Source organism: Photinus pyralis, unplaced genomic scaffold, assembly GCF_008802855.1.
Source record: "Photinus pyralis isolate 1611_PpyrPB1 unplaced genomic scaffold, Ppyr1.3 Ppyr1.4_LG2, whole genome shotgun sequence".
Lineage (NCBI taxonomy): Eukaryota > Metazoa > Arthropoda > Insecta > Coleoptera > Lampyridae > Photinus > Photinus pyralis.
This window is the reverse complement of record NW_022170403.1, coordinates 19,098,677-19,168,020: the sequence shown is the minus strand read 5'-3', so window position 1 is coordinate 19,168,020 and position 69,344 is coordinate 19,098,677. Positions and strand designations below refer to the sequence as shown.

Sequence of the window (69,344 nt, the reverse complement as noted above, 5' to 3'; positions counted from 1 at the left end):
TCCCTTGTCCTTATTATTTGTTTATTGATATTAGGAGATTAACAGTTTTTTCATTGATAAAAATTGCTGCTATTCCTTTTCATTTCACCGAATCAGTTATTTCCTAAAAAAGTCCCTTCAATCTCCTTTCTATTTCCCCAGAATTTTTTCACATTTCCTCCAAATCCCAAAATTTTCTGAAAACTTCCTCATTTTCCCTTATTTCGTTTAATTATCATTATTTTTACTCAGAACGCACCCTTTTCCTCACAACTCCAAGGTATTTCCCAGTAAACAATAGTATAGACCGGTTTCCCGTCAACAGAAAAAATTAAGCGGAAGATTATCCAAATAGTAATCAACAAAATTTAACTATAGCAATTACTTTCTTAAATTAAAACGGCTTTGAGCCTAGTTTTTCTGATCCTGATCGAAGTATTAGGTTTTTGTTCCTTCCTGAGCAAAAAAAAATGGCGAATGGAAAGGTGGCAATGTAGAGAGAACGACATTTGCGACAGCGCGACTATCTGACGGACATGACGTATACATCACGATTTCATAAATAATATTCGAAATACATTTAGCGACTTAATCAATAATAAAATAATAACTCGATCTATGATATCCATTTAGAATTTTAGAATTTCACGCAATTTATGGCGCAATCGTGGTTCATTGTAAAATTAGGTATTAAATAACCTTTGTACCAATATGCATCACATACCAATATACCAAACAAATTTGGTAATTAGTCTATTTTTCAATAACAGAGACAAAGAGAAAAATCTGTGACCCATCAGAGAAGAAAAAGTAAACCAAATCGATTTGTCTGTATTCGTTTTAACGACGCTTTTAAATCATATATATAAGAGAAAAATAAGGTCTTTCGCTTCAATCAGTCCCCAGAAAATTGCTTTCATAATATTAGAATTAGTATCTAAGTATGAGTCACGCTCTGTATACGCTTAAATCTGGCGCCTTCGACAAGGGTTGGTAAATGATGTCGCTGCGTCTCGAGGGGGAAGCACCAGTCAAGACGACGCTGTTTATTACGATTTTAGGTTTAAGTTTGTCACAACTTTGTTATGATCATTTGGAAGAAAAACAAAATATAAATTTTGCATAGTGCTAAACAAGGCGAACAATTGGAAGGTGATTGGGGGTAAGCGTGCGTGTCACTTCGGCGGCTCCAGGGGATGCGGCCGAGGCTGTTTTGAATGTGTGGCATCGTAATGCATTAATGCATGGTGTGCTGGTTACAATCATCTCCGATTATATAAGTATTCGGTAATCAGGATGAAGCGTCCGTCAGGCAGACGGCGTTGGTCGTCGCGACGCGATGGGCGCCTGTTGGGGCCATCAGCGGCGGTTGTAGCGTCCTCTGGCGCGGCGCCCGACACCGCAGAGACCGACGGCGCCTTTCCCGCAAAAAACTTCAGATTGTTTGTTGACTTGTCGTTAATTTTTCAACCTTATATAGAAATGCCCACGATTCCTTACACTTTGTTTGCTTCTTGGGCTCATCAACCGTCACCCGTCCTAATATCCGCTCTTTAAGATGTGTCGCCCTAGGAGCCATTCTCTACGAGTACGGCGCGCTCTTTGTTATGCTCTGCGCGTTATTAGCTTTCCATTCGCTCTTTTAACTGCATTTGTTTTCATTTTTATGACAATATATTGAGTACCTACATACACCATATCCATACTATCTAATTAAATTGAATTTTCCTTTATATGTTCCGAATGTTTTATTCTGACGCTATAATCGCACTAATTAATGCAGCACCTTCTCCTCCGAGGTGAATAACGTATTTAATTGCAAGTAAAGTAAAAACACAGTGCCGGTTCGATTAGTAATAGTAAGGAAATAGGGGTGCGTTCATTTTACCCCCCTCCTCCTCTCACTAGCAGTGAAACTATCAAATTTTTATTTCAATCAATTGCGCCTTATTACGCTGTAATACACATAATTTATGCCTTTAGATTTCGGTAATATATTGAATAATACTTCGTGGGCTAAAAGAGAATCATTTCCTCCAAAATGTTTCCATTTTAGATAGTCATTAGGTACGTTAATCGTCCTTAATTTTAACTTTGTTTAAGGGGGAGGGAGGAGTTAAACAACACTATGTTTTTCCAAAGCTTTAACTTTCCCTAATTTCGAATACAAGTGCTGCATTCAAATATCTAGGTAACAATGAACATTTCAGTTTCCCCTACATAATACAGACTGGTTTACTTTTAGGAAACTGATGTACTACGTGGGCATTGTCACTGTAACCCTTAAAATAAAGTGATTGAAATTTTGGGGTATGCACGATACAGGGTGTAATATACTTAATTAAAAAAGATTGTGTAAAAGAGAAAAAAGAAAAGATTTGGGAACTATGCCCCAAAAGTTCCAAGGTTTGGGTTTTTGCTTTTGCTCTGTTTTTTGATTCTTAATATTCATAACGCATCAAAAGTTGGGACTAACGGTTTTTGAGAGTACCTATACCCTTTCCAGCTTTTCCCAAATACTGAAAACGTAGATAAATCCATTTAGTTTCATTCTTCAGCTATGCCGCTGAGAAAAAAGTGAAGAAACAAATTATGGGACTATTGAAGCTCCCAGAAGTAACACTAGGAACCTTTTTTTTCCATCTATCTTCTACATGCCAAAGCTCACCTTCACGTGGTAAAAATAAGAAGTCAACCCTCTACCAAGCGCCAACGGTCCCCTCGGGGCGCGAATGAGCAGGTAGAAGGCGGAGGAGTCTATCAAGACCAACGGCAACGGGATGGGGAAAGCCACGGGAGACCACCCCTTTAAAAACCCTAGTGGTAATTCCCTGGAAGAAGGCGATAGACGAGCACACATTTATTTAATATGGTTCCTAGAACGGTAAATATTCAGGAGTTAAAATAGTTTTCCATTCGGATCTCTGGGGGAAGTATTCGGGGCACAAAAAGTCCAAAAACCTCATGGACATGGAACATTAGATCCCTAAGAGGAGCAGAAAAGTTGAAATGGGAAGTGGAACGAAATAGATTGGTTATTAATGGGGTAAGCGGAGTAAGGTGGGAGGGCCATGAAGGATGCGATATCAAAGCGGCTGAGAAGGAGATGAGATATAGAAGAGGAAAAAGACCAAAAATCCATGGATAACATTTGAAATGATTGAAAATATGAAAGAAAGTAGGAATAAGTGGCAAAATTCGGCAGAGGGAAAAAAGAAATTCCAACAACTGAATAAGCAGCAGTGGGAATTAAATAAAATGTTGAAATGATTGGAAGAAATGGAAGACACGTATGGATTACGAATAAACGACAAGAAGTCGAAGATAATGAAAGTTGGAGCAGAGAAAGTAATGGATGTAAGGGTAAGAGAAAGAGGCACGGAAATATCAGACAATTGGTTGAGTGAAAAGGAGATAATGATAAGAATCGGAATGGCCAAGACGGCTGTATGTGAGAAAGAAAGTGGTGCTTAACAGTAAGGTGGATAAGAAAGAGAAAGGCTAGTGAAATGTTTAGTTTAGCATGTTCTGCTGTATGGTGTGAGGTATGCACATCAAATAAAGGAGCATTACAACGACTGGAAGCGTTCGAGATGTGAACTAAGAGGAGGTTGTTAAACGTAAAATGGAATGCAGGTTAGAAATGAAGAAGTACTAAAGAAGAGTAGGAGAAAGACAACTGTTAAGCGATATTAGACAGAAAAAGAGAAACTGGGTGCCACGTGTTGAGGGGTATAGAATGTTGAGAGACGTATTGGAGAGATCGGCGGAGATGGAAGGTGGAGGGAAGCGAGGAAGAAACAAACGGAAGTGGACTGATGATTTAAAAAAGGAAACCGGTTATCTGGGGATGAAGAGAGGTAATGGACGGGGAGTTGAGGAAGAGGGATTCCACCTAAGAACCTGCGGAATTTATAACTTTATCAACTGACTTAAACAATAATAGGAATATCAGAGAAATACAGCCTCTAAAAATTCCGAAAGTACTTGAATGGCGAAAGGCACCACAAGGTATTTCCTGTGGTACAAGCCCCATCTTGTGCAGGTGTTCTTTTCATCATCGCACATCCTTCTCTTCTCTTCAACTCGCTGATTATTGGGGTCCCCCTCCACACTTCCTTCTGACACCTCTGTCAACAAACACTCCTTCCGCCCAATCCAATGATTTTTTCTTTCTGGCATAGAGTTCGGCAACTCTCTTTCTTTCCCATATTCTTGATAACACGTATCATTCCTAACTCTATCTGTCCACATTTCCAAACGTTCTATTCTTTTCTTCTCCCTTACACAATGCCTACACCTTACACCTAATGTCCACGTTTCACAATCATACAAAAAGGCACTCCACACGTCTTTCCCTCAAGTTCAATTCCATTGTACTCGTTTTTTCTGCGGGCCTCTTTAGACAGGTTGCCACGGATAAACGTTCTTAGAAAAAAACGGAGACTCTATGGCACTTACGGGCACACAGCAGAATCTAAAAGCAGTTACACGGCAAAACAGCAATTTCTTTACAGGGAGCGGAAACAACCAAGCATAAAGTAATTACCGGAAGATAAGGGAAATCAAAAGCAGGAAAGCAAAAATACCCCCCCCCCTTATAAGCCGCCTAAAAAGCATTCTGCGGGTCACTCTGTAATTGGGTGAAAGCCTGTTGAGGGCACAGAACAAGAAAGAGACAATAAATAAATGGATAAATAAATAAATAAATAAATAAATAGAGGCAGAAAAGCAGTAAATCTTACCTTTAAAAGTAAAGGTACGGTTGTGTAATACATTCGGTCTCAAAATGTACGCGAGGTACAGCGAAAAATGCCAAAAGATCCCCCTAAATCGTGCTGTTACCTTATATAAACCACCCAAAAGATGTGGAAATGAAGCGGATTTCCCAGGTGGCCCGCTAATTCGGTTGGTAACATCCACAAAATTAAAACTTATTTATGTAATTGTGCGGCCTGCGATAAACATACAAATGTGTAATTGGTCTTAGAATTTAACTCAATTAAGGGCGCTTTTAAGGATACGACTCACGACTGGCTCGGAAAACTTGCTGCTGTAAGTACGGTTAATTATACTCACTTAATTTCACGGATTAAAATTTCCAAATTTTTAAATTTATGGCAAAGGTCGGCACCGATAGAGCATTCATACATGGATACAAAAGCAAAGCGGTACTCTGGGGTCTTATCGACCTGAAATGTGATTCCAGAGGAGAGACCATTCCCCTTTTGTAAATAAACGCAACGTTTCGTGTGCTACCTCCCAAAATGTGCGTACCTTCGTTAATTGTTGTCAACACATAGAAAGTTGGATTTGTATAAGCTTTTGCAAGATTTCTTGGAATTATCTTTCCGATTTTGTAACCTAATTCCGAAATTCCTGCCGCAAGACGGCGCATGCTTAAAGGAGGTGCTAAAGAAAATTCTGATCTCAACGAAATTTGATGCTTGGGTGTTTTTCAGCATGAAGATTGCGAAAGGTTACTTTTAAAAATTAGAAATATAATTTTCTTTCCAATTCTTAAATAGACTACAAGAAATGTTCAGAATTTGGTGGGTTTTTAAAGTACGATGTATAATACGCGCCGAGATCGGAATTTTATTCCAACTCCTTTTAGGGGTGCGGCATCTTAAAGAAGGAATTTTCTAACAAATTTTACTAATATGCTCTTCGTATGCAAACCATTTCTAAATCGTTCTGGGTTTGATTTGCCCCATAAATCCCAATGCAAATCGATGAGACTAAATATGAATAGCTCTCTTAGCTCGTCTCTTAGCTTGTTGTTCTTGCATTTTTTTACAAGAAAAATCATTTTCCCAAGAAAGTTTTGAGGCGAATATGATAATTCAGTTATTACCCTTAAACGTTTGGGGGAGATCAATGGCGTGACATAGTTATAGTTACGTAGACATATTTAAATTAAGGGAAGAATTAGCATTTAGTTTCTTTTCATTCGCCATCCATCCGCAATGTTGCCAAATGAGCATAAAACTTGAGCATAAAACTCTTTGGCGACACTTTTCAGAGAAAAATGTGATAAATTATGAGACATGCGATGTTTTGAATCAAACGGTGTCGACACAATAATTTACATTTTTTAGGTCAAATTGTTTAACGAGCATAACGCGACGACCCCGGCAATAGTAGGTGTAACCATCATGGCCAAAGTTGATGATAAATATTGTTTGTGGCGCCTGTCTGCCATATTATTTGCTTTGTATTCCACAATTTCCGGTAGTATATTTTTGTTATTTTCCAGTATTGGTTCGAAGTCTCATTTTGGGAACGCAACCGCTTATGGGTCTACCTGTTGTTCAAATTATTAAGTAACCCACAATATAATTACATACAAGAATACGTGAACTGAAAACCAGACATCCGTAGCTCTTCGTCGAAATACCTACCATATACTTAACATACGTAATTATCATGACGAAATACTTCGACGATCCCCTTTTTAGTGTCTCTTCAGACGGTTTATTTACTTGTCTTTGTGTGGACAGCGGAAATTTAATTTCTTCATTTCCTTTCCTCCGGAAAGTAATTAGCTACGTGCTTACGTAATTGCCCTTTCATTTTTTAACGAATTTCTACATTTTAATGTTTTACATATTGCAATGGTCTGGGGTATACCTAAATACGTCTACACATACGAAATTTCCTTGGGCCTGCGACAGCTTGATAGCGTAGCATTGTTACTGAAGAAGACAACCCAGTCACTATTTAGTTGGTGGATAGGTAATTTTAAGGAAAAACTGTGGTAGATACTTTGTTCCAGCACCAACAGAAGCAATGCCATTATTATTCAACTCAGAGGATCAAATACTCGTATACGACGAATTGCGAAAAAAATTGCATTTCATTGTCAAATCTCCTAATAGAGAGATACAGATAACATAATTACAACCGGTGCCATTTTTTCTGTGCAAAAAAGTGGAATGTCGATTGAACTCCACCGAATTTAAGAAGAGGCGGATCGGTTTTGTTCCATCATTAGCGTCTCCGAAAAACCTACAAGCGCGGCTTGAGAAATAAACATAAAAAAGCGATTCTTTTACCGTCAGCATTCCTTTCGTTCCAACCATTCACAAACGGGCCTCCCTAACCGATTTACCTACCTTCGGTAATTATCTTATCGTTCTCTTAAAGGTTGAAATAATGGACCACGAAATCGGAATAAGTAATTTTTGATTACTTGTGCTTGATGAAAAATGGCATTCCTGGTCACTTTGTAATTCTCTTCCAGCTAATCTTCTATTGTGCTATCGACGCTAGTAATTTTGGTTTTAAGACAATTCGTCGAAACGCCACCGCCAAATGCGATTTTAGCATTGATTGATAGGCAATAAATTTTAGAATTTCCTGTGTGCCTGTGTGTGCCCATCTCCTTATGGTAATGTATCAAACATATGGGAATGCTTAGTGCGTGATCCGCCCGCTTTAAATCTTACATCGAGGCAGAAAATTCTCTTTAGATATTTATTAGCGTCGTCTACCTGAAACGAGAAGGCTTCACGGGGTACCGAACATAACAATCAAACTGACCAAACATCTTATTGTTTCTTCTCGATGGTTTGTTTAGGTACTACGCTTTTTAACTTGATCAAATTTATAGGGACGGCTGCACGAGCTGTATTTAGCCTGCGACGAGAGCCATTAATTATGATCTATTGGTTCAATATCAATTTCTGGTTAGTACGTGTTCTATTTGCACATTTTCATTGATAATAATCTGATGCCTATGCAGTCATGGAAAAAATACATTACGTTTTATAGCCTACTCTTATTTTTTTTGTTTTCTCAAAGACCTACCTTATAATTACCTATAGTTTTTTAACCCTTGTGTGCCCTATAACTCCCTATGGCCCAGGCCGATGCTTGAAATTATACTAATATATTAACCCCATTTTTATTAAATTGGAACAAAATTTGACTATAGTCTGTCTAAAATTGACGCGAAGTAATAAATTATAAATTGGTGAAATAGAAATAGTATTTTTGTATGGAAGTGCTTCTCTGTCTCTGTCTATCAACTATATTTATTACTTCGCGTCAATTTTAGACAGACTATAAGACAAGATCTTTTAAAATTTATTATGACGTTATTTCTATGGCAATATTTTTATTCAGTAAACTTGATGCTAACAAATAAATACAACATTTCTCCACCCTAGTAATTGTCTCTCTTCCAGTAATTATTACTGCAGATCAAGTACAATGAGTTTGGATAATGCTCTTCGGTATACCTTTCCATTCCCATCCTTGACGTCAACTATACGAATTCTACCATCTCTTGCCGGAGACGTTTTGATTACTCTTGCTTTTCGGCATTTCTTGTTCCATTTGGATCAACAACTACAACCTCATCAACTTTGATATTCTTCTGATCTTGATACCATTTGGAACGTTTGATAATTGTAGGTAAATATTCATCAAGCCATCGCTTCCAAAAGAAGTCTGCTAAACGCTGAGCTGATCTCCAACTATTCATAAGGTTAAGATCTCGATTGTCAGTAGTCACAGTCCAAGGCTGTGCTACAAAGTCTGGTCCTATCAGGAAGTGATTGGGTGTCAGAGGTTCAGAGTCATGAGAATCTGAAGAAACGTGCGTCTGGAATTCAATATACTTTCGCACTCTATGAGGAAGGTTTTGAGTAAATGTTCTTGAGGATACCTAGTATTCAGAATTTCCTTTAGTATCTTCTTTATGCTTTGAATTTGTCGCTCCCATATGCCTCCCATATGTGGTGCATTTGGAGGTTTAAAATACCATTTAATTCCTCGCAAAGAACAATATTTTATTATTTATAACTTTCGCTCGTAGTATGTTTCTTTCTCGGATGATGGAGGCTGTAGCTCTAAGAAGTCTCATCCATTTTGAAAATCTTTCAGGATTAGAAGTATCAGGGATCAAATCTTGTACTGAAATTTTGATGCAAGTATAGTCGAGGCTCTTCATTTCTAAATTGTCTGAATCAATTTTCAAATCATGTTCGATTTATCTTGGCCATTCCTGGGAATTCAATAGTAGAAACTGTGGCCCACATATCCACCTGCTGATACTGAGGATTTCATAACGTATTTCGTCGCTTCATATGTAAAGTTGTCTGAAGATATAAATATTTCCAGTCAGTTACATAATGTCAATTCTTGAATTTCACCAAGTCTTTGGGCTACAAATACTTTAAAACGCCCAGCTTCCGATCGAATCCAATGGAGAATTGTTTTTGAATCAGTCCAATATGTCGTAGATGAAATATTCAAGTTTAAATTCTTCATTAGATAGTGCACCCATTAATGCTGCTTGAAGTTCCAACCTTGGTATTGACATAGGTTTTAATGAAGAAACTCTTGCTTTGGCATTTACGAAACTGACCTGTGTTTCATTTCCATATTGTCTTCTGAGATAAGCTACTGAAGCATAGCATCTTTCTGAAGCATCGCAGAATACGTGCAACTGCAAATGACTCCTATCTAATGTGAAATATTGTCGTGGTATCTTGAAATTATACATTTTCTTCAATTCCTCAATCCATATGTTCCATTTATTCGCCAACTTAGCTGTAATTTCGTCGTCCCAACCTAATTGGCTCCTCCAAACATCCTGTATCAGCATCTTGAATCAATATGTTTGTAATAAATCTCAGTGGATCAAAAACTGACATTACAATTTTCAAAATCACCCTTTTCGTCAGTCTTCTTATATTTTCTTTGTGGAATTTGGTTTTGAACTCGAAAGTATCATCAATTGGTTTCCAAAATATGCCAAGTACATGATATAGATAAAGTCTCTCAGTCATAGGGGAAAGATTTTAGTAAAAAAGGAAATTGTAATTAGTTGTGTTTCTCAAACAATCGTTTCGAATTATAAGAGCGGTTCAGGAAAAGCGAAATTTGCCGCGGAATATTTCTGTAATATTTGTAACATCTGTAACACCTGTAACATCTGTAACATCTGTAACATCTGTAACATCTGTAACATCTGTAACATCTGTAACATCTGTAACATCTGTAACATCTGTAACATCTGTAACATCGTAACATCTGTAACATCTGTAACATCTGTAACATCTGTAACATCTGTAACATCTGTAACATCTGTAACATCTGTAACATCTGTAACATCTGTAACATCTTTATCATCTGCAACACCAGTAACATCTGTAACATCTGCAACATCTGTAACATCTGCAATATCTGTAACATCTGTAACAACTGTAACATTTGTAACGTCGGTTACATATTTCTGTACCATAACCACCAAGCGATTTCTAGGTAAGAAAATCAATCCTTTCCATAAACAAGAAGACCTTTAGTCCAAGGTTAGTGTCATTCATTTTTCTTGAAGCATTCAAAGAAAACCCCGAATTTTATCAAACTCAACATCCCCCATCTTGGATTGGCCGCCATTTCTAATAGCTACCACTTTGAGATGGCAATCGTGGTTTTTTTACATCCTAATGTATGGTAAAAAGGAAAATTGGTACCCCCAAGTTGCAATGGCTGAAAAAATGATAATGTGTAAATTGAAGAACCCATTGAATTTGGTGTAGATTCAAGTTTTCATTGAAGAATGTAATTTCTTTGGCGTAATTTCATTATTTCAGTCAGTCACACTAAAAGGTCCATTTATTGCCGAGTTTGTCATACAAAATGTGAATAAAAAAGTGGTTTAGAGTATATCTACCTATAAACATGTATTGTACCATATTCGAGGATTTAGGTTATTTCTCATTAAAAGTGGTCATTTCATTTGCGATTACCTTAAAAGGTTCTACAAAATCTATATAGGTATTGTCAAAATTCATTGTAATAAAGGATAATATACCTTTATATGGCCATTGATTTAGTGTTGTTCTTTTTGCAGAAGAGGAGGTTATGTCCTAAATGTTAAATACAATTTAAATTCTCCAAAAGCACTAAATCGTCATGGTAAAAAGTTTCCAAGAACACTCCATGCAAAAAGGTACCTAGGAATATTGCTCTTTAAAAAAATTCCCTAAGATATACGGTTTCTAAGACCCAACAAAATATTTCTGACGACTTCCTATGACAAGGAAAGTTCTCAAGATTCTTAGGAAGGTTTTTACAAAGATTCCCAAGGGAATCTCAAGGATTTCAGAAAGAATTCCCCATAAGAGTGTTTCAAGAATTTTTTCTCTAACAGGACTCCTTAAACTAAATTCCTTGGAAAACGGCGTACTTTCCATTGACATATATTTCCGAAAAGGTTTCTAAACTTTAAACACGGCGTTTCGGTCCTTTTTGCGCGCGTAAAAATTACCGACCAGCCACCGGCGCCAATATCCTTGAATTGAATAATGATAACAAAATCCCATGACTAAAGATGGACAGGTTTCTGAAATAACAGCAACTGAATGGTGCCGTATTATTGGAAATAAAATGTTAAAACAACTTTCATATAGAAACATTTTGTGTACATTCGATATTTGCAATTATTCCATACATAATGGGCCTCGTAATGGGGACTCTGTATATGTTACCGGCAATCTGTACCTATAATTCAGGTATTCTATACAATACCTAGGGAATGTATGCAATTCCCAGCTAGGAAACATTCATAATGGCTCGTAATTGTGACAAATGGCATCGGAACGGGCTGTATAAAAAGTTTTCCTTCCCTTAATTACCTACACATACATATTGCCTAGGAATATTGTATATAGTCCAGGCTAAATAGCTCTAAAATGATTTATTTTCAAAAAAATTAGTTACCGGGCGAAGCCGGGTTTTTCAGGCAGGTGAAATGAATAGAAATTGGGAAAAAATAATTAAAAATTTTTCCGCGGGTGAAATCACGGGGGTTGAAAGGGGTGGAAAGTGGTATTTTGCAAATTGTGGCAAAACTATTGATTTTAGACGAAAATGTTAAATGTAAAAGTTATAGAGATTAAAAAATGAGCAACTTTTGTATCTACACTATTTTCACATACCCTCAAATTTTCCTAGAAAAACCGGAATAACTGTTTTTTTTCGTTTTTTATTCTTATTTTTGCGAAAAAATATCGTAGGGGTTTGAAATTTGGACGTAACATAACCTGTTTTATGATAAAACGGAAGATAATTGTTTGGGCCTATAAAGTTGAACCGTTTCCAAGATCTCACGATTTCTGTCAAAAATCACCTCTTCTTCAAGGGGATGAAAAATCTATTTTTTTTCATCGTACAGAGGTGCGCGGGGTAGCAAAATTTTCGTAACGACTTACATTTTAATAATCAAAAATAAAAAATATTATTCCAATAGAAAAATTTCAAGAAAAGCGGCAAAAACGGGGGGAACAGTTTTAAGGTACACCGTTTTTGACAGTAGGTAAATAGGCTTTTTTGCAAATAAATTAACGTGTTGGATCCGCGCTAATAAAAAGTTTTGGAAATCTGTCTTCTCTCTCCTCTTTAATGTTGCTAAAATATTTTCTTTTGTTTCCCAGTGCCCAACTGCCTTAATTAAAACATCTTTATTGTTTCTTTTTTCTGCATTTTTACCGCAATAAAAGTAATTTGAAGTAAAATCGAATTCTTTTGCTTCCTGAACAATATGTTTTTGTTCACTAACTCTTCTTCCTGCCTGTTTTACAGCTGATGGGATTAAGCTGGGCCTGTTGATCGTTAATTTACAGTAATTATGAATCCTCATAAAGTTTATTCCTGCAGGTTTGACATCTCAAATCATTTGCTTTTGGCCGGTAAAACCAACGTTCTTATTGCAGATTTTGCAAGTTTATCAACCGGCCCAACGCAATTTCATCAGTTATAAAACAAGCAGGAAGAAGAGTCGGTGAACAAAAATAAATTGTTCAAGAATCAGGAAGCAAGATACATAATTCGATTTTATTTCGAATTGCCTTTATTGCGGTAAAAATGCAGAAAAAAGAAATAATAAAGATGTTTTAACTAAAACAGTTGACCATAAGCTATCAAAAGAGAATATTAGGCAAACATTAAAGAGAAGGAAGAAGACAGATTTCGAAAAAATCTTTATTAACATCCAACATGTTGATTTATCATGTCAAAAACCGTATATATCTTAAAACTGTATTTCCGGTTTTTGGGGATTTTCTCGAATTTTTGCTATAGGAATAGTATTTTTTTATTTTTGTTTATTAAAATTTTTGCAAATTTATTTGTAAAAAGTAGCTTTTAATCTCACTTTGGCTGGCTGGCTGGCTGGTTGGCAGCAAATGTGGGCGCGTAGAAGAACTCTTGTAGAAAGGCAACGGGTTGTACGTGTATCTACAGGGCCGTGAAATTTGTCAACCTTAGGGACATGGCTACATGATGTGGGGTTGGCGACATCTGGGCGTCATCCTCGAGCGTAGTGTACTAACGTGAAGGTTTTTCAGTTTTTTCCTATCTTCTACTACAGTTTTGGTCCGATTCTTTTCAAATTGGTGTCGTCGGAAGATGTTGTAAACGCGCACAACTCCTGCGTGGCGGAATTTGTTTTTTGTCATTTCAGGGTGCGAAATTAACGACCTTTTGCGAGCGCGCGCGCGTCTTCGAGGAAGTAGTCAGGGCGTCTTTACCTCCGTTGCGAACTCACTGCCGCGTTTTAAAGTTTTCGTGAATCTCGAATCGCTGTCCTCTCTTTCTCGTGTCGCCAATAGAAAGTAATTGGCGACGTAACGGGACGTCGGAAGTGGGTACCGTAAAAGAGAATGTGGTAGCCCGCGACACGATCTCACTGATGGTGGAGTCAAATCTTCAAACGCGAATTGCTGGTGAACGGGACGTCGGAAGGAGGTACCGTCAAAGGGAATGTGGTAGCCCCCGACACGATCTTCCTGATGGTGGAGTCAAATCTTCAAACGCGAATTGCGGGTGAACGGGACGTCGGAAGGGGGTACCGTCAAAGGAAATGTGGTAGCCCCCGACACGATCTTCCTGATGGTGGAGTCAAATCTTCAAACGCGAATTGCGGGTGAACGGGACGTCGGAAGGGGTACCGTCAAAGGGAATGTGGTAGCCCCCGACACGATCTTCCTGATGGTGGATCAAATCTTCAAACGCGAATTGGCGGGTGAACGGGACGTCGGAAGTGGGTACCGTAAAAGGGAATGTGGTAGCCCGCGACACGATCTCACTGATGGTGGAGTCAAATCTTCAAACGCGAATTGCTGGTGAACGGGACGTCGGAAGGAGGTACCGTCAAAGGGAATGTGGTAGCCCCCGACACGATCTTCCTGATGGTGGAGTCAAATCTTCAAACGCGAATTGCGGGTGAACCGAACGTCGGAAGTGGGTACCGTCAAAGGGAATGTGGTAGCCCCCGACACGATCTTCCTGATGGTGGAGTCAAATCTTTAAAAGCGAATTGCGGGTGCACGAGGAAAGTGGGAAGCGGTTAGTGAATGTAGTAGCCTTCGACAAGATCTGTTATTGATGGTTGAATCGAAAGTGGCTAATAGAATACTGATCTGCCACACAAAAATGCGCTGAAGTCCCTTCGATCTCAAACGAGGACTTTGATAATTTTTTCAAAATTGCAATGTTGCCCAATTAGTTAGGTCAAAATCGTTTCTACAAAAACGTTCTCTATGGGGACCCCAAAATTGAAACACCCTGTACACATGAATTTAGTTATTTCTACCACTGTGAGATCTGAGATTCATTCCGGAAATGGTTTTTCGATATTCCGCATTGCGATTTCCCCCTTGTTTAATTCAACATACACGCACAATTGTCTTACCAGTGATGAAGCACATCGTTAACCAAGTAAATGACGTGCAGTTTCTGGGGAAAGGTGGAGCTATTATGCATAACTTTGTACAGCAAACAGTGGGCGATGCATAAGGTTTGAAGCTTCGTTGACGAATGCTGTAAGATCCACGATTTTCCATTACTTATGCTATCTTTGGTGCAGCTATCGATTATCGGCTGTAGTATCGCGTACAATTCGTCTAAGGGCAATTCGGAAGCCTCCGCCTCCCTTTGTAATTCGGCCATTTCGCATTTCGTCACCAGATTTTCGACTTGTGCTTGCTGTTGTTGGAGCAGCACCTATCGCAAAAAGTGAACTAAGCTGGAGAGCAATTGGCGTGATACTTACAGTGTGCTGAGCATTTAGGTTTTGTTCGCTTTGCTTAATTTGCTCACGCAACACCTCCTGTTGCTGTGTCAACTGTTCGATCTCTGTTTCGTCCATGCTTTGCATACACTGATTCCAATTGCCATTTTGCGAGGAGCCATTCATACCTACAAGTTGGAACGGTTAAAACGAGAGTAAGTAAGCTGAAACCGTATCACAGTACTTACTAGCCTGTTCCGTTTGCACTTTGTATTGATAGTAATTGTAGAATTCCCCTCCGAAAAGGAACTGGAACTTTGTGTTTCCTTTCTGTTTGTTTTTTGTCATCTGTTCAAAATCTGGCCCATTTCTGGCAACAAACTGAGCTAATTTGTCTATTATATTCCGCAATTCGGTATCTATATTAAAGCAATACATGTGAAAAACGAGAATAAATGCGAATTTTCATTTTCCAATTTAAAGCGCCCACGTTATCATAACAAATACTTAAACTATTTACCTTGTGGAGGCTGTGGTATATCCATTATGTTTTCCAATTCTAATTAGCGAAACTACATCAAGTATTTTGTATTATTTATTAAATAATAACAAATTATTTGTTAATCAAAAAATTAACGTAAAACAGAATCGTCTCTCGATTCGTTGCTAGTGTTGTGGCAGCCCTGCTTTTCGATCGACGATACCACGAGTCGAAAGAGTTCGGTACGCAAGGAAATCAATTATTTCGAGGGCCTAACCAAATAAAAAAAAAAGAACGCCACTTTGTGTAGAGAAATTGCAACAGATTTCATATGGCAGCTAGAGGTTTCTTAAATTTCTTAAATGTATCCATATCATGGCTAATGTATACTTAAGTCAATACATAGAATAGATAGGCAACCAACTCTACACGAATTTGTTTAAAATATAATCTGCGCCTGCTATGAAATGTAAGTCAAATTAGTGTTGCCCATTAGTCTTTATTTCTTTCATTATCATCAAAATGTGATTTTCTTAATACAAAGATGCACATACAAAGACGAAAAAGTAACAGTTTGAGAACTGTAAAAACTCGTTTATCGCGTGAAGTGGAGGTGTCCTTCTACAGCCATTTATTCTACGCATTGACATTGGTGCTTACCTGAAAGTTACAGTATTTCTACAAAATTTTTATGGACTATACATGGTAGTTCTTCCAAGAGATTATTAATTTACAGCCAATTTTGCTAAAAATATAGTCAAATGTTTCAATGGTCATCCACATGTCCCAAAAAACGGCAGATTATCTTTTTATTCAAATGGTGTATTGTCTTGTTTCTTCTATTTCTAATAAAGTACCACCGCAGTTGTATTAACGATAAAATAACCATTTTCCGTATGGCCAAAAAGTCGGTGTGTAAACTTTGCCATTAAATAGATTGATTTATAACGGTTATTATTTATAATTTATTTTTATTATAGTATTTGATATAAATCTGTAACACGTGCGCGAATTTCACTATTTATCACTTCGGCGTCGATATGGGAACTACTATTAAACACAAGAGAGAGTTTTAGTCATGATATCATACTCGTGGACAGTACATGTCATATCCGCTTCCGAACTTGATCACCTGTGACTAATTCCTTTGTCGACTTGATGGCCAAGAATGTCCAGTTTTGTGAATTATGTTCAGAGTTGCAAAGTGTTGGGGCTCCTGAGATGGCGCAGACAGCTTTCTCTTCTAACAAGAGTTTTTGTCAAAATTGTCCAGAACATTTCATACAGTGCGCATGCGAAAGAAGTGTTAAAGTTGTTCGATGAATTTAATAAAGGTGTGCCCATTGCATTTATGTTTAGCAATCGATAATACATATATTTTTGTTACGGTTAAAGTACACATTTAGTAAATGTCCACGTTATGTTACGGTAAAATTAATGCAGACATGTTTCATAATGATCGATTATTGTGATAAATCATTTGGGGTGTATTTTCTTTTAAAACTTAGGGGAAGGAAACCTACTTCTGTCACCAGGGGGACGGTATAAAAAATTTCCCTTCTCTCTATTATTCACATTGACCGCCCAGTGTATACTTTGACGTAATGTGCACTATTTATACTAAATTTTTACCACCTATACGTCAGTAAGGGAGATATTGCATTGGGGTAAAAATAACCCCCCCACTTTTTTGACGGAAATACACATTTTGAAGCACAAGAAATCCGAATAAAAAAAAAAACTCGGACGATGTCCATCAGTCTATACCTACTCTCATTTCCGACTAAACGGATTGGAACCAAATTTGGTAGATATTCTTAAGACATAAAAGGGCAGAATCGATGCGCAGGTGGTCTCTGTGCTCTCCACAGCAAATTTTTTAGAATGAGATCATAAAGGTAAGTACACACCTATGACCTAATGGCGCATCTGCCAATTCTACCAGCCACAGGTGACCTGTCACAACACCTCTTAATCCACACCTACAGATCTACCGACCATCTCAGTTGGTTAAAAATGTTCCAAGAATGGACCAATCATACTCTGGATAACTGACAAGTCGACCCTGGAATTCACACACACCTAAAAGTTGAAGGGTGGGGTGCCTCAGTTTTTGCTCATCCATATTCCTAGGTTGACTTGATAATTTTTAGAATCAGAAGAATTGGAAGGAATTATTTGGAGAATCAGTAAAATTGGAAAGACTAAACTGAATACTCGGAGGAGGAATCAAAAGATCTAAGGTGTATCTGCAACCAATTAAACACAATAATTAGGTGTATAAAAATTATATTTTAAAATTTATTAAAATGTAATTAAAAAAGACATAATTATCTCTTTGAGCACAAAAATCGGCTACATAACAACAAAAAAAACTCAACATTCTTCCTTCTTTTTCTTCTTCTTCTTTTTGGTCACATCTAATGTGGCAATTTTTGAAGACAACATTTCTTGAATTAAAGTATCATTACTGTCCTCTTTGTGTTTCTTCTTCTTTTTTTTCTTGTGAAGATCTTCCGACTCTGAGTGCTTCCTCTTTTTGCTCATACTCTCATCTTGATCCTCGAGGTCGTGACCTGACTTTTTCTTCTTTTTCTTTTCAACGGGCGCGCTCTCTTCATTTCCCACAGTCAAAAATTTAAATATCTCCTCCTCTTGTTGCTCCTTTTCTAATTTCTTCTTTTTCTTCTTCTTTTTAACATTTGGCTCGCAAAGAGAGTCCAGTTTCATCTGGACGTGTTCATCTAAATCAATTTTCTTATCAAAATTCGATCCGAAAAGTGGATGGCGACTTTTTAAGTTGCTCGGAAACGCCACAGTCTTGTTTATCAGTTCGGGTATCTCACAGACCTTTTCGTAACGTAGCCGACGTTGTAACTTTATCGTTCCGACAGGTCCGATAACTTTCAAGCTTTTGCTGTTGTTATTGGTAGCAACGACAATCGGATCTTGCGATTCGACCGAGATGATGCTGTCGTATTTTTTATTGAAGCGCACCGAACCGTTTAGGGAGATACTCGAGCCGATTAATCGCCTAGGATCCAGCTTAACCGGTATCTGAATGATGTACACGTCTTCTTTTGATGAAATGTCGTTGAGAACGTCGAAAGATGTCGCAACAGTTTCCAGTGAGTCTTCTTTTTCGAACTTGCGTAAGCGGGACGTCGCAGTTTTCTTTGTTTGATGCATGCTCTCACCGTCGTCCTCGCTGAGACGTTCCGCTTGACGTTTACGAATTTTACCTGCCGAGGGAACAATTTAAATCGTATTATTAAAAGTTAGGGCGTTAATGGAGGGAAAGGCGTCTTGAAGAAATCAAACAGATATATTCAGTCACAAACTGGCAAGTAGTTAGCAATAGAATTTCCACAAAATAGTGAGCCACACAATTTAGAAACCTTATAAGTAAAAAAAATGGACGCAGGGTTCCAAATTAGAACCTCTTTTATTTATATTATATATCAACGACCTTACCCGCGAGTTGCGTGAAAAATTGTTGTTTGCTGACAACCTGAAGATATTCTGTAGGATAACATAGTAATAATAATCTTTATTTCCCGTGGACATGTCAGTAACAAGGTAAAATCCCAAATCATCTACTGACTGAATGTTTACAAAAATGAAATCAAGGGCGTGTTGGAGTGGTGTACAGTGAATCGTCTATCCCTAAATGTCGAAAATTGTATTATATTGTGATTCACTAGATTACAAATACACTATGGTGTAAAAAAATCTTATGTGCAAATGTTAATGGTGTAAATAAATGATTTTTTTAAAAAGAACACCCTGTATATTATCTCATCCGTATCTGATACATCCCATAAACAATAAGAGCTGTAGTCTAGTTTTTCTAAATAAATATGGCGAAGTGAGTGAGAAACAAATGGGGTCGAGTTTCACCACAGCACCCTCTGTCTTTCACCACGTTAAGTAAAGATGAGATGTCAAAAACTGTGATACATAGCATTAACGCGAGATGGAGTCTGAATTTTATTTTTTTATAAAAAGAGGCGAGCGACCAACAAACGAGGTCAAGTTACACCACAGCACCCTGGACCTGGAATTTCGTAATGATTCGAGTTGTGTAAATATGTAAGCCTACCTAATCTAACCTTTTGTTCATTGCTATTTCTTATTACTATCTTTTTCGTAGAGGCATACTTTACCGTTCATTTTTAAAGTGCTTAAATAAATGTACTAAAAAGAATCATGTTAATTTTTATAAGGGTAACTGAGATAAGTGGCAACACTGCACAAAAATTTGAAATGCTATTTCTAACTTCATGCAAGTATCCAAAATCACACATAGCCCTAAGGTGGGTTCATAGATCTCTGTTCAGGTGATAATCAGATAGCAGTGTTCTTAAGATTATTCCTTGCAAACATACGATGTGGACGGATTGCTATGAAGCCACCTTAACATACCTTTCTGAATCCTCAATTCGGCTTCACTTTCCGAGCTGGAACTAGAAGATTTGTCTCCATTCTCCTCGACCACAGCACGCTTCCCGTGTTTGGTTTTTTTCCTGTTACTAGCCTTGGACACATTCTTTTGTGATGGAGAATCCGAACTCGAGCGAGTCATACTTTCCCTTCTCGTACCACTACTGCTTGCCCTAACAGGTACATCATCTTCGCCTTCGCTTGAACTGGAGGAACTAGTCTTTGGTGGTACTTTTTGTTTATTTTTCTGGTTTTTCTGCCTAGCAGATACATGATCTTGATCTTCACTTGAACCTGAGGAGCTAGGTTTTGGTGTCACTTTATGTTTTTTCTTTTTCGAAACGTGCTCTACATCAGAATGCAATTCTCTCTTAACCGGTAAAGATGGGCGCAAACTCTCGGGCTCACTGTCTGAATTGGATATCGTGCTCTTTGTTTTATTGTTGAATTTAGAAAAGTTTATTTTCGAATTAGACTGCCCGTAAACAGGTTCTTTTGACATTATCGTCGGTCTACCTTCATCTTCGCTTGATTCAGAAGAGCTCTGTTTCCTTGATCGATTTAATGACCCAGTAGATTCTTTACTGTGCTTAGTTCGAGGTGAAGGTGGTACACTGCTGTGGCTATCGCTTTCACTGTCAACACTCGATTCAGATTCATTCGCTGCCCCTGACTTTTTACTTTGAGTAGTCGAAGTAAGACGTGACACTGTTTGTGCTTCCTCTTTTCTACGTTTGGACTCCATTTGCAGATCCGCTTTCTTTTTTTTCAGCTTGGGCTGCTTTGTGATGTTCTCATCACCACTCTCGAAACTGACCGGCTCCCTTTTCACAACAACACTTGAACTTAGACCTTTCTTTTTTGGACTCGTTTTGACATCCGACTGTTTCTTAATGCTCTTTCTCTTTAATTCGTCTGGAGTGCCAATTTGGGTTGACGATGCCACTGGGTTAAAATCGTGCGTGTTCAAAAGAGGCGAGACGCCCGTTTGTTTTATTTTATTTTTAAGCATCTCGTTAAATTTGGTGTTTGAATTTAACATCGTCAAATATTGACTCGAAGCCTCTTTCTTAGGTAAAGATGTGTCAGATGATTTTGAAATTGGCGGGACATCCTCGAAGTCACTGGAACTCGACATTTTTTACTAAAATAAATACGAAATGTATAAATAATGTTAGAACGCAGCGTTTTATAATACCTTTTTAAAAGTAAAACACAATTCGCAAATAAACAAACTTAAAACGCGTTCATATTTAACCTACATTTCAAAATAACCTTTTACCTACCAGTACTACCAACCATAAACCGACAAAACTTATCTTTTCTTGAAATAAAGTAGTGGCTAAAGCACCTGCGCCGGAAATGTTCGCACAACCGTCGGAAACAGGTCATTAAACACTCTGTATTTTCTCCAATTCCGCACTTACGAAAACTGAAAGAGGGGAGTTTTTCAATATTTTTGGTGTTCACTCCGCGGAGCACGATGCGTTTGTTTACGTTGAACTTTGATACACAAAAGTAACAATGGCCCCCTAAATTATGAACCCTTCCCCTCCCGCCACTATGGGATTTATACACCTGAGAACAGAACCATAATTGCGCAGAGCTTAATTTCTGCATTAGTGTACGCATTTGTACCAATTTTCAATGTAAGCGTACTTAATTTTTAGCTTGGATCATTGTTATTGTGACACAACATCATTTATTTATGTAAAAGTTACGAAAATAACACACATTACTCAAGTAATGTCATTTTATTGACGATTTTTGTATTAAATTTTACCCGAAATCGTATTTTAATATAAAATTTCAGGTTTTATATAGAACCTTTGATTGATATCAATCTGTCAGTGATGACAGGTGTCATTTCCTGATATAAAGTAGGCATAAAAATGAAAGTTTATTGATGATTTTGGGTAAAAGAATAAATTTCATATCGTGCGATCACCTGTAAGGAAGCATCTATTTTCCACCTTGAATTTTACATACTTTCATGACCGCCCGGTATCTGGATGAGCTTTGTAACAAGTGTCGTGCAGAACATATTTATCTTGGTTCTAGGGGTTGAAGATAGAATGTAAAATTGATTTAATTTCTAGAGTTTGTGATACAGCCGCTGTTACTGTAAACAAAAACTGTAATTCATTCGCCGTTTGCAAGCGTCCCCGTTTAAGATATTTCAATTATCCTTGTTGCTCTTAGAAGTCGATGGCGAATTGATATTTTAAAATTTCAGCTCCGTTAAATCATTATTAGTAGGTTTCAGTTTCCTATGTTAATTTAAAACGAGCATTAAAGCTGCAGGTTTACGCCAGTATCAGTTTAATAAGAGACCTTTTGCCGACCTGAGAAATTCAAGAGACAATGAAGCTTTAGTATGAATGTAGAAATTTCATCTCGCGCCTTTAATAGAGTTAGGACTAGTTTCAAAATCACGCAAAAGTCTCCTTTAACTAAAGTTGACTAATGATTAATTAATGTTGTATTAGTATCATTAATGTTTATAATTTTTAACTCAATATTATTTTCCACTCGAAATGGAGGGGTTCGTCCACAACAGCCGTCTTAATTTTTGTCATTAGTTAAAGGAGATTTTTGCGTGATTATGAAACTGGCCCTAAATTAACTGTAGCTAGTTCAGAGTCGCAGTAAACAGCAACCGATTAAGTCGTGAGTGGTCTCTAAAGAAGCGCTCTTAATTAAGATTTTTAAGGCGTCAGCGGGCCGCCCAATTAATTGTTAGTATCCGAATACACTGGACTGGTTGCGAAAACCGGCGTTCCCTCCATGGCATGGCCGAAATTTATAAAAGCTAAAGTTTAGATGAGATCTTTTCCCTTTAGTGTTTTTTGGCAAGTTACGTTCGTAAGTACCGTAATTTTGAGCTTTTCCGTATATTAACTTTGGCACTCATAACATTTGATTTTTGCTGCTACATTAAGTCGCAGTTTTTGCTTTTTCTTATAAGTAGTTTCTACCGCCGTTTGATTGCAAGGTAGACTTTTTGCTACTTTCTGTTCCATTAGGTATAAGCGGGATATTGTTTCGCTTTTCTGCATTTGCTTTCCCGTAGACACCGCTAATTAACTTGTGGTTTGTTTCTTTTATTCCCGCCAGGGAACTTGCCGTATGAGCCGTGCGCTGTAATTTTGTTTAAGTGCTTCGGAAGTAACACCCGCCATTTGCCGACCTCGTCAGATTCCCGGAGCTGCCGTTTAGTCTGAATGCGTTTACTCGCGACTTCCGAGGACCGTTTCGGAAACCGCTACTACGCCGACCTTCACCAGGGCCAAGGTCGAATCAAATCCGTCCGTTCCGCCGACACTTTCGTCCATTGACGTAATACAATGATACGTTTTTTAGAAAGCTGTAACGTTATTCTTTGACCGATTGAAATTTCACTTATGTAACTTCTTGATTTGTGCTCATATTTAAATTCTTACTCAAATGTTTAGGTATTTAAAATTTTTAAGCCTTCTAGGTATTTTCTTCGTAATCCACTATTTTAGATGTAAGTTTAGTTCCAGTAGTAAATTTGTTCCAAATGTTATAGATGTTTTATTACCATAGTTCTTTGTTTCGCCGACGAAGGTCGTGCAGGTTTTTCATGGTACTTCTAGTTCTATCCATTCTTCTTTAATTTAGTATTGCGCGCAGTTGTATTTCTTTTCCATCCAGTGAAGTTTCTGCAATTGGCATTGATTACATTTTAATGACTTAGTGCCTACCTGTATAAGAGCTTTTGGTTATGGCTGTTACGATTTATCTTTGGAGTGGCTTCTCTATTTCTTCTGATGTCTGGGGCTGTGCTCCATTGAAGGGATCTGTATTTGCCTATAAACAGTACGAGGTATTTTAGATGATTACAAAGCATTTTTCTTAATACGTATTTTTTTAGGGCTTTTCCTAATAATAATTGCATTGTGTTTTAAATGTAGGATAATAGGATTGAGCAGGATCTTAATTTTAATTCAAAATAGCGTTTACGCATTAAAGGGATTCCCGTTCCCGTTGCTAAAACGTGGAAGAAAGGCACGGCAGAGATTGTCTTTTTAAAACTGAATGTAAATTTCTGAACTTCTGGTCACTAGATATCAGAGTCGACTTTTTTGCGAGTTGTCCCGTTCTCGGAGGTCCAATCCTGTGCCGATAATAATCAAAGATGAATAAAAATCTACGCCGCTGCAATTAAAAAGTATCCGCGATTGCTGTTAAATGCGTTCTATGTTTAACTTTTGCTAATTCTAAAAATACACATCCAGTTAAACGAGTTCACTTTGAAAAAATGCCGACAAATGGCAAGACACGCGAGGTTTTGTCTCAGCTACAGGTTTGTGCACTCAAATGCGAATTGAATTAGTCACATGGTATTCACACGTTGCTCCAAACGTGATCGCCCACTTTGCAATCACGTGTTATTCGCTGAAATGTATCCGACGTACGCGACGATTAATCGCGCCCTTATTTTCTTTTACTCCACCTGCTCGGACCCGCACTTTTCCCAATCGCCACAGCTTGCCTAAACTGCGCGCCGAAAAGCGGAAGGAGAAAACGAGCGAATGTCGCGAATTGCCTTCCGTTAATCCGCAAATAAAAAAAGGCAGGAAAGAGAAAGACGGTAGGAAAACATTGAATGAATCGATTAGGGGCACCTCACGTGTCCTCCAGCGTGTGGCAGCGGCAATAATCAGTTTTCTACCGACACACAACTCGCGGGTAAAAAGCATATTTACTTCGAGCGTTCTTGCAGCCGCATCTCTGCGCTAAATTGCAATATACCGATTTTTTTTCTACTTTTATAATCGTCGAGTGATCAATTACACAAGACAAATAAAGAGACCGGTTGTGATTTTTCAAAATTTAAGAAAGTGCGTCGTTGTATTTTCGCTTCGGTCCTTTCGAAATGATGATGGATTTGTCGCAACCGCATACATTTTGGGAAGAAAGCGCTCACGTAAAATACGAGGGGTAAGTCTATTTGTTGGAATCGGCAAGTTTTTTTTTCGCGAACCGAAGATATGGTGGAAATTTTCAATTGTTCGTGCGTCACGTGCACGTCATATCACGAGATTATTTTTATAAATATTGTTTACCAGTCGGTACCTTCAGAAGCGAACTTTTTTCGTTAAAAAAAGTGTACGTCGCAATTTGCATTTTCTACGTTATTTTTAACACGTAGCGTAAATCGCTCGATTGTCGGCATTGGTTTTGTTTGTAATATACGAATGTAGCACAAACGTGCCCGGTCTCGTGTCTGAAAACGGGCGGCAAGGTGATATGTTGACCTTACAGTGGCGTAACACAATCTAAAAATAACTCCCGCATTTTTTTTGGAAAATTTTCAGTTTTGTCCGCTTGAAAATTTTGCGGCACGTTTGCGAAATTATACCGTAATGAGTCAGATTATCTTTTTATCTTCCCACGTGTTGATTATCAGGAAGGCATGACGCTTATAAATGACATTCAAAACCATTATCACAAAAAAATTAAAGAGGTAATTGTTTAATCAGGTAGGTATGTACTTATGATACGGTGTTTAATTGTCACGTCGCCGCATGTACCTATTTTGTAAATGCTGCAATAACGCAGAGGATGTTTTAAGGGCTAGGAGAAATGGGAAGAAATTGACATATAGCTACCTTTGATTCTTCAAAAACATGCTCGTCCATCCGGGAGTGGGGGAGGGGGGGGGCGTAATGCACATATAAAATGGGTACGAACAATAGCACTAATTACCATTAGCAATAAAAATTCTCGGATCGACGTCAAGTACTATTATTGCAATCTATGAGATGAGAGGGGGGAGCTACTCTTAAAAAATGACTAATTATTTCTTGTTTGTGGTTCAAGGTCGTGCCAGCGATGAAGAGGATAGAGAAAACGGGAACCTCAGCTCATTAAAAAATGACATGCATTTCAAATTTTACAAAAAAGAAAATGTAATGCGTTCAAACAAAATCAAAGGCGAAGCTTTTTAATTTTAGAATATCCACATTATCAGAACTTGTAAAAATTTTCGCGTTTAATTTTAACGCATAGTACAAATGAATTTCTTAGAGTCATTCATTCATGGGCGTTCTTAAAAATACACAAAAAATCGAAGTTGAATTCGCAAAACTGGGAATCATGTCAATTTGTGATTAGTATGCAACATACTTATCTAACAGCGTCAACCAGAGCAAGATGCACATTAGCGATATAAATCTATGATCGGAGCCTGCTCTTAAGTCGTAGACTTAGCAGAACCGCATTCTGTAAATTTAACGAACGCAATAACTAAATAAAATTATTATTATTATTAATGCAAATAAAAATTAGTGTAAGTATTGAATAATTAAAACCTCTAATTTCATATGGTATTATAAGTTAAATAATCTGAGCTAAAAGGAAACGATAGAGGAAAAAAGAGAGATGCTGTATTGTAAATCTAAGCTATTTTAAACAGTGACTAATTATGAATTCAAGCAAAACCAAAAAGGTTCTGTACTTACACGTTTCAGAATTGTTTAGTTTAATTTTATAGATCGATAAAAAAAGATTAATTAAAATCTTTCTCTTGAAAATTTAATAAAAACGTTTCTTAAATAAATTTATCAAAATGTTTCTCTTTTTTCTACAAATGTTTTTCGAATTTTTTTCGAAAATTTTACGTCAAAATTCTGAAACGTATTTTTAATATCTTCCCAAATTTAAGAGACAGACTGATTTTAACTCTCTTTTATCGACTTAATATAAACTCGAAAAGTTCATGAACGTATTTCAAATATCTTCTTTATCCTCAAAATTTTAATTAAGAGACAGAAACATTTCAATCAATTTTTTTATCGGTCAAATAATGTAATGCAGACGTTACTGCGGTCTAAATACCAAAAATAATGACGGGATCATTATGAAATAAGCACATAGTTGGTTCGTTTCATTTGAATTTGTATCTCCGTGTTGTTTTTCCTTTTAGAAATGTTGGAAATGCGTAATTCTTGTTTTAATTTTATTCAATTTAGATAAGATGTGAGAAGTAAGATACATCTGGTCCTTTGCAATGACTGTTCCAACTGTTAAGAGGTATGGTGTTTCGAAGAATTGCGCGTTTCATTTGAAGAAGTGGGGACGTTTGGCGCATTCCGTCGTTGATTGGCGATTTATTTGAAAATCCTTAAGGAAGGTTATTTTATGGTGGAAGTGATACTTCCTTAAATACTGGAGACGACTGAACCTCCACTAGTTTTCGCGACGGTTAAAAAATGAGTACATCTGTTTTACACTAACTTACGGGCAGTCAGCCCTATTTGTTTTATTAAAGACGCAGTTCGTCTTCTTTTATAATAAATGTGTGCAGAAGCGAATTAACCAAAGTCGTGTGAGAAGTTTAACGCGTGTTGTCCGAAGCAGTATAGCGCAGCGAAGCTTTTTTAAATTTCGAACAGCTACCGAAAATTTGTTCATTTTACTCACCAAACTAGTGTTGTTTGCCATCCAAATCTACTATAAAGCAAAGTTCAGAAACAGGTAATGTGTCCGAACCAGCTCTGCAAGCTGTTCTTTCTTTCAGAGTGTTTGTTATATATGTGTTTCGGAATAAATTTTTGTCATTGTCAATCAATTAATTGTGTGTTTATTCGAATCCAAAGTGCAACCCAGATAGTGTTTCATGTCAGATTTTTCTATTTGAAGGTGTTGAAAATGTGTGTAGTTAATTCTTGGAATTTGCGAAAGTTGATCGAGGATACTGAGTCTCCCAGGGTAATTTAAACTCAACATTGAGATTTTTCATTGTGACGGGAGCCGGACGACTACGATGAAAATTATTACAATTCCAAATTTATAGGTTGAATTTCGGAATCTTAATAATAATATCTTAAATCGCGCACCAGAAATAATTAATTGATCAAAATCTAAGTCTAATTTCAAAGGAATAATTAAATTAGCGAAACCGTTATAATAATCCATCAATCAGAGCGAATTATTTCCACCGATTAAACGTAAAAACCACAATCAAATTAAAAAACCGCAAATAAATCCACCAATTTGATTTAATTGAAGAGATATTTAGTGAACCAAAAGCCATGATGTACCTAATTTCAAAAATCAAAACCATCTTCTGATTAAGACCCAAATGGTAGCAAATCTCATAATCCATCATCATATCTTTGAAGATCAATTATCTCATTGCAATAACTATAACGGTCCATCACGTGACCAGGGATTTTCGCCGGGAAATCCCAAGGAATAGCTTTGCACCATAAAACAAGGTCACCCCTAGTTACGTAAATGGGAAAATACTATTAATGAACGTCACAACCCAAAGAGAAGGGGAGAGGGCCAACAGTGGAGCATTGGGTTGGGAATGCAGTTCCTAGACGAAACGTTTTGGACCCTTGGGGCCGGTCTTTCATCTTTCAATAAATTTATTTCACGGTGAATTGGTGAAATGATGTTTATCCTTTACTATCAACCTACAGCTCCGATGAGAAAGTCACAAGCTATCCAAAGGATTCAAACCACGATCGTAATAGACATTTTTGTTATAGTTTTAAGTTATAATTCGAAGCGGTTCGTGACGCGAAAATTCATGATATGCCTTAAGGGCCTATCATTCCATAGAGGGACATTGTTCATTTCGAAAACTGAGCCGTAGCGTACTTTCGAAATAAATTAAGCGAATCTAATACATCAAGTTTTCCATTGTCCTATACTTTAATTCGGCTTAAAGGACCAAAAGATACTCGATGAAAACGTTCTTTTTGGATCAACCTGACATAGCTTGACTAATTCTTTATTAACTAGCGACCCAGTTCGTTGATGGTTTTGAACTTTCTGTCCGTCCGTCCGTCTGTGCACATGATAACTCGCGAACGGTTTCGAATTTTCCAATTCTGTTTTCAGTAATAGGTGTCTGTCCGTCCGTCTGTATTGTTTTTGAAAGAGTTTATTTACCTTGAGTAACAATGGTTTTTTTCTTTCAGGTCCAATTCAAACGAAGAGCATCCACGTTTAAAGGACGAAAGGGGGTTATATTCTTGTTGTGATGGGTAAGTGAAGTCGCTGCATTTGCGAAAAACGCTAATGGGGGTTTTAGGAATTTCAATTTCGCAACCGCGCCTTGCAGTGAAGACGAATTAGAATACGGCAATGGTTTATACAAAAAGAACAAAGTGTCAAGAGTGAGTTTTTTCAAAGCAGCAGAGTTAGTATAAATAGTAACATGATTTGTGTATAGCAGGATCCCATGTCGCATCGTATTATAGAAAAACGAAGAAGAGATCGCATGAACAACTGTCTGGCCGACCTATCTCGCCTTATACCGGCGGAATATCTGAAGAAGGGAAGGGGGCGCATAGAGAAAACGGAAATAATCGAGATGGCCATCAAGTATATGAAACACTTGCAGCACTTACACGTCGCCTCCTCCGAACACTACAGGTCAGTTGCTGCAAAAACGTGCTAGTTGGAACTAAGTGCCCATTTCAGACTAGGCTACCAGGAATGCATGTCGGAGGCGATGCGATTTCTGGTCGAGGTTGAGGGTCACTTTCCGCGCGAGGCGATTTGCATTCGCCTACTGACGCATTTGCAAAAACACTGCGACACGCTTTCGAGAACTACGCAAACGTTATCGCCTCCCGAGCTCGTTGAAAAGGTCGAGGAGAAAAAGATCAACGAGCAAATTGACTTGACCAAAGGCGTCCATTCGCCGCCTTGCGATCAGTTCGCCCTTAAGAGCTCCGAGTCGGACGAGAAACATTCCGATGGTTCAGCTTCTTACAAGTACAAGAATGACATTAAGTTGAGGTTTTCGCAGGATCTGAATAGCGCCACCAAAAAACTTAAGACCTCTGCGAACAGTATTAGAAGAGTCTCAGATACCAGTACAGAAAATCAAAGGTAATTACATTTAAAGAATAACTTCTGATGCAAGTCAAACTATTAGATTAGATGCAGATTTTGTTATTCTAGATGGAGTGACCTGCATCAGAAGTACCTACATTGCGCTTAATTGACTCGTGTATTAACAACCTATGTCTTTAGTTCCGTCTATAGCTCGCCACACAGCAGCAACGGCGACCTCTCGACGCGCGTCCCATCCGAAGGTGATATACCGACCAATATTTCACGCGGCTACCAGCCAAAGAGCGACTCAAGCGTGACCCCCGCGACTCGCTCCAACTACCTAAACGGCAACCATTACCCTCACGACAACAAATACAAGATCGAAATAAAAAACTTCAATATTCCGATATTCGTCTATCACGCGAAAGGTTCATTTTATATACCGCTCACGGTCGATTACTTTACCCTGCTCCCGTTCCTGCATAACTACAATTTGATGGAAACGTTCGCAAATGATCAAGATATCGTCCTGCATCCGGTGTCGATCAACGTCAGTTACCATTCGAATTGTACCACGGTAAAATATAAATCTCACTTTTCGCCAACGTGGCATCAGTAAAAGTGGCCGTATAGCGAAGCAAGGCTGTGATATGAAGGGAACTTAAAAGACTGACGGTTGCCCTTAGCATCGCCTTTCTGTTCAATGGCAGTGAAATAAAATAACATGTACTGTAGTAGGTATAGGTGTAAGTTGTACCAGCTTTTATAGGCTTTATAGTATTAATAAGTTTTGTGTTACGTTCCAGTATTGATTCGAATCGATTATCTAAATTAACGGACTTATTGCAATAATCGACTTGGAAGATTTAATACATATCTTATAATTATAAGCAATGGTTAAACTGCAACAATGTAAAAGTTTTTAATGTTCGTTCTTATTCAATGTTAAGGAAAGAGTTTTGTAAATAAAAGTGTATTTTGAAATAACCTGTCACAATTCCTTGAGAAAATAATATGGACCTACTTACTTGAGGATATGACATCGTAAAAGGCCGCCATTTTGGGCAGTTTGACAGAACATCCGCCATTTTGACTTAGGTGCGTTATTCTGAAACTCGGCTCACTCAAAAATAAAAGACGCCTATATCAACAACGCGCATTTTAGTTCGGCTCGCGCTCGTATTCCATCCAATTGAGATGCATTGTAATAGTCGGTGTCGCGTAGCGTTTGCACTTTGCTTGAATTTTATTTAAAGTGTTAATGGTGACTGACGACTGACTTGCATAATGTTCACGTATACAGGGTGGTGACTTGCGTAACGCATCATAGGGATTTCAATGTAAAATTCATAACATGCGATTATTGGCTCCCCAAATTATTTTATAGCAAAAATGTATTAAGGTTTTTTGTAGGAAAAAATTTTTTACGTCAATCAACCCTATTAGTTTCCAATTTTTTGCATAATAAAGACGGAAAATTGGAAAATAAAACCCCCATCTTTTTCAATAATCTGCGATGCCATGGAATTTTCTAAAACAAAAAGATATCCAGTTATCAATTAGCAGCAGTTCGAAATGGATATTATGATCGACTTGGTTACTGTCTTGCAGTTAGTGGTGACTTATTCGAACATTTATTGTAAATTGTTATATTAGGAAACCGTTTTTAGTAATTTGGTCTTTCTTTATGTTGAATTCGCTGTTCTAAATATAATACTTTTCGATAGAATTTGATTTGTTTTATAGCAGACATTCCATGGCATGACGGATATTGGTGTAGTTTTTGTATTATAAAATTCCATGGCATCACCGATTATTGAAAAAGATGCGGGTTTTATTTTCTAATTTTCCGTCTTTATTATGCAAAAAATTGAAAACTAATAGGGTTGATTGACGTAAAAATTTTTTTCCTACAAAAAACCTTAATACATTTTTGCTATAAAATAATTTGGGGAGCCAATAATCGCATGTTATGAATTTTACATTGAAATCCCTATGATGCGTTACGCAAGTCACCACCCTGTATAACTTATTCGCTATTCATCTTCGTTGGTCGATTGTAACTCCGAAATTCCGGGTGGTGCCCGCCCATTCCAGTGTTTCTCCGCCCATGCGTAGTTTCGTAAAATCTATCGTCCTGCGATTCGTGAACATTAATCGCCAGTGCTTTGTAGGTACATTTCGGGTATGATGTACCTGAACTAGCAGGCCTGACGTCCAGAGAGAGACATTGTAGAGTGTTGGGTCCGAAACCCGAACTGCTCAGATCTTATGTTCGGTTGTAAATTCGACAGCAGTACCCTTTCAAAGATCTTCCCCAGGGCCGGTAGGAGCTTTTCCAGACTTGGGTAGCATTATCACTATCGCCTATTCCAGATAATCACTCTCGTGACGTAAGCGAGGGTTGGGCGCGTGATGTTCTGCAGCGCTCGTTATGTTATGCCTACAGCTCCGAGTGCTCTTAGGGGTCTTTGTTGAAGTATGATGCTCGGGACTTCCGTTGGAGGAACAAAGTTCACCCTTATGGTTAGGCAACACACTTTTACATCTGAAACAAAAATATGATATGCTCTGTATATACCCAATCGACCGTTTTGCGCACATGCCGAATACACGCGTTCACACCTTCAAATGCAGTATGGCGCTTATGGACATACAGTACATGCTTGCCAAACGTGACAAAGACAGGACAAGGAGATTATGTTTTGCTTTAATACATCAATTTAATAATAATGTCAATTTGACATCAATCCGGTTAGAAACAAGGATAGTATTATCGAAGAATGATGCAAACTAGTAAGAGAGGCAATTAGTCCATAGGACCCCATACTGCATCTGGAGGTGCAAACGCGCTATAGGGGATTTTTGCAACGAAGCTAGGGGATAATGAAGATGGCGACGCGGTCGACGGAAGGCATCACGCTTTCCCGGTATTTTTTTACTCTTGATTATTTTGGTGGTGCTTGAGCGATAATCGATTTTCACATGAATACTAATTGCTATTGCCCAATGGCATTCTCACATGTACTTTTCGTGTTAAATAAAATTGTTAACTGAAGGCTGGAGTAGAGCCACACCATTTACCTTTCCTATGTACATGCAATTTATTATTTTACGACTTGCGTTAGCTCAATTGATTTATCATTTTTTCCACTGCATTTATGAATCTCTATGATCTCATTTTTATCATACAATTTGAGATGTTTTATTTATATGTATTTTCTCTTGCATTTTATTGCTGTAGGTGATATTTTTCATGTATTTGTGTGGCCTATGCCGGGGTTTTTGTCCCGTAGAAGGTTTTCCCTGGCATGGTCTTGTTGTGTGCGTAATATATTTATTTCTTCTTGTCATTTCTTACGCACAAAAGTTCTGTCTTTTATTTAATTACCTTCCCGATTATGTCTCACCTCCCAACATATACAAGAACCGATTACACAACGTAGGAGTTTATTTGTGCCACCCATATCAGGCCGACTGCCATCCAAATTCAAAAGTGCCGCGAAACTACCATCGTTTCGACTTGAAAGATAGGTGGCTCTGCTTGTAGTTTTTTCCCAAAGTTGCCAACGGTAAGTCAATGTTTTCAGTGTAAGCTTGATAGACTCCTAGGAATATTACAAAAGGTAAGATTATTTTCTGCGGGAGCAGCAAGAATTCTTGGAGTTCTTCGACTTTTGTCGATTGTGTTCCCCGTCTTGGACAACCTATGGACTTGCCTATGTTGGATCAATATCCAATAACAATAGAATTACAATTCCTTAGTCGGCTCCTGTGAAACGCTTGTTTTCCTATGCAGAAATGATTATGCGACCAAAGACAAGATTTTTTAACAAACGCACATCTTGAAAAACTGCTTTTACTTAAAGCATGGTTAAATCATGAGAAACATGTTCTTCCTTTATGAATATTATAATAATAACCCTCAATGTTACAGGTAGATAGGTACTTATTTGAAATATTTAGTTGAAATACCTATTTTCTATTCGGCATTTTAAATAGAAATACTCAAACCTATTTAGTATCTTGTATTTCAAATAAATTATTTTGTATTTCCTATTTTAAATATATTTTGAAAAGTATTTTACCCAGCTGAGTTTTGGTGCTGGTGGCTCCAAGGGAATTGACGATGAACTACCAGGGCGGTGCCCACAGATGCCGATTGACCTGCTGCTATCAGGCGCTCTCTGCATATGATGTTGGAGATGTTGAGAGCTATTTCCTTGAATGTGTTTCAGTTGTACCATCTTTGTGGGTAAACTGTTGACGTCCAATTGCAGCGAGGTGGCATAAATGGGCCTTCCTTGTACTGGAGTTAACCATTATGCTGTGTGCAAATCTCGCCGCCACCAGTGGTGGGACTATGGTATGCCCGACTGTGTGCGGCAGCAAGTCGTTAAATCCATCCCCGGATTTTGGAGAGGTGGATGTCGTACACCAGATCAGAGATGGTGTGATGTAGGGCAGTGGCGTGCGATGACTGGGACGGGTTTGTGATGTATGTTGAGTTTGATTTGTGGTGGACGCGCAATCGCGGTGGCTCTCCTATCTCATTCTGTAAAAATCCAAGATGGCTTCCATAAGAAATAAGAAAAGTTTCCAAATCTAGCAGATCCGAAAAAAGTACAGAGGATGCTTATGAGAACTGTCCATTTCCGGCCATTTAAAATAGAGAAAATGAAATTTGACATTTTCAGTTTTTTTGGAGATATTTCAGTTTTAAAAGATTTTTCAAACATTTCAAAATCGTAGTCATAAAAAGGGGCATAAAACCCATCTAACCTACAATGTATCCTTCACCGTTGCGGAGATTCCGATGGTGAGCCACGAACTGAGAAGTACTACATAAATCGTAATCATCAGTAATGTAACGATCTTAGGATTCTTCCAGCCGCCACTGCAGATTTGACTTACCCTAGATACCTACGAGTAAATATTTACGGTAAATACATACTCGTAGCCCTATACTTACAGTTGGCAACTCTGGGGAAAAAGAACATAAGCAAGTGTGGATGGTTTCACACCACATTCAAATCTTGTCCCAGACTGGGTGGTACGAATAGAACTTCTACATTTATGTATACTATGGCAGCTCTTTAATATGGTGGGTTTTATTATGTACGGCAGTAAGTATTCATGTAAAAGTCGATCATCTTACATTCAGACCTCGTATAATAAATCAAAGAAATACTTAATTTGAGGCGCCCCTTCTCTATTGCTAAGACATAAGAGCTGCAGGCGCACGAGCGACAAAGCAACATATACAGCGAAAAATCGGAACTCCAAGGACTAAACGATTAGTCGACATACAGAGCAATATCGCACTGATAATCTACTATCACGAGAATACATAAATAAAACTTAATAAAATAATGTAAAGGCACGAGACGTTCCAGCCTGTATTTACAACGCTGATGCACACGTTTTTGAGAGCTGGCAACCACCTCATTGGCATCTCGGTTTTTGCGCTGACCGAGAAAGCATTGTATATTTGTTATGTATATGTTTTCCTAATCAATAAAATCCATTATTATTATTATTATTTTTTTTGTGTTACTTATGTATGCAACATTTTATATTTTTTATAATTTTCAATCTCTTTTTTGAGATTTTCATGATTTCCCCTCAATGCGTCACGTGCATGCAAATGCCGTTTACCCAATTTATGTCTATGTTTCGACTACATGGTCTTGACCCGTATGGAGATTATCAAATTGTGTGAAGTTTGATGCGATTTGTTGTTTGTAAACTACCATCTTCCCCGTGAATCAGGCAGTCACAGGGGAGGTAAATAACTGTGTGGGGTTTTCTTGGGCGTCCGGGTGGCCATCCTCTCTTTCTCTTTTAATTTTTGGCTCTTGCACAACTTCTTCATCAATAAGAGAATACTAGACGACTTTGAACTAGCAATGGACGTTTTCCGTTTCGAATCGCGTGTTTCAAAGCCCATCGAAATCGTAGTAAGCCCATCTTCCTCAACTTGTATGCTTGGGGTTGCTCCTTTGCAATTTGGGCCTTCGATAGGCACCTCACACACTCCACCAGATAAAAGTTGTCCTCACCGACAAGCAAACAAATTGATATTCTTTTCCATGTCAAATTCAATCATACGGTTGAAATTCATCACGAACGCGTAGGCGTTTTAATTAAACAATTGCGATACTGAAAACTTAACACCTTGATTTTGGCATGCCGATAAATTACGCATTTGTTTCGTTAAAATTTATGGAGATTAAACATATTGGGTGAGATGTCGTCAGCGAGTTTTATTAAAAAAGTTGCATCGAGCAACTTACCTCCTTTTACAAACAAGAGTTCTTAGCAATTCGTAAAGTACATTCAAAAGAAGCAATGCACTTATACTCAAACTAAAAACGGCGTTCACAAACGATAGGGCAAATCTGAAAAATGAAATAATTAGGTGCTTGCGTTTAGACAGAGTTGGATTACGTACTCGAACTGTACGTAAACTTCCGAACAGTCGTCGGGTAGTAAAATGGTTTTGTAGACTCGGAATGGGTGGCAGATGGTTGTAAGCGTTAAATTTGCGCTGTACATCAAAGATAAAATACCGAGTAATTGGGATAGAAGATAAACCACTCGGTTGTGTTCTCCTACGCAGGTGCCAATCCTACAAAATGTTTAGAGTTAGTATTAGTCCTCCGGTGGTTTATTTAATTACCATACAAAGTGGCGAGATTTAAGTGGAACAGTTGCTTCACACATTGAGCAATAGCGTACGCTCGAGTCGATTCTGCCTTTAAGTTGTCTCGATCGCTTAACTGCCAGCAGCATGCAGCCGATACAGGCAACGTACAACAAGAAAAATATCACATTTTCATGTATTAGAATTTCTAAAAATGGCACCACGTAATATTCAAAAATAAGAAAAATTGTGATTATTGTAACAATAACACAGTCTACGAAGAAATTTGCTTTTTGTAGCGACTTAGACAAGTAAAATAGCAGTAGGTATAGCGAGGTAAACGCAGTGAAGGTCCAGTAAGCGTTGATGGTAGCAATTAGTATAGAGCCTGGAATGAGTGTTAGAGCCAAAAGAAGTCCGGGACGTATTTTTCGGGCACCACCAGGCCACGGTATGCGAAGGCGGTCTTCTAATGTCAGTAGGAAGTTTTGGCGTAAGCTTGATGAAACCGTTTGCCCCATTAGGAGTCTGGAAAAGACATATATGCTGTAGGTTAAATGAAAAATCGGGAAGATATATTGACTTCAGTTCAAAAGATTATACCATTGAAAACTTACAATTCAAGTTCCAGAAAACGGTCGAAATAAAGAAAATTTTTGATTTTTTAAATAATCTATGTCAAGTATATACTTACAATTTGAACTAGAACTTTTTGCTTTGGGTTCACCCACAGTGTACAAATACGTATCTTTAGGGTAAAGGGTAAACAGAGAGTGAATGCCATGTAAGAGTAAGAGAGACGGGAAGAAATCGGTGAAATCTCATACTTCCACTTATGAAGTTTTCTTACTAAAATCACGATCGCCCTTTCTTTTTAAAACGCAAAGCCTTCTACCGTTACAAAAAGTTTTCTTATTGGGAATACGAAATTGAGACACCCTGTACATTAGAAAGTAAACCCTTTGCATACCTCAACATGATGCATTAGAAAAGAAAGTAGGGCCAGTATACCACTGAAGCAGTACACAAGTAAATTGTTATTTACATAAAAGCAGGAAAATGACACATTACTGGCGAGGAAATATTGACGTACGAGGCCCCTTTGGAACCGAGTACTTTAATTTCTGAGTCAGGTAATGTCATTTTACTGATGAGTTTTGTATTAAATTTTACCCGAAATCGTATATTAATAAAAAATTTCAATTTTTATATAGGACTTTTGATCTAAGGTTAAAACGTTAAAAAAATATTCCTTGCGCATTTTTACAATATGCGACATGCTTAGACCTTTACTAGAAGCATCGATAATTTTTTCTCTATTACCCCTAATAACTTCATAATTATTAGCTTTTGAGAAAGGGGATTAAATTTTTCTATACTGGGGGTACTCCATATACCAGTATTAAGTTTTTCCACAAGAGCACTCAACCTCTAATAATTGGTTTTTAGAAAAGGACAGACGAACCTTTCTTTCCTGTGGAGTAGGCAAATACTAATTTTTTTGAGGAAGAAACAATACCCCCAGCAGTACCCTCAGAAAAGAAACTCGATAATTTTTTTCCGATTACCCTAACAACCTCATGTTAGCTTTTGAGCAAATGAATTAAATCTTTGTATTACGTTATGTCCATTAACCTAGCAGAGCAGGGTCAGCAGAACACAATCAAACATATTGCATAAATAGGTGCTAATTAAGTGCCCTATTCCCGAATTAAATGCTCCTTTTTTTTAAATTATGAACCTGGCAGAACATGTAATAATTTAAAAAAAAAGGAGCATTTAATTCGGGAATATGGCACTTAATTAGCACATAATCATGCAATATGTTTGATTGTGTTCTGCTAGGTTCATGGACATTATTACGTTTCCCCAAAAGAGCACTCAGACTCTAATAATTTTTGTATTTATTTATTTTGCCTTTATTTTTGAGTGGGCGGGGTTTCAGCCAAGGGTGCTCTACCAACCCAACCTACTATACATTTACAGATATCCATGCCCGAACCCGGATTCAAACCAGGGACCCTTAGTACCGCAGTCCAGCGTCAACTGAACTGCGCCACACGGGCCCGCTGACAGACAGACGAAATCCTGTAGAATATGCAAACACCAAAAATGTTTTTCAGGAAGAACGTAATACCGGGGACCGGGGGGATATGGAAATACCCCCCAGCGGTAACCACAGGAAAGGAACTCATAAAGGAAGATTCGATAATTTTTGTCTATGAACTCCGAGATGAACTCTTAACAACTTCATGTTAGCTTTTGATAAAAAGGGGCCAAATCTTTGTATGCTGGGAGGGTACTCTATAATCCCCAGACCCCCCTGTTTACGTTTTCTCACAAGAACACTCGGACTCTAATAACTTTTTAGAAAAGAATAGACGAATATCTCTTCTAGGTAAAGAATGTAAACACTAAACTGTGTGCCCCCACCCCCCCCCGGGAAATTTTCCTATATTAATCCTAACAACTTCATGTTCACTTTTGATAAAAATGGGTCAAATCTTTGTATGCTAGGGGGTACACCATACCCTCGATATTATGTTTTCCCACAAGAGCACTCAGACTCTAATAGTTAGTTTTTACCGAGGTTTTTACAAAAGAACAGACGAATCTTTCTTTGCTGTTCAAAAAGAACGAACTAAATATAATAAAAACTGAAGTAGGGCCTCGGACAGATGGACGGGCAGAGAAAGTGGCTGCAATAGCGCACCTAACCTTATTGGAAAATGCGCGAATAGAATGTAGGCCGTGGGAAATAAAAATAGTTTCTCAAAAACAATTTAATTTTTGAAAAATCGTTGCAAAATACTGTAACGTTGATGCATTTAAAAATAAGAAAATAAAAACCCACGGACAGAATTAATTTTTCGAAAACCATTTAGTAGAATCTTATTATACTGTAACATTGGTGCATTTAAAAAAATGCGACAGATGGACAAGGTCACTTATTTATACCTTACAAAATACAACGTTTATCTACTGATATGCATTAAAAAAAGTTAAACTCACAAATTCAAGAACACAAAAACAGTTTCTTAAATATTTAGTTTTTTTAAAAAAGCAATCCACATAGTTTCAAAAGTAGTTTTGCAATGCAACATTATGCATTAAAAAAAAAAGAATTAGACAATAGGAAAATAGTGGCAACAACACAAAAATAGTTTCTTAAAATACATACCTTAGTACAATTTCATACTGGAACACTAATGCATTAAAAAAACAAGTTAGAAAATAATGAGCCGCGCAAAAAAATAATTCTCTGAAAATTTGAGGCATAGCTTCCAAACGAAACCTGTCATTAATTGGGCGAAATTTCTGTTTTATTTATTCGCCGAATTTATGTCATTTATATACCTAATCCTTCTGTAACCACTCAAAACAGACTTTAACCATATTGCTGTATCTGTATTCAATGGTATTACGAAGGCATAAAAATAATTTTTCAAAAACGATCTAGTTCTCGATAACCTTTAAACCACAGGAAAATAGTGGCAAGACCACAACAAACATTTTTCAAAAATCTTTAATTTTTGGAACATGGATCTCTGTGCCTTTCATAAATCATACTGTAACATAGAAGTGTAAAAAAGGAAAATATTACAAATCCTACAAATTTTGAAAAACTGTTCCTATGATCTTAAGAAGTTGTTCGAACATTTCCATACTTTACTAGTGAAGTATTAAAAAAAAGATTAGACAACACTCTTGGATCATTTTTGGGTATTTTTCTATTTATATCTTAAACAGGCAGAATAAACCTTTTTGAAATTTCATTCAGTTGTAGAAGAAATTGATTTGATCAACTCTATTAAAGAAAGTTTGAAAAATACCCTCATTTCAAAGGACTTCCTGTATAACAAAGAAATTTTGGTTCAACAAAAGAGTTTTAAAAATACTACTGATCTGTAGGAATTTTTAGTTTTCAGTCCATACTTTACACATCCCCTAAAATCAAAAAGTTATCAAATTCACACCTACTTTCGTGAATTAGTCATACATATTAATACAAATCGAGTAATCCCATAAAAGTCCAGATAACAATTATGATATACGACAGTGAGAACGTATGAAAAGCGATACACATGCGATCAAGTCTCACTTTGCACGTGAAGATTGAACGATGGCATACAAAACCTTTGTATTCCTTGTGATATCTTGCGTTTACATCCATGCAAATAAGGTAAGTGAAGTGCAACTTTTGTAAAGTTTTAATGTCAATTTTAGGAGGAGCCAATTGTTTTATGGTACCCAATCCCTATTGACAGTCAACAACTGCAAGCGTTGGCACATCGTGCAAATGCTACAGAGTGTCATAAGCAAATTTTACAACTAATCGCGCCAACAGCAGCTCCCCCATTGCATTTCAATGATAGCCACATTATTCCCACGACTCTTCGAACACGTCCGAAGTCTAATGAGCTTGGAATGCGAATACTGTCTCCCTCGGGCAGTGAGGAATCAAGTCAGCAGCATGCTATTAATGGTAGTGCTGCACCAGACATCAAACTACGCTTTGCAGATGATCATGCAGCAATACCTACCCCTGCAACGGAGACGCACACTCCTATAAAGCTCGAGTCGGATCGAGCCTACAATATCACAGAGAGATCTCCAACCAGAATAGATCTGGAGAAGGTCGTGAGAAATTATCTACGTGATCCGGAACACAAGAGTAATTGCACAAATATTTTGCGACAGGTACTAGGTCAGTTAAAGGAGCTCGCAAGCATCACTTACTTATCGACAGATTCGTCTAGATCCTCGCAATTGCAACAGCATGCTAAAATATGATTTCTCCCTTGGTTTAAGTCAATGTATTCACAACAGCATAATCCAGAAGAATCCATTGATATTCTTTTAATTCGCAGTTTGCGTATTTTTGATCAACAACCGGTAGTTCGGCAAATCGCAAATGATGTGTACGAACTACCATTTGCTTTTGTAAGGTTATGTCACTTTATTTGGTCAATTTGAACTACTTTCCTAATGTTATTCTTTTTTTTTTAAATTTCCATTTCTCTTCTAAGTAAACGTCAAATAATCTAAAATGCTTCTCTGTATCTTGCTTTTAATAAAGGCAATGAATTATAGCAGTTAGCGCACCTTTTTTTCAATATTCACCCTGCGAGACATTATGTATAGGGTGCACCGTCGTAGGCTACCATGACGCCATGTATCATGTAAGGCTCGTCTCACAGTGGAAGCGTTTACGCGCGAACTGAAATACGCATGTTAACGTCAGAAATTGTACGTCCGTATACGCACAAATCGCATTCGCACATTAGCTGTGTATTCATCATGAGATGAGCAACTGTTCACAAGCACAATCGTCTACAACCTGCGAATTCGCATAAAAATCCGAACAAAATGGGATCGGTTCGCACGTCGCAATTACACGCACGTATACGGACGATTTATTAATCGCTAATGTGCGAAGGTCCGTTTGGAATCGTACGTTTGAATAGTTCGTCCATAAACATACGTATTCGTACGAATCCCAGTTCGCGCGTAAACGCTTCCACTGTGAGACAAGCCTAAGCCTACTGAAACCATTTCTAGAAACAGATTGCAGACTCGTCCGCCATTTTGGAGCCCACTGACAATACAAATCTGATCTGGGCACAAAAAAGTGTAAGGTCTTATAGGGCGTTCAAGGTGGAAAAAATAAATGGTTTTCCTTTAAATAATAACCAAAATGGCGCGGAAGAGTCAGCTATCGTATATTTCTGACAACGACTTGAAATAATAAAGACAAGGTGTTCCAACAAAATTGTGTACCTGCCCCACTAAAACTTCGCAATCCAAAATCCTGTTGATTTCTATATTGAGAGGGGTCAATTTTCATGCAACCTTCTGCTAGGGGTTGCAACCACTCACAAACTTTTAAATGAGGCGAAGGATCAAATGCCTCATAATTTGAAAGAGATTTTATTTTCAATGTTTGCAAATAAAGAGAAATTTACACAACGATTACTCTGGGGAATTTGGGCCAGTTGAAGAACTCACTAATAATAAACGGTTTGGTCGGCTGATGGCGAACCGTGGGTTGGAACCGGAACCGAAAAGAATTTGTATAGGAATCGATTGCATTCACGCGGTTTGTGACAGGGAAATCCGTTTCATATATTGTTTCTCTTAAAATTTGGCCCTGAAGTGTTAGCGTTGAAAAGAGTTATCATGCGCATGGTTACTGGTTATTAAAGTATATGTAAGATGGATAGCGTTCAATTAACGCAATCCCGTTCGTGACCATGTTACGTATGACAAAAAAATAGTCGGTGTAACTTTGTAGCCGATGGATAGTTTCTAAAAAATTAAAGAGTACCTATTTTAAAATCAGCTCATGAACTCACTCTAGGGTGAATAATCTAACGTGGTTACGTATTTAGTTACGTTATTTAGTTATGAACAATTGAATTATTAACGAATTTACATCGATCCTTAAATATATTGATTTATAACAGGGAATTATTATTTATCATTACGTGCACTCAAAATTATAACGTAAGTTTGCAACACGAGTGCGAATTTCACTATATTATCACTTCGGCATCGATATTGGAACTTCTATTAAACACAATTCATTTTGCTTATATATCAAAAGAGAAGCATATCCTGATTTACATTTTGAATTAATTAGTGCATTGCTGTTGAATAGAAATTTAATGTATCGTAAAGTAGTTAATTCTCTTGAATTTAACGTCAGGTTTATGCTTTTATACCAGAATTGTAACAGCAATACGTGGTCGAGTCAACATTTTGCTTTTGTTAGTGTCAAGTCATTCGAATGATCCGATTCGTATTGAGTATTAATTACGGTTGAGTCGAGTGTCAGACGTTAGCATTGCTTACGCTATATTTTATGTGCCGCGCTATTTACCACCCTTTTTGTTTGTTTTGTGTTGTTGTCTGTTACAGATTGGCATGATGCGCTCTTTTGAGCTCACAAGGTTGCGACCCGAAGTTCAAAGGTAAATTTTTTTAAATTTTCGTCAACTCCTTGATATAACGTTTGATTACATACTGATTTTCGATACAATCGAATTATAATTACTACCCTTGTTTGATATTCATTTAACGATTAAGATGGCGTCTATCCGGTTTACTATTACTACTTTTTTCTTTTGTTTCATTTTGCCGTTGCAGTTACAGATGGGAAAGAGATTTGTCCCGTTAGTAGATGAAGCACACTGTAGAATTCGACGAAACGTTTATCGAATTTCGAAGAAACGATCAGGGTTTTTTCCGCTCGATTCGATTCATTTTCCATGACAATTTAACGTGCTCTTGCGAATAAAATTTGCCCACAGGTTATTTTATTTTTTATTTTCGTAATAGTCGCCTTTTCCACTCAAGTGTGAATTTAACAACGACCGAAAAGTCATTTCACTTTACCCGACGATGGCTGATACGACCAGTAAAAAGGTACGACGTTTGTGTTATTATCACGCGAATTGGTTAGGTTGCTGTGCTTTTATTTACACACCGTCATTTATTTTAAATTCTTTTTCATTTACGTTATGGATAATATCGCTCTTATTATGGATATCGTGCACGTTAATTTGCAGGAGAGATCTCCTGTGGTTAAGGTGCTTGGGTTCCTCGTAATATTCACACTGTATCGGCTTTTAGGTGCAGGAGTATAAAGAGTCTCTTAAAACGAAAGCGGAGGAACTACTTCTGAAGGGCTTTCCGGAAACGATAGTTAAACTAAACGACCTATTGGAGACACCCAAATTTCGCAACAGAGAATTTTCGGAGATCCACCAAGACTTGAACATTCCAATACCCGATCCCATCGTATTTAATCATTCAGACTTGCCACCTGCCAAGAAGATCAAGTTAGACAATAGTATCACACAAGATGGCACTAAAGTTATGGTGCTTCCGTGCGGCTCGGTGCCTACCAATAAGAACTTAATGGAACTAGTGGAGATTGTCAAACCCCACATTAGAAAGTTGGTGGAAGATTCAAATTTGGTAACGCTCCTTCGCTGACAGAATTGTTTATACGTTTTGACTTGTAGTTGAAAATGTGGATTTCGTTTATGATACCGAAAATCGAAGACGGCAACAACTTTGGGGTCTCAATTCAAGAGGACACCCTCGCAGAAGTACAGTCTGTAGAGTCCGAGGCGGCTGCATTCTATGATCAAATTTCGCGATATTTTATATCTAGAGGTTGGTAAGCCAGCGTGCATTTCACGTCGTAAATATTTCACGTTTGTAGGTAAGCTTATATCGAAAGTGGCAAAGTATCCACACATAGCAGATTATCGGCGGGCCGTCGAGGAGATGGACGAAAAGGAATATCTCAGTCTCTGGCTGGTTATGGCGGAGATTCGCAATCGGTATTGCTCCTTGCACGATATCGTCGTTAAAAATCTAGACAAGATTAAAAAACCCCGCCCAACCAATGCAACCGAGTCTTTGTACTGAAGTTTTCATTTTTCACAAACATGATGGTACTTTATAATTTTGGTGGAAAAAGATCGTCTTTAATTTACATTGGTATGCTTGTATACGTCGTTATAATCTACGTTACAAATAAATATTTTGCATTTCTCCAGTCAGATTGTATTTTATAATTTCGTCTCCTCACCTTTTAACATGACCGTTTTCCGAGAATTAATTGAAAAGAGAAAGAGAAAATAAAAAAAAGAAAAATTGGAGACTTGCCGAGGAATTCATTTATTTAAATATTTTGAAGTTTGTAGCACTTACAATTATATTTGAAGTTGAAGCTAATTTGCTTATTTTAAATGGAACAATGCCTTAGCAAGAGAAGAGATTTTGTAGGTCTTGCCACATACAGTGCGGATGCAAATAGTCCCCCCCCCCCTCTAGAGATCGGAGAAGGGTAAGAGGTATCAAATACATGAGCGGCTACAGAGAGTATGCGGTGGCTTTGAGCATGCGCATATATACTCTGTTTTGGGTAGCATTTTTTATTATGAATACATCGAATACATACGGCACAACAAAATGTGGAAACTGTCAGTTTTCAACAGGGTGGTGCACCCGCGCACACCGCTGCTAATCGTGTGAGAATAACTATCGGACAAATTTCCTGGAAAATTGTAAATTTATCCGTTTTTTTGTGGCGTATATCGTTCCATTCGTAATAAAAAAATGCTACTCAAAACAGTGTGCAGGTACTTTGTTTTTGGGCCATATAAAAAAATAAGGTTGATGGTGATTTCTCCGAAACGAAACGTTATATTGAAAATCTCTCAAGGTTTTCTTGTAGAAATCAATGTGACAATGAGAAAGTGTTTTTTTTAAAATTTTTGTATCTATTCAAATAAGATCAGAAAAAAAATAGACACGAAATCGACAAATTTCGGTTTTTATGGCATATCTTCGGAAGCAATCGGAATTTTCGAGATTTCTTTAAAACAATGGAATAACACTTTCATTGCGCTTTTTTTTTTCTATAAATTGACCGTCGTCGTATCTTCTATGGTTTCGGAGATCCCCATGAATGATATCCTTATCTTAGATACAGTGTATATATGTTCCCTTTTAGTAAGCATGTGAAGTGATCCTTTCTTAATAAATTAAAATCAGTATAAGAACGCTATGTACTTTTTAATATAAATGTAGCGATTTATCTAAATTAATATTTTTATATTATAGCAATATATTAAAATAAAATTTTAATAGGTTTGAATGAGTAAAGTCGTTCTTTAACCGTGAAGGTAGATAAAGTAGTTAACATGCAAGCGAAGATTGTGCATTCTAATGACATCTGTCATTCTTATTTCAAATGTCACACGATAATGACGTTTAGAACATATGATAATGCTGTTTCTATGGAAACGACCGCAATGGCAGAACCTAAGCTTGCTATTTTTGACTTGTCAGAAGCTTTTTACCATGATTCTGTTATAAAATCAAGTTTTGTATCGTACGCAGGGCCGGATCTACATATTTTGCGCCTAGGGTCCATTCGAAATCGCCGCATCCCCCCTCCCCACTCTCTACCAGTTAAAAGCATTTTATGCTTCAACCAAAATTATATTTTACTCTTCGACTCCTTACTGTACTTCAGGTCATAAAGTTGTTTACAACTAACGTAGGCCCTGCCTTAGATGTTTTTTCGATTTCAAATTATTATTCCCAGTTCTTGTAGTGTGAAGTTAGCGTAGAACCTGGGGGTTAAGTACACTATACTGTAAAGATGCAATAGCTATTGAATCATGCTGCTCCAGCAATAACAAAACAAAGTAGGTACAAGATTGAGGAAATGGGCCAGTGATGAAAACCAATACATTTTGGTGAGACCTTTTATTAGAATACAATGAAGGGTTGAACGTGGGTTCACCCTCCAGATCCCCCCCCCCCCCCCATTTTCAAAATTTTAGTTGGAATGGTATGCAAAGTCTCAAAACTTGGTTCTTGTATATTATGTACGTTTTACTTTCAAAAACAGTACCTATCTCAGGAAAGAGTTTATGGGGGAGCCCCCCCCCCCCCCAGCGAAACTTGATAACCGTCTGGCACACCTTGAAGGTATGCTACGTATTACAAAAAATTCCAGAACTGTAAGGCCATTCCCTTAAAATTAGTTCAAAACCACATAAGCGGCGAGGACGCACGAACAGACGGACGGACAACGCGCAAACAATAGCACATTTTTTTAATTCGTCGTAAAACTTAGTGGTCTAATTGCCTCGAAATGGGTGCGTAAATACCTCCGTTGAGAGCGTCGTCTGAACACAGACTTAATTATGATTAATTAAAATTTAGCAATTGTGAATCTTTTTGATTGCTTCTCTTTCTCTTATAATTGACATATTTAATTTTATCATTTCTTGAATATGCAGTGAAGTGTTTTAAAGAATGTTCTACTGATTCAGATCGGTTTTTGAATGTTTACTGCATTTCGACCCTAATACCAGTCCGCGATTTCGTGGCCAATCGCTGCCGAGTACTGCCATTTACCCGCTGGCTCGAAATGAAGGGTGCGAATACTCGAGAAAAATATATTACGATGCGCGGATTTCCGAGAAGAATATGCTTTAAGCCGAATTTTACGAATTGATCACTAGTTTTGTAGCGCGAACTCTCCATAAATACGACGATTGCAATTACGCAGTCTGCGCACGCGCACATATCATTTTTACTATAATGCGACATGTTTGCCTTTACTAGAAGCATCTCTGGTTAAAATTTCAAAAAAATATGTTAATAAAAAACAAAGTTGCGCACATTAATCCACAAGATTTTTCTTGGCTCAGGAGTAAAAGCTATAAGCTACCGAGTTCAAAAAGAACGAACTTAGTATGTACATTGAAAACTGTAGGAGTAGGTAGTTCCGGCGCAGAATGGACGGAGAAACTGGCTATAATAGCGCCTTCCAACATTAAGTTAGAAAATGCTGTGTATAGGCATTGAATAAAAAATGGTATAGGGAAGTCCCTGCTAGTTGGAGAGGATGCAGGATCCGATAGAGGTAAACAGTACTTTTTATAATAAAAGAGTAATTCATGAGTCAAGTTTAATAAACTCAAAGTTTACGTGATGCAGCACCGTTTGTCACCGGGGGCTCCAGGATGTGATGGACAATATGGCGGCCGTTCGTCGTGCACGCAATAAGAACCCGATGTTCTTTAAATACAGAAATGAACGCAGAGTTTTCGCAGTTGGCGTACTTACGTTAATGGAGTGGATTGGCCCATTGGTATCGGGATGCCAATGCGATGTCCTGGACGAGAACCACTGGGGCAACGCCTAGAGCAAGGTTCCGCTTTCCTAGTTAATTCGCCGTGCAAACTCTCGGCCATGTAGCATATTGCCCAGACGTGACTACAGAGGGATTCGTCTGCAAACAACATTTAATAAATGGTGCGCTTCCACTCTAGTCGAAATAGTTAACTTTCAGTCGCTTGGCAGTAGGGTTGAGTTTTGCCTCCGTTAATGCAAAAGTCGACATGCCCAGATCTGCCCATTTCACCGTAGTGGCCGGCGTTGGTGTGCAGCGCGTGAACGGCGGCGGCGTCTCCCGGTGATAACCTGGCCTGGACGGGGACAAGAGGACGGGCCGGATCCAGACCGATTATTCGATGTAGACGGAAGAGGACGTGGTGTGAGATCAATCCGCATATATGTGCACCTAAAGTGGATCGTACGCGAATGGGAATATGCCAAAAAAAGTGCTCACCAAGCGAGTGCCCAACGCAGACAGTGCGACTGGGAGACATCCCGCTGCTTCTCATCAAAGTCAAAAACTCCCCGGCGCACTTCGCCACAGCTCTCATGTTGTGCACAGCCGCAGCGTAGCAAGGGGGTTGACACAACGGCCCCCAGTCCAACATCCACACGTTATAATTACCATTATTGATATACGCTGAAACGCAAACTTTCAAAATGGCACCATGGCTTTCAACTCACCATCTCTCAGCACCGCAATCGGCAAGGTATCGTCACCCCCAGCATACCCGTGAATAATTATTACATTCTCCTTGGTCGAGTTCCAAGAGCTTTGCCTTAACCAATCCGTCTCCCTAAGGTCGACCAATTCCCTATTCGATTCGGCGTACAAAATAAAATTGATATCCTGATCTGGACAAGCGGCAGAATTTTGGGTTGCAGGTCTCCACACGCACTTATCCCTTGTGTTGTTGAACGCGCTGGCGTTATTCAAAAATAACGCCTCGCGAATCGGATGCGTACTGCTCAGATTTAAAAGTTGCGCATCTAATGGAAAAAAAATAAAAAAAAAACAAAAAAGACAAACTTCACCCACCGACAAGCGCGACGAGTGCAATAAACGCCGATATGTAAACGAGCGACATACTTGCGAGTAAATGTCTAGAAAGGAGAACATCCACACCAACACTACCAGGATGTGTGCAGAAATAAGTATTAATAACGGATTCTCATTGTCCGCGACTGCTTACATTTCACAAAGTTTCCAAATTTTGAATTTAGGTTTTGATTAGCTGCGGTAGTTCTGCGGTTCTGTGGGAATATGTACAAGTCGCGGTCAAAGTTTACTTTTCAATTGGCGAATTGTCATCAATACTGCATTCACTTCAGTTGATAATTAGGATGCAAAATGTATTCTTGAGAAGTACCGATACCATTTAAATTTGCTTGTTATTCAACGAGTCAGTTTGGAATAACTGTGCCGCTACAAGGAAGATAAAATTGAGGCACGTTGCTTCCTGCGGTTTCTTCCTTGCATACGAAAAAAAATTATCGGAATTTGTGTGATCTTTAATTTTCAATGTGCGTTATGGACACAGTGCCTTTACTTCCACTGGGCATGTCAGGCCGTGGTCTAGGGTTCGTATGGTAACGATTGCATCAGATTTCTTGGCATCCAAGATTATTTACTACATCAGTCTTGCCTTTTTTCACTAGGGCTCTTTGCGTCGTCTTCGGGCCGCGACTTTTAGGGGTACTGGACTAATACAACTTGCGGAAGACTACTCCTAGAACGATTTTGCCCGAGAGTTGTCAATTTTTGCAGTCAGTTCATATCGAATTTAGAAAATTCTCCAAGAGTAGATCTGGACTCTGTGACCGCGAAAATCCCAAAGTAACGATTTCACGAACAATTCCCTGTAATGTCAGTTTCTCACTCCTCTACCCCCCCCCCCCCCGCACCGTCGACCATGATCATCCTCAACCAACGCTGGTTCCTCATCCTCATCAGTTCTAGCGCTGATACGGACTCTGAGCCCTCGAAAACCCACGAGTAACGATTTCTAAGCGATTTTTCCGACTCCAAGGAGTGGGGGGGGGGGGATTTCCTCGGCTGACAGGGTTCCGCTGCAATCCCCAGTGTGCCATTGTGGCCGAATGCGAGGACCAGTAGACCTTGTACTGGTTGGAGAGGACGGTCCCTCTTCTTGGGCCCTGGGATGATGCGACTCTGACAGTTCCGGAGCACGTCTCTAAAGTAACCAAGGTGACTCCCAGATGGCACGGGCGGCCACTACCTTCCAGAGGCGACATCCTGGACGAGTATATTGAGGACGTTCTTCCGCAGGGAGGTCTCGCCGCAATTGATGTGAATGAGTATCCTATCGGGCACTCCAACGGCAAAACTCCGAAGCGCGCGGGGGTTGAGCCGTTGCTTTCAGACCACAGGAACATTATTTTCCAGCTACACCCTGTCATACCACTGTGGGCCCTGTAGGTTTCGGAATCCCCACTGACTGCGATTGCTACGTGGCTAAACTGTCAGAGCGGTTGGATGGACTCCCTTTGACCTGTCGGAAAGCAGGGCAGGTGGAGGAGGGGGCTACATTAGTAAACGAGGCCATAACAGCGACATTTGAGGACAGCTTAAACTGCGGACCTTTCGAGGAACGAAGAGAACACCTTGGTGGAACTCAAACCATAAAAAGGTTCGTAAGGCGAAGGAGGAGACTACAACCACATTAGTTACGTAAACTTCTCGCCAGGAAAGATTGCCGATCACAGAACACTTGATCCCGATCTACAATCTATGTTTTTCTAAAGATGTGAGCGACTTCAGGGATAGTATCGTGTCAATGTTGAACAAAAAGACTTTTCGTTCAACATTGGTACGATTCTATTCCGGAAGTCGCTCGCATTTTAAGAAAAACATAGATTGTAGATCGACACAAGATGTGCTGTGACCGGCAATCTTTCCTGGCGAGAGTAATACCTGATGTCGGGAATGTTCTCGAATCTCAACTATAGGCTGGGAAATCCTGAACGAAGACCCATCATTGCTACCTGTTCCAGGGGTGGAACTCTGTTAACACAAAACTTTTCGCTTTACAATCTATGTGCCATATATGTTGTACAGGGTGGCCCAAATTCGAGGCTCACCATTGGGATCTCCGTAACGGCGAGAGATACAGTGTGTAGGTTAAATGGGCCATGGTTGTCTCTTTTTGTGACTAAAATTGATTTTGAAGTTTTATCTTGTAAATGTCATTGTTTTACTTTTTTTGCTCTCTATGTTATTCCGTAAAAATCCAATATGGCGCCCATAAGAAATAAGAAAGTGTAGCCTGTAGCTCTATATCTAACGTGATATGAAATCAAAATAATCTTCCGATTAAAACACAAATAGCAACAAATCTCTGAAGTCAATTTAGTTGATCTTGATTGACCCCACGAATTAAATTCCGCGAATAAAATCCAAGATGGCGGAATTTAGCGTAATTAAAAAAACTAGAGCACATTTGAAATAAATGTGGATCAGTTCACATAGAAAAATGGAACCTGCGACTTTAGGTAGGATTTTGAAAATGTTCCCAAAAAAACCGTAAGCGATCGTGAGAAAAGGAATTATGATCTCAACAGAGTTTGGGTGTCAACATCAAAGTAACGAATCCAATATTTGTTTTTTCATTCGGATTACAAATATGGTCAAAATTTAACGAAATTGTATGGATACACTCTTTATCTAATTAAACTATTTTTTTTGCAATCAACTCCTCAAAAAAGTCATGCGTTAACTTCGAAATAGTCAAGGTGTATTCGCATATGCGCTCCCCTGACCCATAAGTGGTTGCACATCATGAACAAGCGTTTTTTTCTTCACGCTCCGGTTTCCAAACGAGACAAGTTTGTCGTTTTTGAAAAATTGTCACAATTTATTCATATTGTATTTCCTTACAATTGATTATTAATGAATTTATAATAGAATGATTTAAAATAGTTAATTAGTATTTATCAGTCACTTGTACACAAATTTATAACATGATTTATCACACACGAGTGTGAATTTTTTTACTTATCACTTCGGAATTGATGTTGAAACCTACATTAAACACAATTCAATTTGCTTATATAGCAACCGAAACGTTTCTAAAAAAATCACGGAACATTATCTCGAAAAACACCTCATATTTTCCAGAAAGAATACGTCACAACCGTTTTCGTTCCATGCATCATTTCGTAAAATATTGGAAACTGGATGTTTTTCAGAGAAGATGAAAAATCTTGTTGGTGTATTATGTACTCAACGTGTATTATTTGAAATTACTCTTGAGAGCTCTTAAATTTTATTGTTTCGAGTACTTGGCGGAAGAAAATTGCCTTAAGGTTAATATAATTGAACATATAGCAATATTCTATCATTAATTACCATAAAGTGAGTAGATGTGATGAAAGCACTTGTTATGAAAAGATCCAGTTGAGTCTAAAGCGAGGTGTAAAGTATAAATAATATTAATATCAGTACTGAATTTTCAAAATATTTTCATTGCAATCGTTTTTTTGTGTTTGGTAGTTATATTAATTAATCAAATTGCAACATTTGGGGGTATAATTCGCCCCCCACTTTTGGAATTTTCAAAATATTTTTATTGCAAATCGTTTGTGGCTCGTTTGTTGGCATTTGTTAGTTATACTTTTTTAGTGGTACCAAGTAACTTTTAAAAAAAAGGAGGGGGGGAGGTGTAAACCCACGTGTTATCCTTCATGGTAGGTATGGTGGGGGGTGGGGGGGTACAAATTAATTTTATCTTTCATGGTATTACAATTAAAGGTCTCAATGGAAATAATTAATGTCAACCAACCATAGTCCTCCTCCTCCTCGACCCCTTATCGTGATCGGATATATTCCCTTATATCTCCAACGGATTGTCGGAAGAGGGTACTCACAAAGAACGATTGGAACGTCTGGAAGAAATATATCCGTGGTGATGTCAAAACTTTAAGAGCGAATATCTCGAAAACGGTCATCTACCAACAAAGTAAACTATTTCGATATAAAAAAATGCGCTTTATCTGCAGAGTTGTGCAAAATTTATACTTTTTAGCGCATTTTTAAGAATTAAAAAAAATTTGCTATTGTTTGCGTTTTGTCCGTCCGTCCGTCCGGACCCACTTCTGCCGTTTTGAACTACTTCTAGGGGGATGGTCCTACACTCCTGGAATTTTTTGCAGTAGGTAGCTAGACGGCCATCAAATTTCGCTGTCTAAAAGGGGGACCCTCCCACGAATTATTTCCTGAGATGCTGTTTTTGAAAGTAAAACGTGCATAGCGTTTACATACGACAACCAATTGGTCTCAGATTTTGCATACGCATGCCTTTAGTGGTGCCAAGTTAAACTTTAGAAAATTTGGGGGGGGGGGGGGGGGTTAACATATGTTCTACCCTTCATGGTATTCTAATGAAAGGTCTCATCGAAATAAATTGGTTTGGACAAACTATAACTTTCCCGTGCGGCTCTTTTTCGAGATCAATGAGCAACGGGGCCTGAGGGGGAGGGGGGTGAAAATTAATTGTATCTCTCATTGTATTCTACTTAAGGGTCTCAACGAAAGGAACCGTTTTCTACCAACTACTGCCCTTCTTTCTGTCCTCTTATCAAAGTACGGGGCGGAGGGGGTGGGAGGGAGGGGAGTAGAACTAGTTTTATCCTAGTACTCTAATGAAAGGTCTCAACGAAAGGATTTACTTTCTACCAACCATAGCCCTCCTCCTCGAACTCTTATCGTGATGAGGTATATTCCCTTATACCTCAAGAACGATGGTCGGAAGAGGGTACTCACAAAGGGCGATTGAGACGTCTGCAAGGGATATATCCATTGGTGAGGTCAAAATAAAAGTTATTTCGGTTTAAAAAAATGCGCTTTATCTTCACAAAATTTTACTTGTTTAGTTTGTTCTCGTTCATAATCTGGGCGTATTAATATTCGGCAAAAACCAAACCTTTTATTCAAAACTTCCTTGACATTTTCCGTGCAACCAGATTCGCAGTAGACAATTAAAATAAAACAGTAACGCTTGTCCCTAATTGCCCAAACGCAGCGCATGCCATTCGAAGTCCTCCAGGATGCTGTAATACATCCCTGGATAGTGCGCACCGGATCGTTGTCGGTTTACGCAGACAGCAAGCATTTCACGACATTTTTTTTTACGTAAAACAATCGGGTAGTTAGATCATTTGCTCGTACGTCTTTTTACGTTCAAAAGTGTGCCACAAAGAATCGCTTGATTTAAGAGGGAGCCAAAAATTGTAAGCTCAATATTTGTTTACGTGCATATTATTGGTGCATTTCCCAAATTACGATTGTCACAAACGTCTTTAATTGATTAAATTTGCAAAAAGGCGGCCGCCGTGAATTATTAAAACAGTTCCCGTTTATCGATTTCCGAAAATGTGACACGAAAAGAAATAAACGCGAGATAATTGACATGCCACCCTAACCAAATTTTCTTTGCAGCGATGCGAATTCTCGAAATAACGAATTTGCTCCTCATCCTCGTCCAACTAAGCGGAACGAAATGCGAGTGTGGAGAAACTCTCACTGCCAAAACGGGAATAATACACACGCCAAATTTTCCCAACGAATTTTCCGTGCCGATCCTCTGCAAGTGGGTAATAGACGCGAGCGAAATCAGCACCCCGAATACCTCCATAGTCGTGTACTTAACCCAGCTGTTCGTCCTGGAAGGATTAAGCTTTGAGGAGTACGAAACGTACGATAGGCGCTACAATATTTTGGGAAAGCAAATCCACGCCGTTTTCGATAACAATATCTCAAAAGTGCGATGGGTTAAAACGCGCCAGAACGTCATGGTGGTCACGTTTCAACTCGGCTCGATCGAGAACACTCACTTGAGAATTTTGGATAATTTTTTGGACGTTTTTGGCTTTAACCTCACGTACGAGATCACCACTGAGCCTGTTCGCAGCGACTCTTGCACGATGAGCGATTGCGGGTTTACTGGGATCTGCTATGACAACCTCACGTAAGCCCATTGTAACTTGTGGTACAGCTTAATCTGGATCCGTTCCAGGAATTTCTACTGCCAGTGTTTTCCTGGTTACACTGGACCCACGTGTTCTGACGGTTACAACTCTTTGTGTACCTACGACGGCAGTCCATACTGTAAAAATGGAGGGAAATGCAGGTGGGCTGTTAAGTCATTTCGACAAACAATTAAATGTCGATTTTTAGGCATATTGGTACCAGCGCCGTTAGGTGCGAATGTGGCGACGATTACATCGGCGATCGATGCCAAAGGCTGTCCCGCCAGAATGTGCACAACTGCAACGTACACAGTTGCAAGTGTTTCAAGGATGCAAGGGCAACACCAGGCGGTAAGTCCTCCTCGGCCGGTTCCACGGGACGTCACCATTCAGTTGCAGATGGTCCTGATTTATCGACTACACTTCGTTTAATGCACGGTCCCAATTTGAGGAAGGAAACCCTTCAAGCGGTTCTACAAAATCAGGTTTGTTAATGAAGTTTTGGGAGCGTGCGCAACCTTTTTTTTAGATTTTAGCCTCGAAGTTGAGTGCAATTGCCGAAAACGTTAGAGTAAGCCATTTGAAGTGAGTATTCGTGGGGAATTTAGAGAAGTGGCGCTTGAGCCACTAGGGAGCACGATTCATAAAGTCCCTAGATATCCAACGTACATGTTTTAAAGTCCGTCACGTTTAGTGCGAAAAAGTTCGCAATCAAAATACGCGAGTCTTCTCCCAAAAAAAAACCAGCTCCGAGATATCCCCCTTCCCCTCGATAAGAACTTGCGCCAGAAAAATGCACACAAAAGCTCCGCTAAAGAATGTGGCTTCCTGAATATACGCTCTAGGTAAAAAAGTCCTGAAAAGTTCACCCCTATTTGCTCCATCTTTTGTAAGTTTACGGGAAATATTCCTCCAAATAAAACCTATATCCCCTGGGAAATTCGCTCCTCACAATATTTCCTCCAGGGTATTTACGCCAAAAAATTTTCTTGCCACCCATCCCGCGTGTCTGTAGAACAATTCAATTACCCTTGCTCCTTATCTTTCTTCCAGTCTCCTTTGTTCACGCTTCCTTCCTCCACGACCTTTCCTTGACAGCCTTCAAACTACCTTACACTTCCCAGATACCTCTTTTTTCAGGTAATATGATTCCTTCACTTCTCCACACCTCTTCCGTATCCTTTTCGCGCCATCTGTCACAACTATCGCATCTCGATTTTATAGCACCTTTCGTAGCGCTTTTTTCTTTACTTTCTTTCTTTCCTTATACGCATTGTTCACGCCTCTGCTTGTATTTTCAGTTATCTATTTTTAAATCTGCTTCACGTCTCGTTCCAATCTCCTTTATGGGTTTTTGTAATACCTTCACGCCTCCTTCTTCGAAATATTTTTCTCCAATTTCCCTCGCCTCCTCCCCCTTTCACACTTCGTTCTTTCACATCTTTTCTTTAAAATACCTTACATATTATATCGCTGCAATCGGTGTTGTCTTCAAGTTACAAATGGTACGTTCTCCTTGAAAAAAGGCTTCCTCCAAGGAAAATTGAAAACTGGATCGCTTTTACAGTAATACAGTTGTGACTTGCTCTCGTAGTAGTGCCTTCGCGACTTCTCCCACCGGCTTTCGAACCTTTTTCGTGGCTTCTATCTTCAAATCTAACTTCAAAGTAACTTAATATCGTTGGAATCGATGTTATTCTTTAGGTTACAAATGGTCGCTCCCTCCAAGAAAAATTGAAAACTGGATCGCTTTTAGAGTGACACAATTTTCGTGTCTTTTTCAATATTAGTGGCGTCATAAGCAAATAAGAAAGATTAAAAATGGCGGACTTTGATGTACTGTGTATATCTATAGGGAGCTCATTTGATCACTTTGTATACTCGAATCTATTTAAAGCTACTACGATTGGGGAAGCGAAGCAACGGTGTACTTCAACGGCTTAAAACGCGACAGAAAGAAGTTGGAGAGTTTGATACATAAATGGACATACGCTGGACGCATTGGAAACTTGACACTGATCGACACCAGCATTGGACTGCGAAATGACTCTCTTCAGTTTATTAAGGTATCGTTTGTAATTTGGCGTTTTACCTGATAGGTTAGTCAATGGACGGGGAATTCCCAACTACCGTTTATGTCTTAACTACTGACGAAACATAAGAGAAGAACAGACTTTTTTCGTGTGTCCAGCTGTGGTAATCAGAAGGTCATAAGCAACGGAGGATGAGTTTCTTTTGACTTAGGGATGGTTTCCTAGTAATCACTGGGTACAGTTGGATACCCGTTGATTAGTCGCCTCTTACGACATGCAGTGCCTCTGCAATAGGGGTATTCTTTCCCGCCCCTACACGGGTAGAAATTGGCAGTGGGAAAGCTCAGTATCGGAGAACGCAGTAGGTCTAGGCCTACCGAGTTCTCCCAAATTACGAATACAGCTCAGGGCATCATAAACATTGGAACGTTTCAGAACCTTACCATTAACCAAGTGGGACCTATCCGTGAAAATGGCCACTTCGTCTTATCCTGCGTCGCTCACGGGTCTTCAAGCATGATTTTTCGCTGGTACAAGGATGGGTTCGTTATCAACACAACATTCGCGACCAAGTAAGTGTCGCGGTCTTAAGAGTCGCCTTTTAACTGTATGTTTCAGTAACAAGTGGTCGCGCTTGATTCAAAGCCCGCAACAAAACAGGTACACGTCACTTTTGGGCATCGAAAGGGTAACCCACCGGGACGAAGGACTCTTCGTCTGCGAAGCGGAGGACGGAGGTATCAAGCAGTGCTTGTCCCGCAACGTTGAAATCACGAAACCGCCCGTTGTGAAAATAGAACCGACGACTCTAACGGTGCAGAAGGGCGAAAATTTCACTATAAAGTGTATTTGTATGGCTAATAAAAATTCCGACCACAAATACACGTATAGCTGGACGAAGAATAAGCTGCTTCTGCCCATTAAGACAGAGATGGAGAAATACGAGATACTTTTTCCCGGTGGGAGTATACTGCAAGTGTCGCGCATTGAGGTATAGTTTTTGGAAATTAAAGGTGACGTTTTGAGAATTTGAGTACCAATCCAAATTAAGAATTCTCCTGCTAGTCTTTTTTATAGATATTATGAGAGTCGATCCAGGGTCGTAAATCGACTTAGACGGTTGCGCTAAGTAAAATTTTGAATTTCAAAGAATTCGCGAAGTCGGCATATCGCATTTCTCGGAAAGAATGCATCACATTCGCTTTCGTTCCCTATGGCCGGTGACTAATTTTTTATGACGCCTTGATGGCGACTGCTGGCGCCCCGATGTCGGGGATACTCGCTACATTATGTTGCCGACCATCCGTATTCATTTTAAATGCGGAAAAAGTCACGTTGGATCGATCAAAAACGAAACTTTACGAAAACTGAAACAGGAAATTGTCTTTAAGTTACCACACGCCAGGTGTAACGGGTTCATAGCACACCCTTCTTTCTTATCTGCTCATTAGTATTTTTGATGGGATTTCGATTTTTGTAACAAAATAAAAAATTTAAACAAATTGACATTTGAAAGGGTGATGCAAACTTCATGGGCTATGAGGGTCACACCGTCACTCGTACCGAATGTAGACGGTTGCTCACACCCTCGTTGAATACTTGAAAAGAATAGATTTCAATCGAAGACAAAATTGTCGTTTAGATGTTATTTCGAACCAAACACCAAAAATAATGACGGGATATCCTGTGTGTGAGAATATTTCAATTTATTAAGTAACTCTGTAGGATAATTCATGAAATAAGTACGTTTCGTTTGTATTTGTATTTCAGTGTTTGTTTTTCCTTTTAGAATTGCTTGTAAGTTCGTAGTTTTCGTTTTAATTATTGTTTAAATTTTATTGCTTTGAAATTGTGCAATTTAGATAAGTTGGTCAACTTTACGACAAGAAGTGTTTTGAACAATTGCATTTTCTGTTTGTTTACAAGTGGGGACGTTTTTAACGCGTTCTTTCGAAACTGTGATTATCAAAGCTATTGGTGATTGCGAGGTTTTTGTAATTTTGTTAAAGAACAAACCTTTTACGTTCAGAGTATTTAGAATATTAAGAAAAAAACTCTAAGTAATTTTAACATTTATTATATTAACAGTCGCCCACTTGCGTGCGGGGCAAATAGGCTTTGTAAGCTATCTTTTTTCATCCAAATTTGTGTAATAATTTTTTTGGAATTTTCGGAAGTTGATCGAGGCCACAGAATCTCTCAAATTTAGAAATTTTAAGTTACAATTTAGATTTTTCTTTATCGCAGAAGCCGCGTGCATACGAGGAGAGATTATAAAATTCTAAGTAACAATTTTGATTTTTTCCACGGGCATGTAAATTTGCTTGCAGAGACCAAAGAGAGGCTTTTCAATACTTTTTTCAGAAATCCGACCTTACGATAACAATTGCAAGATCTCTAGAGGATCTGGATTTGTGTCGACAATATTTTGTCTAATGACAAATCTATTAAGATGCACTTTTGCACTCGGAATCTGATTTTCCTTAATTCCAATTCAAAGAAAAAGCAAAGCGTTCAATCAAAACAAAAAAGGACGGACAAAACGCAAACAATAGCACATTTTCTTTTATTCTTAAAAAATGCGTTAAAAATTAGGATTTCAACAAAAACTAGGATACAGACGCTTTTTTTATTTGCTTGAACGCTTTGATTTTTCCTTTTTGTAAAATTAGAAATGTGTAATTTGTCATTTTTTAATAGCCGAGTTTGCAGTATGGCATTTCTCTCATCTTTTTTGTTTAACGCTTTGCTTTCGCTTTGCTCGCACTTATCTTATAAATTGCAATAGTAGCAGTAAGAAATTTACCCTGATCCCAGATTTTTAATCAAATCGCGTACCAGAGTTAACTAATTGATCAAAATCAAAATCTAATTTCAAAGAATTAATTAAATTAATTAATTACATCAAATCCGCGAAACATGATGCCAAAATAATAATAATAATGTATTTATTCCATTTTCAATTAATTATCGATCACAGCGCGTGTTCGCGAATTATTTCCACCGATTAAAAGCAAAATCTGTCAAAAAAACGCTAATTAAATTAAATACCGTAAATAAATCCACCAATTTTGTTTAATTAAACCGACGAATCGAATTGCGCGAATAAATCACCCGATCAATTGTATGGACCAAAACCCATAATTTCAAAAATCAAAATAATGAAAATTCACCCACACGCTTGAGCTCTAAACGCCCAAATGGCACATTTTTGAGTAACTTTCATGTTATTTACTTTGGAAAGCAATTGAAGCTATGTTAACGAAACGAAACATAGGTACATAAAGCATTTTTTCCAAATTTTTGATTGCTTACGATCTCCATTTGTCCCCTTTCTTAGCGATATGTAGAGTGAGGACGTAATTAAACCCCCCTCTCCCCCCATAAATTGAAAACAGCTATCGATTTAAAATCGTAGGAGGGGGGGGGGGTAAGGTATAAAATACTACTTTTATTCTACCTACATTACTGATTTGCTTTTGCGTTATAATAATTCTAATAATAATAAATAAATAAACAATTGCAATGGAGATTCATCCTATTCCTGACCCTTGCAAGAGGCCAACTGCGAATAAAATGACCTTCAAAATGGCCCCATTCAAAACAGCACACCATCTTGGAAGAACTTCAATATTTTCTCCCTCTCAAGTTCAAATCGGTATTTGTAACTGTTTTTTAGTTCGTGGGGCGGGGGGGCGGGATTACGTCCGCACCGTTAAAAAATGTACTCAATAAATTATTCAGTTCAGCTCCTTCGAATTACAACCAAAAGTTTTCAAAAAAAGACATTCTAGTTGACAACATTATTCTAGAAAACTACCGTATACTCCTGCCTAGTCCAAGACGAAGTGACCTCAACGGAAGTAAGCATACGAATTGACGTAGTAGATCGAACTTTAATTCACACGTGCCGAGGAGAGAAGTCCATGAACATACTGTGGCCGGAAACGGCTCCCGGCACCCAGAACATCCAAGAGTGTCCCAAGGGATTTACGGGAAGCGTGAAACGTTGGTGCGTTCTGCACGACGCCGAAAAGTCCCTGTGGCAATTACCCGACTTTTCCTTGTGTACCGCCGACGCTCTGCTCAAGGCGAACACTGAGGTAGGTGCGTTTGTTTCGTGTCAACTGTAAACGTGGAGATAGTTGCAGAGTTTTATGGCGGGATACGGCGAAGGGAGCAGTTTGAAAACTCTTGGCAGTTACAACGACTACGTCCACAAACAGCCGAGTTTGCTCCCAGGGGAAGGTGTGCGTATACTGTCACTCGCCGGTGAAGTGATCACCTTCGTGAACATGTCAAACGATTTTGCTCAAATCCGCAACATGACGAGCACATTCTTCTCAATCGTTGACGGAATACTCAAGCACTCCAATTCGCTCATTGACCAAGAGCAGGTCATTTATTTACAGGAAACCATACAAAACGAACTTCGATTTTCGGCGTTAGTAACCAGCTCAGGCCACTACCATCAAGTTTACAATTCACTGGTGGTTAACCTGTTAGGCGAAACCAACCCCAACTTCGTGGGCAAAATCCCTTTGGAACGGCAGAGGTATGTATGTCCACAGCCATCGTAAATATCAATTTCCCCGTTTCCGCGCAGATACCCTTCGTGGTTCAAGTACGAACTTGAGGTGATTTACAGTGGAGAGAGCATTCACGGAAATACTTCCGTCGTGCTTGCCTGCATCGTTTACAAGAACCTCTCCGATTTTCTCCCGAGAAGATCTGCGATTCGACTAAGGTGGACGGAAAGCGCCGAATGGCTGGTGATAATGTTAACGGTTTTAGGGACGCCGCCGAGATGGAGTACGAGATAATATCCAACATTGCCACAGTTTCCGTGGTGCAAAATAATCGCTTGGTCAATTTGGGGAAATTCTCCTTCGCGATGCAATTCGACCACTACGTTGTTAATACGAATATCACCAGGTGGCGTATTAACTGTTCGGTGGCCTCCTACGCCACCTACGGCTACGACTGGAATTTAAACGAGTGCCATACGATTATTATCAACGCGACCGTTACCAAGTGCGTTTGCTCGCGACCTGGTACTTACACCGTGCTGGTTACCACTATGCCATTAACTCAGGTTAACGTGGACGAGCTCGAGACTTACCAAGTTCTTGTCTTGGTCTCCTGCTGTCTCTGCTTGCTTTTTTCAGGGCTAACTGCATGCATGTTGATGGCGCATTGGACACTGATTAAATCGTCGCTGGCGTTTTTAAAGGTGCAGTACTGCTGCGTACTCAGTGCGTCGATGGCTATGTTCGTAACGGCACTCTCTACGGACGTGCCCAACGTAAGTTGCCCACTTGCGCAGCGCAAACTGACCGTGCGTGTGTTTCAGGAATTCTTCCCTTACATAAACACATCTTTGGAAATCTTCCTGTTGATTGCGTTGTCTTCTCACATTAGTAAATGCCTGATTGTATTCGCCGATTTGGTGCGACTGTCTAAAACCCAAAATTTGAGCAAGACGATTGTGGCCATCAGCACAGGCGTGCCAGTTATCACGGTTTTTGCAAGCCATCTGACGCACAGAACAATTGGGAGGCGACAGTTGTCTTGGTGGCTGATCAACGGGTCGGTTTCGTTCAACATTTTTGTAACTGCATTTCTGATCATAATAGTCCTTTACAACGTCATGTACTTGGTGGTCATGGAGAAATTGACGCAGTGTGGCGACAAACCTTCAGTTCTCGTGATCGAACGGTACTGATTTACCATTGCCGATAGTTTTCTCTAACTCCACTTTTAGCAAGCGCCTACTTCGAAGATCGTTCTGCATATTTTGGGCAACAGTTGTAATGGTCTGCTCCAGTATAATGTACGTAAATATGAAGGAATCGTCGTACTGGAACTACGCGTTCGCTCTAAGCAACGTTCTGCTGGTAACGATATTTTTCACCTGCTACATTGCCAAGTCGGAGGTTGAGCTGTTCGGCGACTTCTTGGAAAGGTGTAGAGCGAGAGCAACGCAACCCTCGGCGTCCACTTCAGGAAGCACATCCTCCAGCTGTAGGCGATTTTACACCTCAACTCTCAATTAATGCGAACTTTTCAGCGAAACAAGATTGCGATTATCCTTCGAGCAAAAGCAAGGGAAGTAATCGCCAAATGGGAAGCTCCAAGTCAATTATTATGCTCTCCGATCTGCAAAACACGGCGAATTACGGAAAGAACGACGGCGACACCCCCAACATTTACAAGCCCGTGCAAGAATTCATGTACTCGCCGGACGTCGTTGCGACACGAGTACACGTCGAGCTCGACCTGGTCGCGCCGATAATGCACGACCAAAGCAAAACGCCGGAAGACAACCCAATCATCCTTTGCAACATCGCCGTTAACTCGCGATGCGAGGTCAGTCCCAGCTTTCCCGATTTGCAGCCGAGCAAAAACGAGAAGAGCATCCTCAAGTCATCAGATCGTCAACAGCCGGAGGGCGTGGAAAAGGTGACGAACGAAACGGAGAATGCGTCGGATAGCTTGGACGGCATGCTCGATAAGATTTCTCACGATTTAGATTATTTACTTAATAGGAACGGATCGACTGAAAAATGTAATGACAACGATGATTTTCAAACTAGCTTTTAGTCCTAATTGATTTTATAACGTTGTAATCCAGTTAAGATTTTCAAAAATAAAGTACTTGTATGTCTACATGTTTACTTGCTTGACGCCAAATGCAAAAGGTTTCTTATTCGGACGAAGAAGAACCCATATACCAGGTACCATGTAAATTTTATCACATAGGAGCGTGAACATCACTAATAATCACTTTGGCATTGATGTTAGAACTTATTATTAAACACACGTCAATTTGCCTATACTTATAGCAAACGAAAAAGTTCTAGAAAGATCACGGAGATCCCCGAGAATTTCCGAATACCTGCGAAGTCCGCATATCGCATTTCTCAGAAAGAACGCGTCACATCTATCGCCTCGCCTGTGACTAATCTCGATAGATTTGATGGTGGCGACCCGATGTCTTTGGATTTCTAGAATATTCGCTACAATATGATATGATGAACAGTAGGTAAAATCGAAATTTTTAGAGCTACTCGGTTTCAGAAACTTCTACAGTCTTAATTTCGTTTAATAAATTTCAGGGCTGGACGAACTTAGACAGTTCTAAAAAAAAGTGTCTGAAGAGCTTTAGAAGGACCACGGTTATTACAATAACCTGGAATGTCACCATGGGAGAGCCACCATAAGGCTTGAAATCATTAAAAAAACAAATAAGACTCTGGAAAGCATTTGAAGATCTTTCAGGTTTCCTTTAAGTGCCATATAGCGCTTTCAACAGTATCTATTTATATTCGTTTTTCCCCTACATTTCTTAGAGAAGTTCTTGAACGGGCGTTCTGGCAAAGATTTACACTTCAAAAAGGTGTTCGGACTTATAAATTTATTTTCTTTAATTTTTGTAACAAGAACATTTATTTTCGTTAAAATCTTTTGTGAGTTTTCCCTTTGAATTATGCGGAAGAAACATTAAAAAATTTGCTGTGCACCTGCGCATGCGCGATTCTGCCCTTTTGTGTATAAGAATATGTGGACCAAATTTGGTTCCAATAACATATTTTTATTTTTTTTTTTCCTAATCAATAAAAACCATTATTATTATATTCGTCAATTAATTGCGACGCCCCATTGTCTGGTTTTGGTTCTGAATTACACGCTGGAAATCGGTCGTATTAAGTTACTTCTGCAACGTTGCAGATGAAGTAAAGCTTGGCAAAAATAAGCTGACGTTACAGAATTCTGAAGCTCGATATACAGCCCTGAAAGCCAGTGAACCAATGAAATTTAGGCGTTCCAAAATCACAAGATGTAACCTACCTTCGATTAAAGAGGTTATTTTTGGAAACAGTAATACTAGTACGGCAGCGGTTGAAAATTGGTTCAAACTTCAAATGAAAAAATTTTAAAACGAAAATGTAGTGGTTAAAGAAAATGACCGCACTTACGTATTCACCATTTTTCGAATTTTGTAGATAGATAAAGTTCTTGATTTCAAGGTTCAGATCAGGTTCAGTATTACCATTGAATAAAAACCATTTATTCAATGGTATTACGTATCATTGAAAATTTACAGGGTGTCGAAGTTTAGAGGGCACATTTTCCAATAAATTATATGAATAGTAGAATTTGAAGAATAAATCTGTGGTGGAATTGAAGATTGTCCTTTCTGCGTTTTTTAATTTCTGTAGAGCATTGTTTTATTATTGTGTTCCGGATGTCTGAGACGAGATATCGCGGTAAGTAGAGCTAAAGTGAATTAATCCTTTGGAAGTAAGTTTTGAAGTATTTTAATTATAATTGAAAACAAGTGTGGACTTCATCTTGCTGTGTGACAAGTGACTTGTGATTGTTGACTTCAAAAATTACTTCTAAAAGCATAATTCGTTAAGTGGACAAGCATCAACAACAAGTCAACAATGTTAATTAACAATTAGTCTTCAATCTTAAATGTCAATATAACTTTGAAAAAGTCCCTGACCAGACAGGAAACATCACACATAAATAGTCTACTCAATGTTAGGAACCTCGACAAATTTTGTTAAAAGGAAGACTAAGAACTAAGAATTTTGAGGTAATTTTTGGCAGTTATTCAATGCGGATTTTTGAGAAGTTTGTAAAAAATGTGCAAGTTTTGTTAAAAATCTTCCAGAAGTTATCTCAAATATTGTGATAGAGACTTTGTTTCACACAATCACGAGATATAGTCCGTCCGCCTGCCCTTTAACCTACGTAACTTCCAATTGCAAAACAAGTTAACCGTTTAAATACGCATACTACGATACAATATACTAAAAATATACATATATAAATATAACATGGTTTATCCCATAATAATCACAAAATATTTCTCAATTAGATCATTGCGAAATTTATATTTATTTTATTTTAATTTTATTTATTGTCCCTCTCTCGTTCTGGGCCCTCCACAGGCTTTTGCCCAATTACAGAGTGACCCGCACAATGGTTTTTAGAGGTGTCCCTGTAGAAGGTCTTAATTGTTCTGTACTACTCCGGTATTTACCTTGCGAATTAGGAAAATCTAATTCGGAGTAGCCGGCCGAATGCTCGAAACTGATCTAAGGAAATGCCACAGATGAAAAATTCTTGCCTCAGCCCAGGTTCGAACACGCGACCTCCCGGCTATGTAGCCCGACGCTCTACCACAGTCGGTTTAGTAGTTATTAATTAACTTGGAAGTTAAAAGGGCCTCGTACTTCCAATATTTCCTCGCCAGTAACGAGTCATTGTCCTGACCTTTATTGTAACTTTTTGAAAATATAATCTGTCATGCACATTGCTAAAAGAACTTTGTTGATTGTTTTGGCGACTGTGACAGGACCTGATAGTGAAAAATATCTCTCCTGAAACTGAAGCTCTATGCAATGCACCGATTCAAAGGACGGATGGATGAATGACAGTGATTCTTGATCCTTGAACTATTCAATGCGGATATTCTGAGAGACTTGTAAAAAATGTGCAAGTATTTTTAACAAATTTCCAGAAGTTATTCATATATAACATGGTTTATCCCATAATAATCACAAAATATTTTTCAATTACATCATTGCGAAATTTATAGCTGCACCGCCATGTTCAAATCGTGTTTAGTAGGTGTTAATTGGCTTGGAAATTAAAAGGGCCTCGTACTTCAATATTTCCCTTGCCAGTAACGTGCCATTTTCCTGACTTTTATGTAAATAACTATTGCAATTTTATTGATGTATGTCTCCATAGTAGGTAATTACTTTTCTTAATTGGATTGATAGGTATGAGGTAAGTAATTAAAGTTTTTTTCTTTAGGTTATCGATTTCGCTACCTTCAGTACCTATCAATCCAATTAACTATTGCAACTTTTTGAAAATATAATATCATCCTCATTGATACCTAAAATAAATTTGGTTTCCTTCATTTTTTGGCGACCGTGACAGGATCTGGTAGTGAAAAAATCTACCCCTGAAACTGCTCTATGCAACGTACCGATTCAAAGAATGGATGACAGTGATTCAGTATTTAATAACTGTAATCTAACAAGAAAAGAGGCGTTTTTGCACCCGATTGTGATATATTTCATACCAGCATGTATAATCAATAGTATAATTGTATAACAATAAAGCCTTTGAGCCTTATAACTTCTAGCCGCCCCTTGCTTCGGCCGCCTGCGTGATTCATTGCTCATCTGAGTTAATTTGATCCTGTACACTAACAACAACCCACAAGATATACCAAACCTCTGAAAACTTGATGTGTTAGGAATGACCATCCAGTTATTGGGATGAAAACCAAGAAAGGTAAAGGTTTAGATATCTTAAACAACTTTAAGGACACTGTTAGGAAAAATAAAGAATGAACAAAGGGATACCAACAAGGAGCGAGATAGAGAAGAGAATGATAGAGACGTAAAGAAAATAAGCGTGGAGGTGTGAAAACTAGCGTGAAGATTAAGATGTTCGGTTAAGGAGGGGCGAGGAAGACACGAAGTCGCGTTAGGAGAAGTGGACAAAGTTTTGATGAACATCTATTAGGATATGCGTGGAAGGGGCACGATAAAGGAATATGAAGCATATGGTAAAGGTTCCAAAACCTTTTGTTATCTGAATTCAGTTTCGTATAGAAATGCGAGATATTGAATACCCTTTAACCTTACAATTTCCCCAATATGATAAAATCTATAATAAAGTGGCGTATCGTCAAAAAGATACGTAGTGCTAGGTTTCCAACGGCTTCGCCATGTTCAAACCGTGCGTGATACTGTTATTGGTAAACATTTCGATGCAATGTACACTGACTAGTTTTAAAAACAATACAATAGAGATAAATGGTGTAAATGAAACCATCAGTGGTTGTATTTCACCGGACACCATTGGATTTAAAGGTGAAATTTCCAGAATATATATAAAAGATCAAAACATTCGAGATTTAAATTACGGTGCAGTTCAGGGAATTTCAAGCAAGTTTGCTATCGATTTCTTTGATGCCGGAATTGAGATTATAAGAGAAGGGGCCTTCTTGCATCTTCCCCGACTTTCTTGGATATTTTTTTGGTTCAACAAAATCTTCTGGATTAGTGAAAATTCATTTCAAGATTTGCCGTCATTAGAGGGAGTGCACCTGGTCGGTAATAATTTCACAGATATGTCGCCCCGTGCTTTTAATAATCTTCCAAAGTTAACTACCCTGTATCTTGTCGACAATAAATTGGAAAATTTCAACTCATCTTGGTTTTATAAAACGCCAGCTGTTCACCTCATAATGTTGGGACAGAATCGCTTGCGTAAGATTCAACGAGGTGCCTTTATCAATCTACCAGCTATTGAGGCACTAGACTTAAATAGAAATTTAATAGAGTTCATCCACAAAGACGCCTTTATAGGATTAAGAAACTTGTGGCATTTAAATTTGGCTGAAAACAAATTAAAAAGTTTTGACTGTAATTTCTACGCCCCTACGAAATTGAAGGAAGTTGATATTCGCAATAATAACATAACCTACATATCTGATGAAGTGCTGGACGTAATACGACCCCAATTATCGAAACTTATCGTAACCGATAATCCTTTGCAATGTGCCTGCCTGGATAAAATAGTACAATGGAGTGACGCCTTTAATATAAGTGTCCCACAGAAGAAGGAATTACAACAGTCCGGCGCCGTTTGTGTATTTCCAAAGACAAAACCAAGCCAGTGTCTTGAAAGAGGCGATGATGATTTCCAAGAGGGATTCTGGGTTAGTTTTGTACGTGAACGCGCACCAGTCAAACCGTTTGAGTATAATTTTGAATAAACTCGATCACAGTAGCATTGCCATTTTTTAGTTTGAAAATGTGCCATTACTTTTTGTTAATGCGGATAATAAAAGTTACTCAAAAATCCCTCACTACCACAATCAGTTTCCTCTTTCCTCCTCCCTTTTGATACTCATCTGTGCTGTTCGATATTAGAGAAGTTTAATTAGTTTCCAATTTTTAGCTGCCATTGCCATTCACAGAAATTGAAATTACTGCTTGTTTTTTTTTGATAATGCCCTCCACACCTCCCCTTTAGATACGAAACAAGACAGCAAAACGTGTGCTTTGGAAATTATCCTGTCAGAAATTACCAAACTGGTTAAGTTTAAAAGAAAATAACTAAAACAGCTGAATTTTTCCGCGGGTGAAATCACGGGGGTTGAAAGGG

The 69,344-nt window shown here is 38.5% G+C and overlaps 8 protein-coding genes and 1 long non-coding RNA gene across 12 annotated transcripts; 4 read left to right on the top strand and 5 right to left on the bottom strand.

The window, feature by feature from the left end:
- Nucleotides 1-14,424: 14,424 nt before the first annotated feature.
- LOC116162718 (calcium homeostasis endoplasmic reticulum protein-like) lies at nt 14,425-15,684 on the bottom strand. Of its 2 annotated transcripts, none has more exons than XM_031476409.1 (4): nt 15,525-15,684; nt 15,253-15,423; nt 15,047-15,192; nt 14,425-14,997 (listed from the first exon to the last, which is right to left on the bottom strand). In XM_031476409.1, the coding sequence occupies exons 1-4, from the start codon at nt 15,547-15,549 to the stop codon at nt 14,683-14,685; spliced, it is 657 nt and encodes a 218-aa protein (XP_031332269.1). In that variant the 5' UTR covers nt 15,550-15,684; the 3' UTR covers nt 14,425-14,682. The 2 variants fall into 2 exon arrangements, with proteins under 2 accessions (XP_031332269.1, XP_031332270.1); XM_031476410.1 differs by having other exon boundaries at nt 15,253-15,385; nt 15,525-15,665.
- A 2,073-nt stretch (nt 15,685-17,757) lies between these two features.
- LOC116162716 (glutamic acid-rich protein-like) lies at nt 17,758-21,285 on the bottom strand. The gene is made up of 3 exons (XM_031476406.1): nt 21,127-21,285; nt 19,911-21,072; nt 17,758-18,727 (listed from the first exon to the last, which is right to left on the bottom strand). Exons 2-3 carry the CDS (start codon nt 21,064-21,066, stop codon nt 17,862-17,864), a joined length of 2,022 nt encoding a protein of 673 aa, XP_031332266.1. The 5' UTR covers nt 21,067-21,072; nt 21,127-21,285; the 3' UTR covers nt 17,758-17,861.
- A 382-nt stretch (nt 21,286-21,667) lies between these two features.
- On the bottom strand, nt 21,668-31,118 carry LOC116162719. The gene is made up of 3 exons (XR_004143592.1): nt 30,785-31,118; nt 23,657-23,762; nt 21,668-23,614 (listed from the first exon to the last, which is right to left on the bottom strand). It is a non-coding gene; the product is annotated as an uncharacterized LOC116162719 (long non-coding RNA).
- On the top strand, nt 24,373-30,743 carry LOC116162717 (transcription factor cwo). Of its 2 annotated transcripts, none has more exons than XM_031476408.1 (6): nt 24,373-24,896; nt 28,892-28,957; nt 29,005-29,089; nt 29,149-29,348; nt 29,397-29,810; nt 29,955-30,743. In XM_031476408.1, exons 1-6 carry the CDS (start codon nt 24,832-24,834, stop codon nt 30,373-30,375), a joined length of 1,251 nt encoding a protein of 416 aa, XP_031332268.1. In that variant the 5' UTR covers nt 24,373-24,831; the 3' UTR covers nt 30,376-30,743. The 2 variants fall into 2 exon arrangements, with proteins under 2 accessions (XP_031332268.1, XP_031332267.1); XM_031476407.1 differs by having other exon boundaries at nt 24,374-24,896; nt 29,146-29,348.
- Nucleotides 31,119-31,740: 622 nt separating the features above from the next.
- Nucleotides 31,741-41,559, bottom strand: LOC116163785 (palmitoyltransferase ZDHHC23). The gene is made up of 6 exons (XM_031477902.1): nt 41,143-41,559; nt 36,439-36,930; nt 36,211-36,387; nt 36,053-36,157; nt 31,953-32,304; nt 31,741-31,893 (listed from the first exon to the last, which is right to left on the bottom strand). The coding sequence occupies exons 1-5, from the start codon at nt 41,250-41,252 to the stop codon at nt 32,124-32,126; spliced, it is 1,065 nt and encodes a 354-aa protein (XP_031333762.1). The 5' UTR covers nt 41,253-41,559; the 3' UTR covers nt 31,741-31,893; nt 31,953-32,123.
- Nucleotides 41,560-43,635: 2,076 nt separating this feature from the next.
- On the top strand, nt 43,636-44,978 carry LOC116163451 (proteasome activator complex subunit 3). Of its 2 annotated transcripts, none has more exons than XM_031477371.1 (4): nt 43,636-43,830; nt 44,038-44,385; nt 44,433-44,586; nt 44,636-44,978. In XM_031477371.1, the coding sequence occupies exons 1-4, from the start codon at nt 43,807-43,809 to the stop codon at nt 44,842-44,844; spliced, it is 735 nt and encodes a 244-aa protein (XP_031333231.1). In that variant the 5' UTR covers nt 43,636-43,806; the 3' UTR covers nt 44,845-44,978. The 2 variants fall into 2 exon arrangements, with proteins under 2 accessions (XP_031333231.1, XP_031333230.1); XM_031477370.1 differs by lacking the exon at nt 43,636-43,830 and adding an exon at nt 43,867-43,994.
- A 2,923-nt stretch (nt 44,979-47,901) lies between these two features.
- LOC116164684 (phospholipase A1 member A-like) lies at nt 47,902-49,846 on the bottom strand. Its single transcript, XM_031478885.1, has 6 exons — nt 49,157-49,846; nt 48,802-49,107; nt 48,572-48,757; nt 48,287-48,523; nt 48,067-48,232; nt 47,902-48,018 (listed from the first exon to the last, which is right to left on the bottom strand). Exons 1-6 carry the CDS (start codon nt 49,203-49,205, stop codon nt 47,925-47,927), a joined length of 1,038 nt encoding a protein of 345 aa, XP_031334745.1. The 5' UTR covers nt 49,206-49,846; the 3' UTR covers nt 47,902-47,924.
- A 4,244-nt stretch (nt 49,847-54,090) lies between these two features.
- On the top strand, nt 54,091-63,806 carry LOC116164641. The gene is made up of 16 exons (XM_031478841.1): nt 54,091-54,366; nt 54,575-55,103; nt 55,152-55,265; nt 55,313-55,455; nt 55,504-55,589; nt 55,634-55,689; nt 57,002-57,170; nt 57,573-57,709; nt 57,756-58,128; nt 60,950-61,240; nt 61,283-61,692; nt 61,744-61,884; nt 61,932-62,442; nt 62,491-62,855; nt 62,902-63,161; nt 63,208-63,806. Exons 2-16 carry the CDS (start codon nt 54,577-54,579, stop codon nt 63,738-63,740), a joined length of 4,116 nt encoding a protein of 1,371 aa, XP_031334701.1. The 5' UTR covers nt 54,091-54,366; nt 54,575-54,576; the 3' UTR covers nt 63,741-63,806.
- A 4,058-nt stretch (nt 63,807-67,864) lies between these two features.
- Nucleotides 67,865-69,040, top strand: LOC116163645 (leucine-rich repeat-containing G-protein coupled receptor 6-like). Its single transcript, XM_031477679.1, has one exon. It carries the CDS (start codon nt 67,900-67,902, stop codon nt 68,950-68,952), a length of 1,053 nt encoding a protein of 350 aa, XP_031333539.1. The 5' UTR covers nt 67,865-67,899; the 3' UTR covers nt 68,953-69,040.
- Nucleotides 69,041-69,344: the final 304 nt, after the last annotated feature.

Excerpts from the sequence above, each read along its gene's own strand:
- LOC116163451 (XM_031477370.1), top strand. The coding sequence starts at position 43,926 with ATGGATAATATCGCTCTTATTATGGATATCGTGCACGTTAATTTGCAG. Across the intron at positions 43,995-44,037 it reads AGAGATCTCCTGTGGTTAAG|GTGCAGGAGTATAAAGAGTC; the intron begins GTGCTTGGGTTC and ends ATCGGCTTTTAG. Across the intron at positions 44,386-44,432 it reads TGGTGGAAGATTCAAATTTG|TTGAAAATGTGGATTTCGTT; the intron begins GTAACGCTCCTT and ends TTTGACTTGTAG.
- LOC116164641 (XM_031478841.1), top strand. The coding sequence starts at position 54,577 with ATGCGAATTCTCGAAATAACGAATTTGCTCCTCATCCTCGTCCAACTA. Across the intron at positions 55,456-55,503 it reads TGCAAGGGCAACACCAGGCG|ATGGTCCTGATTTATCGACT; the intron begins GTAAGTCCTCCT and ends ATTCAGTTGCAG. Across the intron at positions 57,710-57,755 it reads AACACAACATTCGCGACCAA|TAACAAGTGGTCGCGCTTGA; the intron begins GTAAGTGTCGCG and ends TGTATGTTTCAG.
- LOC116164684 (XM_031478885.1), bottom strand. The coding sequence starts at position 49,205 with ATGTCGCTCGTTTACATATCGGCGTTTATTGCACTCGTCGCGCTTGTC. Across the intron at positions 48,524-48,571 it reads CTGCGTTGGGCACTCGCTTG|GTGCACATATATGCGGATTG; the intron begins GTGAGCACTTTT and ends GATCCACTTTAG. Across the intron at positions 48,019-48,066 it reads GGCCAATCCACTCCATTAAC|AACATCGGGTTCTTATTGCG; the intron begins GTAAGTACGCCA and ends CTGTATTTAAAG.
- LOC116163645 (XM_031477679.1), top strand. The coding sequence starts at position 67,900 with ATGTTCAAACCGTGCGTGATACTGTTATTGGTAAACATTTCGATGCAA.
- LOC116162717 (XM_031476407.1), top strand. The coding sequence starts at position 24,832 with ATGATGATGGATTTGTCGCAACCGCATACATTTTGGGAAGAAAGCGCT. Across the intron at positions 28,958-29,004 it reads TTATATTCTTGTTGTGATGG|GAATTTCAATTTCGCAACCG; the intron begins GTAAGTGAAGTC and ends TGGGGGTTTTAG. Across the intron at positions 29,349-29,396 it reads GCCTCCTCCGAACACTACAG|ACTAGGCTACCAGGAATGCA; the intron begins GTCAGTTGCTGC and ends TGCCCATTTCAG.
- LOC116163785 (XM_031477902.1), bottom strand. The coding sequence starts at position 41,252 with ATGGATTCTTCTGGATTATGCTGTTGTGAATACATTGACTTAAACCAA. Across the intron at positions 36,931-41,142 it reads CTAGACGAATCTGTCGATAA|ACTCCTAATGGGGCAAACGG; the intron begins GTAAGTGATGCT and ends TGTCTTTTCCAG. Across the intron at positions 36,158-36,210 it reads GAAGTTTACGTACAGTTCGA|ATTTGCCCTATCGTTTGTGA; the intron begins GTACGTAATCCA and ends TTCATTTTTCAG.
- LOC116162716 (XM_031476406.1), bottom strand. The coding sequence starts at position 21,066 with ATGTCGAGTTCCAGTGACTTCGAGGATGTCCCGCCAATTTCAAAATCA. Across the intron at positions 18,728-19,910 it reads CGAATTGAGGATTCAGAAAG|GTAAAATTCGTAAACGTCAA; the intron begins GTATGTTAAGGT and ends TTCCCTCGGCAG.
- LOC116162718 (XM_031476409.1), bottom strand. The coding sequence starts at position 15,549 with ATGGATATACCACAGCCTCCACAAG. Across the intron at positions 15,193-15,252 it reads AGTGCAAACGGAACAGGCTA|GTATGAATGGCTCCTCGCAA; the intron begins GTAAGTACTGTG and ends TCCAACTTGTAG. Across the intron at positions 14,998-15,046 it reads ACCTAAATGCTCAGCACACT|GTGCTGCTCCAACAACAGCA; the intron begins GTAAGTATCACG and ends TTTTTGCGATAG.